This window comes from Notothenia rossii, assembly GCF_949606895.1.
Source record: "Notothenia rossii genome assembly, chromosome: 7".
Taxonomy (NCBI): domain Eukaryota; kingdom Metazoa; phylum Chordata; class Actinopteri; order Perciformes; family Nototheniidae; genus Notothenia; species Notothenia rossii.
The window spans coordinates 28,702,936-28,770,804 of NC_136905.1; the positions used below are offsets into that span (position 1 = coordinate 28,702,936).

General features: G+C 43.7%; 2 protein-coding genes across 3 annotated transcripts; one reads left to right on the forward strand and one right to left on the reverse strand.

The window, feature by feature from the left end:
* Positions 1 to 12,300: 12,300 nt before the first annotated feature.
* Positions 12,301 to 16,398, reverse strand: LOC307046215 (prostaglandin reductase 3-like). Its single transcript, XM_079692481.1, has 2 exons — positions 15,841 to 16,398; positions 12,301 to 13,529 (listed from the first exon to the last, which is right to left on the reverse strand). Exons 1-2 carry the CDS (start codon positions 16,122 to 16,124, stop codon positions 12,599 to 12,601), a joined length of 1,215 nt encoding a protein of 404 aa, XP_079548607.1. The 5' UTR covers positions 16,125 to 16,398; the 3' UTR covers positions 12,301 to 12,598.
* LOC307046213 (teashirt homolog 1-like) lies at positions 13,548 to 52,046 on the forward strand. 2 transcript variants are annotated; one of them, XM_079692479.1, is made up of 3 exons: positions 13,548 to 15,692; positions 17,587 to 18,136; positions 47,245 to 52,046. In XM_079692479.1, exons 2-3 carry the CDS (start codon positions 18,097 to 18,099, stop codon positions 50,751 to 50,753), a joined length of 3,549 nt encoding a protein of 1,182 aa, XP_079548605.1. In that variant the 5' UTR covers positions 13,548 to 15,692; positions 17,587 to 18,096; the 3' UTR covers positions 50,754 to 52,046. The 2 variants fall into 2 exon arrangements, with proteins under 2 accessions (XP_079548605.1, XP_079548604.1); XM_079692478.1 differs by lacking the exon at positions 13,548 to 15,692 and adding an exon at positions 17,103 to 17,383.
* The last annotated feature ends 15,823 nt before the right edge of the window (positions 52,047 to 67,869 follow it).

Consider the following 67,869-nt stretch of genomic DNA (forward strand, 5'->3'; position numbering starts at 1 on the left):
CCAGGCAGTGATGAGACCCTGTCTCTGACACAATTCTGCTCTGTTAAGGTCAAGCCCTACAGAATGTCAGGGATGATGACACGCACTGAAAGGTTTCATCTAATCCCTCCATTTCCCCTCTTCCCCTCCGTCCCTCCAATCTGTCTCCCCCACCTCCGTCGCCGGCCCTGCTCACTCACAAGAAAAGACAGACATACACCGGCCTTCACCTACAGTCTGCATCAAGACTCTTTGTGTGTGTGTGTGTGTGTGTGTGTGTGTGTGTGTGTGTGTGTGTGTGTGTGTGTGTGTGTGTGTGTGTGTGTGTGTGTGTGTGTGTGTGTGTGTGTGTGTGTGTGTGTGTGTGTGTGTGTGTGTGTGTGTGTGTGTGTGTGTGTGTGTGTGTGTGTGTGTGTGTGTGTGTGTGTGGTCAATTCAGAAATGCCTGAGGCCACTGTCTTTGTGTCTGCATGGTGTTTCCTGGTCTTTACCAGCCACAGTCCAACATATTTACTTCAGTCTACATTGGCGGCACATTTACCGAAACTCAGGTTTTATGTAGTTGTTTTAACATAGTGGCACTTCCAGTAAAGGCAACAGTAGAATAACTATCAATCATTACAATTCCAAGCATACATATATTATATACAACAATGTGCAAGATATATTTATTACAGAGATTATAGCTTAGAAAACTGTTTTTAAAATGATACCCAAAATATGTTGACATCCTAATGTCAACTCTTATATTCATATATTATTTAAAATAAATACTTTAACAGGCGCACTTTATTTTAATTTCTATATTAATATATGAAATGTTTTCCTCAAGAATTCAAAGGAAGGGATGACTAATTGATACACAAATGGTCATTTTATGGGTGAAGTGTTGCTTTAACAATTTATGTAAAAATGTTTTCTGTATTCATTTCTGCATTCAAGGCATTACGCTTTTATTTTAAATGCTGAGTGCAGTTCTTGTGCTTAGTTCAGGAGTCAAAAGGCACAAAGAGTATGCATTTTCAATAGTTCCTATTTATGAACCCTTCAGATCTCTATGAATTATAAATTAATTTCTTCCTTCCTCACACCTTTACAAAAAAAACGTCTCTTGACAGTCAGTGGCTGCATTTGAAACCAAATCTAATTATGCTATTTCTAAATAGACTGAAATTAATTCAATTAAGCTGCCTAAAAAAAAAAGAATGTTATTTACACTTTATGAGATTACCTGGACTTAATTTCCTGGGGTTTTTAAATAATTGACAAACAGCATGTGCGTACTTAACGAAGCCTCATATTATGTGCACAGTTGAACATGTCATCAGTTAATCTTAATTCTTTTTACTCCTGCATTTTTCTCGTTTTTCCCTGTTCCCCTCGCTCGGCTGCTCCATAGTTAACACTTATTAAATTAGCAGTCATCCAGTGATCAAACAACAACCCTTTTCCATTTCGCCGTCTGAATGACGGGGGAGGTCTCCTCAGCATCTGGTGAGATGCCTGGTTTGGTGCGGAAAGCCGTGCTAATTATGATATTACAATTCCAGTAAAGCGTGTTGTGAAAGCGCTGCCGTTTGGATCTGTTTTTACTGACAAAGAAACAATGCTGGATTCAAGATGCCTGACATCCCCTGCACCTTCTCAAACTGTCATTTATCCTCTCACCTCTGTGGATTGGGTCTGAAGCAGTAGAGGAATGGCGGAGATGGAGTGAGCGGAGGGTAAGGGGGGCATGAAGGATTATATAAAGAAGAAGCAGCACTTGACGGTAACTGGTTGAGATTAGCGCCTTAGGGGTACAGCAGTGGCTGTGATTTTGATACTGCGCCCCCAGCTAAACGCTGAAGGCCGCCTTGCCTAGAGGAGTCTGCCTTCACCCACAGGCAGTCAAAGATTGTTTTCTTACCAGCATCTCTTCCTCCCCCCCTCCGACTCCTCCACCCCACAGACACCTGTCATCTCCAATGTCAAAACTCCACACAGAAAGGGAAAGACAACGCAAAGAATAAACAAAAGAAACATGCTTTTTTAAAGGCACACTCTGCATACAGATCTGAGGGTGAGGCCCGCTCCACCTGCAGAGCCTGTTCAAAGTCAGGACAAAGGGGCTCTGCTGGATATTCAGATGAAGTCTTATAATAAAGCAATTATAATTTTTTCTTGCCCAATTAGAAGTGGGAGATATCAACTTATTCGAGCTCAATAATAATATATTTTGATCACAGACACAGAGTCTCAATTTGCTACGTCAGGTTGAGTGAAACAATAAATATCTTCAATAAAATAAAAGTATATTTACGTTGATAATCAATTATCATGTTGATGTACAACAACATTTCCTGCATCTTTTGAGAAGATTACCACCCTCAATACACAATAATGTAAAATGTATTGTGAAAATGTAAACAAATGAGACTTCCAAAAAAGTCAAATTAACTGGAAAAAATAAAGGAATTTGTTTTTAAATATATTTTTAGATACTAGGCATTTAAAACACCACAGGTAGCAAGTTACGATAATATCGCAATATGATATCATTGCAAAAAAAGTGCAATAATACTGATTATGATGTTAATTTGCTACTTGCAATATATTGCCTTTTTCTACTGATATGTGTTTGACTTTATCTTTGTTTTAACTTACTTCCTGCCAATCCCCCTGACTTTACGACTGAACCCACTTCAAAACAAAGAAAAACTCAGCACCTTAGTCAAATAAAAGATGTATTCGTATTTGCAGTATTTTATCTCATAAAATATCCATACTTGGGGTTCCTGAGACAATACTATTAATCTTAAATGTTAAAATATTGCGTTACAATTTTATATAAAATAAAATGTTTCATCCACCCTAATAAACACTTGCACTGGATCTCATCAAAGTTCAGTCGTATTTCCTCCTAATTTCCTGATTATTGACTAATCAAATCACCAACATTTCTGCAAACAAAATTAATTCCTGAACTGCAGACAATAGGTTACTATTTTGGTTTATGTGATAAATTAAGAAAAAGGTCACCAAACATCATCAATTTAGAGAGAACATTGGGGGTGCTCCAATTAGCCAGGCAATCAGACTGAATTGTGGTCTAATAAAGAAAATACAAATTAGAGATGTGGTTCTAAGTCAAAGGTCTATCGAGGATACTTTTGGATGTTCTTTTAGCCTTCCCAAAGGTGATAAAACTGATTTCAAATGTTAACTCACTGGAAAAGAAGATTTTTTACAAACAAACGTGCGGTGACCTTGGCCACCATCAGCAAACAAAGCGACCCGAGAAGTAAGAAACAGAGAAGCGATTTGGTGTGAAGTGGCCTTTTTTTTGTGCGTGTAGCTAACAGAAGTGTGAGCTGACGTGACACTGGCAGCCCTGCCAGGCGGTGCTGTTGGAGCCAATGGGGGGCAGAGGACACATCGGAGAGTAATGGCTGCTACATGCAATCGTACTCACAGCGATAAAAACACACCGCCACTTTTCATCTGCTGTTTTTCTCCATTTTAATTCCTTCTGTTTGTTTGTTTGTTTGTTTGTCGACCTTGCCGTGTCAGCTGACCTTCCTCCATCCAGGACCCTTGAAGAGAGGGGAAGGTGGAGAAAAAAAAACAATGAGAAGGACGCTGACATTTCTGTACAGAGGAAGAACAAACAGCACATACAAAATGGCCCCCCCACTCCCCCTCAGACAAATTTACTCAAAAATACGTGTGTGTCTTGAACGTCCGAGGCTGTCCGGTTCTGCGCCACCGTTGCCAAGGAAGTGTCATGATGTCGTGACAACTATAGCGACTGCGGTGCGATGGGTGACCCTCGGCCGGCGGAGGGGGGGCGCTGAATCCTCCACCCACCCTGGATCCTGACAGATGTCATATACCTCCTCCATGGGCACCTTCTGTTTCCTGTTCACCTTTCTCCATCCTGCAGCGTTAGGGCTCCTGTCTCCACCTCATCAAAGCACACACACATATAAACACACACAAACACAAAGGGGGAGAGATGACAGAGAAGGAGAGACATACATTTGACCGATATACAAAAATCTTTTGGTAACTTTCAGTCGTTATAGCTAAATAAAAGCAAAGATTGAGCGTTTATCACCTGAATTCAATTATTCAAGGCACATTCACACCCTCACATTGCACTAAATACATTATTTTTATTAATAAAAGCCCAACATGGATCTGATACATGTAATTCATTGTCATTGTCTGTTTGCTTCGACTCTATTAATGCCTTTTGTTTAAACACTGCCTGCTTAAAACTTAAAAGGCGAGCGTGCATCCCGCGCTCCCTGGCATTCACATCGCCTTCTCAAAAGACGTTTCCTGTTATTTACCAAAGGCTTTTCTCTGAGAACAGTTGGTATTTTAGTCTTAGCACACCCCACTCAAAACCTGTTTGCACAGATTTTCCCAATCATCCCTCAGACCACAGTTTGACAGAAACACTTCAACAAAATGAGATTCCGTCTCGTTACATTGTCTTATATTCTTGCATCAGAAGTGTCGCCAGCCCACTCTGTGAATAACACGTCTAACAAACCAAAAGGCCTTATGATATTAGATTTCCATAAACCTTCTGCTGGCTGGGATTGTGTATCATCCACTCAAAACGCTCTCCTAGATGGAAATGCGCAGACTAAATCTGATCATGGTGCTAGATAATGTTCACTTCTCGCTCCTGCTACACAGACTTGGGTAGGAAACGGAGGGGATCCTGTGACTAACCCATCAATCACGCTGACGTTGTGCTCGAGTGATGGATATTCTAATTTCCCTTTTATATACAGGTGCACAGGATGGATGGATGACGATTAATGGACGGGCAAGGCTGTTTCCACAAAAACAAAGAGAGATGCAGCGCGGCCTGCGGCGTCACTTTGGAGGGTATGGAAGCTACATTTCCCCGTGTTTTTGCAGATCATACCTCACATTTGGGACTTGATTTCTCTGTAAACACGTGAAGACAAAGTATACATCCTGAGGTGACAAAAGGTGTTGCTAACACAACAATTGTTTTCCCGTCTGTGGGGACCTATGACAGGTTCCGCAGTCACTTATATGACAGCCCTCGACACCCTCACCTCATTTTCACACAACCTGTTTTCTCGCGTTCTGTCATTGCTATCACCTCTGTAATTATTCCTTAACTTTCACCCTGCCTAAGACTGCTTAGACTGTAATTTACTGAAAAAACATCCTCCTCCTCGTCCTCAGGCCAAGTTTTCTGACGCCAATCGCATCTGTCAAACTCTTCAAAGTCTGAGTTGTGCCAAATGTTCTTTTGATGAAATCTTCTGACATATCGGCGCTGCAGGCTTGAAGATCTGAAGATGCCTTCTCGACAATTTCTAAACCTTTCTTTCTAGAACTTTCTCTCTACATTCGGCTTTGAAGCAATCTTTCGGATAACGCTAAAGGTTAAATGTTTTCACCCCACTAATTGGCCATAAGTCATTAGTGACATGCAGACGAAAAATCTAACTTCGATAGGAGAAACACTTGATGTACATATAAAAACACGAATGTGCCGAAACACATGCAAATGAAGAATCATCTTCACCAACCTGCCGTATGCAGTAGTAGGTGGTCATTTAATTTATTAAACAAAATGTACATTTTGTGTCTCTATTGTGACGTGTTTATCTGCTTTAATGTTCAAAAAGGTTTTAATTGTGATCATACTGCCTGCTGCAGCACCTCTTTTCACCCTCTGTCTGAAACCACAGCCCAGTCTGCCCTGATTGTTTAGTTGGCCAGCTCCGTTCTGCTTGGTCCACCACTTTAAGATGCCCCGCCCCGTAGCCTATCATGTACAATGTGTTAGAGCGCTAGCCAACAGAAACAAGAGTGTTACATAATGATGTCACTATGTTGCGGAAGTAATCAAAGGAGTCCAATGGAGGCCTTTCAGGCAGGGGGGGAGTGTGTGGAAGAGAAACTCCCTCTGGAGGGAACTTTGGAATTGTAGCCTTTGCAGACCATTTACATGCACAAAAACCTATATAACATACTACAGGAAAGGGAACCCCCAACAAATTATAATAGGGCTCCTTTAACTAAGTGTACTTTTGAAAATTAGTTTATTTTAAGCAATGAACAGGCTAGAGTCACTTTTTTCGCAAAATGTTTGCATTAAATTCAACATGAGCTGATTTACAGGAGTTATTTTGTCTCGTTGCAAACCACTTCCCCTGTGATTCCCAGCGTTTCCCTCCCCATCTGACATTGAACATGGGCATTCATAAACCATCCCATACTCGAGACTTTTCACAAGACTTAACAATCCAGCCTGAGATCTCTCTTCCACCTCTGTCCTTCTCCCTCTCCCTCCGTCTCACTTTATCTCCCGCTCTCCATCCCTCCCTCCCTGTCCGAAGCTGTCCTCCCAGCCATCTGTCATGCGATGTTTATGGGCCCTTTTGCTTTTGTGTCCTGATGACCACTGTCACAGAGAGCTACCCATTACCGATGCGGCCTGATGAACGATGTTACCCAGACGCGCTGCTGACACCCCCGTGTCCTTGGCCGCAGAGACGCTGCCTCGCCAGCCAGCTCAGGATGGTAAAGAATGAGGACAGGGGGGGACCTGGGGGAGCAGGACTGAGGACCTGTCCGTCATCCCGCAGACAGGATGCTCATACACTCCCCCACCCCTTCTCTTCCTCCCTTTATTCAGCCAATGGAAATATGGGTCTGGTCAGCATGGCAATGGCGATGATGTTGTCATTAATCCTGAGGTGGTGAAAAGCGCCCTTGCCTTTCACCTGAATATATATCTACATCTGAACAGACACAGTGAGGGACCCTCGGCCCCCTCCAGAGGCTACACAAGGTGCCCCAAAGGGTTAATGTAGGTACAGAGATGATGAATGTTGTCGAGTATGATTTTATCTGTCAAATAGAAACGGTAGTGCTTGTTTTGATATTTTATTCAATACGTTCACGAGCAGTGCAGCGAATAAAGTTGTATTGTACTGCATTGATAGAGGTTAATACAACATGTTATATCATTTCTATTTCTTATCAGCATGCTAGTAAATCGTGCTTTTGAAATTGTGGTGCTCTTGAAGTTGGCAACATACCTGCAAATGATCATGTATAGCCAGTAACAATGGATGATCTACATGCCTTTATGTGTTCTGTGGTTTAACCAGGTCACACTTTGTTGATAAGCCAGACTGTCTAGGTGTAGGTTACATATAACCACTGTTTATATATCTACATTGTTTTGACTCCGCTAAGGAGGTTGTTTGCTTTTGTGTTTTTCTTTTTTAGCAGGATTCCTGGGCAGATACACACATTATTTTTTCACTTATGGAAATGGCCTTGGCTACGGTCTGTTCTCTCTCAGTGTCCTTTTTTTTGAAAACATTGAAACATCTGTAATGAGAAACCAAGACCAGCAGTTCCCAACACAAAACCAACGTTAAATTGGATAGGGAGTCATAAGTCTATTTTATGATTTTTAAATAAAAAAATGAAAAAATATCTCCTCCAAAACATTTTTTACAAAGAAAAAACTACTTTTCTTTATGGTCTACTTACCATTTTTTGGTGCGCTCAGTCTTCCTCAGCAGATTCTTGTACAGTATAACTGTCAATTATAACAATTATTTGTTTAGAATATAGGTAATTCAATCCCTTCGGTTCTCTAAAGATTATGTTAATGACATTATTCCAAAATAAAGCTTTAGATTTTGATCAAAATTATTAGAGAGTATTGCATTTTTTGAAGGGCCACATAACGCTGAATTTGAAAACTACATTTATACAAAATTCAGCTTCCTCCGAGCTCCTAAACTTCACCTTTTGACCTACAAATCATCAAAGCACTGAGTCACTGCAAAATACCTTTTCTTAACAGGTAGTGTACTGATTTATGGATAACATTGACCAACAGTGTACTTACAGTAAGGAAAAGATCATCCTCTCACAACAAACAGTGAAACGTCATGCGGACAGTCTGCTGGACAAAATAAAGATGTCATTTAATCATTGAGGCCTCCTCTTCTCTCGCGCCCCCCTCCCCCCCCATCTCTCTATGAACGTCTTTACTGGCCGCTGAAGCTGCTGATGAATTCTTAAGCAGATCACAGCGATAATTGTATTTCATAACTGTCAGTTGTGCGAAGGCTGCCAGTGTGCCCAGGAGCTATTTGTGTCTCAGTATGTCCTCCACCCCCCCCCCCCCCCCCCCCCCCCCCCCTCACTCTGTCCAACAACCCCCCCTCCCCAATCACCCAGGGATGTGCTTACTGTCTCCGGCCCTGAATTACTCAATCAGGAGGACACATTTACGGATGACACCTTTATTACAATTAATCAGGGGAACTTGATTAAGAAAGTTATTCCTCCCCTTCATTGAGACTTACACAAGTGGCTCTGCTTGCATATTGTAATTTATGTCCCACTGAGCTCTCGCGCCGCTGATAGACAGAGAAGCCGACAGATTGCCAGCCATACTGAGACACATGTGGACGTGTTTGTGCGTGCGAAAACAACACACACATCCAGAACACATACACGGCCACAAACAAACACATTCCCCTATCATTCTGTCATGCACGTCTCAGGTTTTGCAAATAGTTTAATAAATGACTTTAATTGGCTGTAGAGATGCGCTGGCTAAAGGAGGTTTGAATATTCCATTTCCCTTTCTTCTTGTCTTCTTTCTTTCACTCTTTAACACACACACACACACACACACACACACACACACACACACACACACACACACACACACACACACACACACACACACACACACACACACAGGCTGTTGAATGAAGCCATCTCTTTACCTTTACTCACAGTTCCTGGGTCTGCTGTGGCTAATTAGTCAAGTGGGGTTTTAGGTTTGGTAATTAGGCGGAAGGTAGGAGTGACGGGGGCTCGGGGAGTTAGGGAGTTGAAGGGGGTCTGACTGACTTTGCACAGAGAAACTGGACTGTCTGGATCCTGGCAGCACCAAGCAGCCAGTGTCCCTCAGGCACCTGGAGGTAGACTACCATCGCACAATGAGAGGGTGATGTCTCTGTTATGTGCCACATGTTCCGGTGAAGGGAAACTGTGGGAAAAAGAGGGTTCAGTGCGAAAAAAGGAAGAAAGACACCTTTGATAATTTCACTACAATGAATTTGCAATAAAAAAAACAGCTCTGAAAATGGATTGGAAGCTACAAAAAGTTGTAGGATGTGTAGCCTATGCTGAGCAGCGTCCAATCTGGCAATGATTCAATCAAGATCCACAATCATCAATGCTTAGTGTAAACATATAATCATCTTCAGGACTCATGTTGATATTCCCGTGGCACATCTGTGTCACCATTAGGCATATCATATTGTTTCATAACGTTTGAAGGGTCTTGAATTTAATCAAAATCATATCGTAGCAGACTTTGTGTTATCAGAAATGATCGTATTGTTGTCCAAAGAATTGATGCAATATTTTATTGTGCTGAAAGGAACCCAAACCCTCACTGAGTCATTTATACAGGAATACCCATGTTTAGTCTCCATTAGCCTAAACTACTGGTGTACTGGGAATACCAGTGCAAGTAGTACCAAAGTAGCAAAACCCCTGAGTGTGCTGAAATTTACTTTTTTTATTTGAGCTAGGGTGTGATTTTATTCTTATTAATTAGTCTTTACATTTTCATCAGGAACATCTTTGGCATTTCTTCTTTCAAAAGTGACATTATTTGACATTACCGTACACCTGCTGATATCAGCACCTCTTAGAAAACCAACACTACAATTACATGTACAATAAAAAAGCTATTCACAAAGCAATAAAGGCATACACACAAATGAAAATAAATTAAGAAAAATGGTGGATGTATTGGTTGATACTTGGTATAATCCATACTCCTACATTTGCGTTAAAAAGGGCACATTTGGTTTACCCTCCATTATATCCATGTGCAGAAATATTTAAATTAAACTGCTGTGTGAATGACCCTTTCTGAGGGGAAGTACTGCAGTAACCCTTGACTAAAATAAAACAGGCACTTAGCATAATTCCTCAAATGTTTCCAAAGTTTCACCATCACACAAAAAGAAGTCTGTGAGCGCTTCTCTATCTTTACTGTGTTGTTTATGCTCTGCAGTTCCAGGTTGCTTCAATACGTTGCCAGTTAGCAGCCTCCGCCTGCAACACAATCCAATTAAATAAAGAGTGTTGTCTCTCCAGGTTCCTGTGTTCTCTAATTGGGGCTGTGACTGCTCACTAATCAGCGGAGGTACAGGTAGGCCCTGGAGGACGCCCAGACGAGGCCTCTACTGTTAATTGAAGAGATGCTAAACCTGGCCTCCTTCTCGCCGTGCAAACATGGATGCACACGGCGCTCCAGCAACTTCATCTAAACACACATGTGCATCGTCACCTCTCTCACCTTGCGTGTACCAGCTTGCTTTCGCATCATAACGCCTGACCAAACAGCGGTGCTGCAGAGGTGACAGCAATAATTTAACAATTAGTTGCTGTTGATATGGACCTAATGCATTTCACAGTGTTAGTTTAATCTCTTCTTTATGTAATACTATTAATTTAATTCAGGCTAAAGGTGTGTGGGTGTGTGCATGATGTAGCCTTCAGTAAAGACAAAGAAAGCCTAATTTAAATAAAGACGTGACCTCTTGGATAATTCAAAACCCCAGTGTATCAGGGCCTAAGGGAAAAATTGGAGGAGGACATTTTTGTATTCTAGACTAAAGTCGAAATGTTGAGAATCAGGTTGAAATTTCAGTATATGCACTAAAGCCAGCAGTTTGCTTCATTTTCAAATGTTCAAATATCATCTTACTTTTTCGAGTTTATTCTTGACATTTGGAATTTATTTATAAAATACAAAAATATATATAAAATCAAAAGAATGTTCACTCTAGTTTTTTTCTTCTAATGCCCGCCACATAAACGGAAACTTCAACTGTAATCTGAAAATGCAAAAAAAAAAAAAGATGTCCAGGTTTATTATTGTCAATTGTTTATTCTCTGAATTTGGTTCCAATGTCTAGAATTGCAAAGAAATTACAAATATTCTTCACCCTCCCTTTTTTGTTCTCCTCTGCCCTTTCCTAATAATCCTCCATAGTGTAATGATAGAGAATAACATTATTAGATCACATAAAACATACTTTCTAACAAGACATTTAGTGAACATAAGCAGGCTTGAAAGATTTGAAAGGAAAAGGAAATCAAATATAATAATAGGAGAGAAAGATAAGGTCCATAGGTTCTTTCTCACAATAATAATTTTTCTTGTATGTGTTAAAGTCATAACTTCAAAAGTGTTGCTTAAATATTTATTTTACATCTACACTTAATAAAAAATAAAACAATGTATTTCAAAGTCAGCAAAACATCGGGACTCACATAAATCTAAAAGTGACTGGTGTCTGTTTCAAAGACTATCCGTGTTTTTCTGGATTCCTACACTACGAATGTAAATCAGCCTTGGCCTGGTGTGTTTCTGATTTCCTGCTCCGTCCCGTGAAGGAGCAGCTTTGCATGCTGGGGTCACACCTGTAACGCATTTCACACTGAGTTATATTTTGAGTGGCCACCTGGATGAGGAAATAACATGTTCACAGTGCATGGACACTACAGCCCTCCCTGCCAGGTAGGAACAGGTGTTTGTTTTACACCACACTCTGCACATAAACACAGCACGGCCTGCTTTAACATGTACTATTCTTGCTTTTTGAGGAACCTTGGACACCTATTGTACTCTTAAAGTTGCAAAACACTTATCTAAGTGTTATCTTTTCACAATGAGTGAAAGTCTTTGAGTTCATGTAGGAATGATCTGCCATGTGACTAAACTTACTAACATCTGTTGTGTTGCTTTGTTTCTTGTTTCGAAAACCAAATGAAATACAAAAAATGGAAAACTATGTCAAAGGGCATTCAACAATACATTCACTATATGTGTTTTTTTTTACTCGGAGTGGGAAAAGTAATGGCATTTTCAAGTCCAACTCCTGGTTTATCTGGACTAATTTTTTTTGTATTATGTGCAGCTTCGGGGCATGTGAATCAAAAGATTGATTGTGCGAATGCCGTTTCTGTCAGCCACAAACAGGCGATGAAATACCAAGCACACCTGGATCAGCACTCACTTTTGACAAGCGCATACCATTGTAAGCCCCTATTAGAAAAACAATGAAGTCTATCATAAAACATTTATGGTAGATAAAGTGCCTGAGAGTGCGAAAAAGAGAGCACATTATGGCAGCTGGTCTAAATTAATTTCAAAGGTGGACTTGTACCAGAAGGTGGGCGCACAAGATTGAGAAACGCTGTAAAAAAATGAGAGGCTACAGTTTCAGATTTTTTATTAGGATAATTGTACAATATGATCATCAGTTATTAGTTAATATTTTGTTTAATACTGTAATCAGGTTCAAATAGTGCAAAAAAATCTTTCAAAACAATGATAGCAGAAAATAAAGTTGCTATTTTTTTTGTGAAAGCATTTTGTAGATTTACAGTGTCAATCATGTAACAGAAATAAAGACAATATTCTCTTTTCAACACAATTAAAGCCCTAAATGTTCCCGCCCAACAATAATTTGTTTCAAGAATGATTCTTTAGTGCATAAACGATTTGTTTTAATCACAGCTTGCTATTGCTAACAGGGGGTGGTGCCACTTCCACCACGACCTTGCCCAAGTTTTTCCCCGCATACATGTAGTCCACGGCTCGGAACACAGACTCCAACCCGACGAACCTCCCTTCCTCCGACATATCCCCACAATCCACCTCACACACTAGCTTCCCCTTGGCAATCATCTTCATCATGTTACCCAGAGCCTCTTTGTAGTCGCTGAGGAAGTGGGGCAGGAAGAAACCCCGAATGCTGGCCGACTTCTGGAGCAGCTTGACCGGAAGCGTTCCCCCTTTGAAGTGTGGAATCCCTGATGCCGTCTGGTACCCCGAGATGAAGCCAATCACTATGAGCCGGCCCTTGGTGGCCAAACTGTTCACTGCCAGGTCTAAGACGCTTCCTCCAACGGACTCGTACACCACGTCTACGCCTTGTGGGTACTCTTTCCTCAGCGTCTTCGCCAGGTCTTCTTGGGTGTAGTTGATCGGACGGTCGCAGCCGATGGACTTCAGGAAGCCGGCTTTCTCGTTGGTTGAACACGTCCCGATCACATGGCAACCGGCCTGTTTGGCAAACTGCACGGCAAACTGCCCAGTTCCTCCTGCAGCCGCCGTGACTAGAACCGTCTCACCTTTGGTAAGGTCGCCCAGGCGTTTCAGGGCGATGTAGGCCGTGGCACCGCTGACCAGCAGGGTGAGGAACTCTGGCTTCACCGCAGGGACGGGAACACTCTCCTTGGCTGGCACCACCGTGTACTCTGCAAAGGCACCGCTGCCGAAGTAGGCCACGGTGTCCCCGACGGTGTAACTGGAGCTGGCGCTAAGGCCGAGGCCAACAACCTCACCGATACCCTCGAAACCGGCATCGAAGGGGGGCTTCACCGAGGGGTCGTAACGGCCTGCTGTGTAATTAATATCAGAAGCGTTCACTCCAGCAAAACTGAGAAACAGAGAAAAAAAAGCATTATTATGAAATGAGAGAGAAATAAAACAAATACAGTTGTGAACGATATGCATACATTCACAAACAAAAGCTTTCGGTGGTCATTAGTGCATATTCCCAGAATTCTGTCTTAAGGTCAAGATTTCAGCTTCCTTCTCCAGACATGTCTGCACGGGGCACAAACACTCTGGTTTGTTTTGGCAATGATTCCCTTTTCTCTGGAAGAGCACGGTCCTACACTGACAGGGAGAGGCTTGTATCACAAAACACATTGCATGATGTCATGATTCATTATCTTCAGAGACACCCACAACAAAACTACACTTTTAAAAATCTTAGATAGTTGCTTCTTGCTTCTCGACACAAAGACGGCCATACTCATCTTACATGTTGGGAACAAATATGTGAGAAAGTAGTAAGGTATAAATAAATCATTTATGTCCTTTAGAGCGGGACGCATGCTGTGCCTCATTACTGTGCGTGTCACACGTGTACTTTGAGCTTTAGATAATGCTTCTGTGGTTTTAAAGACGGGTCACAGTGATATAACAAAACACCTTGATTTGACTAGTTTACATCTATACAATTAGATTCTTCACAGGGAAATATTATGTTAGCATCAAAACGTATACAGAATTTGAAATTGTAAGAGATTAAAACAACTGATATTTGTGGCGATACAGTCTGTTCACACAAACCTTTAAGTCTAAGAGCAACAACATGGCAAATTATATTATGTAAAGGTAACTTAAACACCCCAAGACTTGTTACAGTAACATTTTAATAAAAGTTTAGCTGTTATTGATGCACATTTTGAAAATAAACTAAAGAAAATGTATGATTTCAAGGCCTATAGGTTTTATTCATAGCAAAACCGACAACTAAATTCATGTAAATGTATAATTTATTTTTTTGTCTTATCAAAAATAATTAATATAGAATGTAGAATTTTGGACATATGACAGTCCACTTTGAATAACATTATATAGCACATCATGCAGTTTGATGCTACCTCTGTCTTACACGCAGAGTATGTGTTAGTATACATATCTTTGACTACATACAAGTTTTACTTAAAAAGCATGCACAGAGGTACGGAGAACTCGAAAATAGGGACTTGAGAAATTACAGTATGTTGAAAAGACCTGCTTCAATTATATTATCTGTAACATTTTAAAATCAAGTATATTGTTTTAATTTCGTCCTTGTAAATATATCTGCCTCTTAACTGCAGTCATGATCTTTTTATTTTTCTCACTCTGAAATTTGTCGCTTAACACTTCTCTTTGCAATTTTTTAATTAGGATGCACTGATGCTGTGCACTATGGAATAAGTAGTTTTGAATTAGCACTAATCCAATTACAGAACATTTTATTTTCTGTTAATAAAAACCTCTTAACTGATCCCATTTCTGTCTTCACATACAAATACAGAAAACCTAACAGTCAAAGGTCTTCACTAATATCTGTCTTGTGAGTAAATAAGACACAAATGTGCTATGTTTTACACAAAATCTGATAGGAATTGTAAATTGTATTGGCAGTAAATACCATAATAAACCCTGAGGTGCATTTATTTAAGGCTTGAATAACATTCAAAATCAGATCAGGCATACATACAGTAGTACATCAAAATTAGGTTGGAATATTACCTCCGGCTGGAATCAGAAATCCTGCTTTTTAAATTAATTTAAGTTTTTTTCCACCTTAAGCGTACTTTAATACTATACCAATTTATACGATGATCATTCAGTGTGTTAGTGTGTCTGAAAGAGGCATTGATCCTGACTCCAGGTGGCTTTACTCTCCCCTAACGGTGAGTACACCGCTGCAGCTGCGAATGAGAGAAATTATGCTGCAATTCCCGCACCATGTAACACTGCATCCCCTTCTCCATCATCTCCATCTCCTGATGCCAGTCTGAGCCCCCCCTCCGTGACTTTCTGTTTGCAGTTTGGTGACGTAGAGACAGGAGGACAGAGAGAGAGGGAGAAAGAGAGGGAGAGGGAGGGAGGGAGGGAGAGATGCCGAGATGGATTGATAGACAAATGCAGAGAGGGCGGAACTTGGAATTACAGTACACTGCTTATTCCTCACGTATTTTGCCATCTTGTGATGATGATGATGATGCTCGCAGGTGCCGGACATGAGTAAATCAAGGTAAGCTTTATACAACTTCTCAATAAAATCCATGTGATATATCGGCGTCACGTAATGATCCACTAATAGACTCGCTTTGGGTCACTTATTGCTATTCTGAACGCGCAGGGAGAGGGAAAATCTGCCCCCTAAAAAAACAACAACTTACCGATTTCTGACGAGCAACTCCGCGTCCCCGGGTGTCGGGATCGCGACGGTTTGCGTAGAAACGGCCTCTCTAAAATTAGGACTTAGCTTGTTTACGACCAGCTTTTTCATGCTGCTCGGTATGGAGGATCCTTGAAAATCCATGAAGTGTGCGGAGTAGGACAGATCTATGATGGAGCGCCGCGCCACCGGGTGAACTCCTGAAAGTGCGTCCGTGCCCCTGCGACCCAAGCCGGTTAGCGAAACCGCTCTTCTGCTGTTCCTCACGAGGAGCAGGGTGGACATGGCTCCGAAATGTGACAAAGTTCAACTTGATTTTTCCTTTTTCTTTACGGCAGCAATAAACCCCGCTGCCATTAGCCAGCGCTGTGGGCTGTTCTCCCCGCTCTGTGTGCAAGCCGGGCGGGGCGAAGCGGTGCAAAACGCTGGGAAAAAACTGAAATAAAAGAAGCGATTCTGTGTAGCGTCACGATGCAAAAACAATAATCTCTAAATGGAGTATTTCGGGTTAAATGGTGGCTCTGGTGCAGCCCTGGAAGCAGCAGCAGCACAGCACTGCCACAGACTTGTTGTCAGAGTCCCTCCCCTTCCCGGACACAACACTCACTTCCTAGTAAGGTGAAACAAATCAATCCTCGTAACATATCCTCAAATGTTTTTCCTCCCACGAAACCAATTCTACCGGATATCTTTTTAAAACATCCACAAATCTGCTAAATATAACGTGTTGTGCAATTTTGCTGCGGTTTATTACGCATTTGTATTCTGTTTTTGTTCCTACATGAAGCCTACACCTGTAACCAACGCGTGTGTATTATCAGCTTGTTCCTGAAGGTTTCATTTAGATTGCTATCCCCTCGCTGTCAAAGCCATGTAACTATTACTACAACATATTGGACCATTGAACCCTTGTCCCACCCCCTCAGTGGGAGACGGACTCGTGCAGTGTCAGTGCCACGCTGTTGTTACACTAATGTGACATTTAAGTTGTTAACAGTCGCATTACTTGTTGTGGTTTGCGATCACATGTTCAAATAAGTTTCAGTGGATAAGTTCCGAGAGAATCCTTCCCCCTTTTTGTCGGAGCTTTTAGAAGAAAAGGGAAGAGGGAGAAAGGGGGGGGGGAGAAACAAGACAATTAAAAAGATTGACAGGTAGGCTCCTCTGTCAGGGGTGACGCTTGTGGAGAGGGGAGGAGTAAAAATGTAGCAGGAAAAGCCACTCGATGCGTCTGTCTATCAGTTGAGACTGTCTGAGACAGCTTCTGGATCCACCGCGTTTCCATTTTTTCTCTTTTGGAAGACCTCGGATCAGACCCTTGGAGTTTTTTCCTCCCCTCTCTTATTATATGTGTTGCTTTTTTTAAAGAGACACATTGTAGTCCATGTCGACCTGATCTGTTGTTGGCGAAGCTTTGGATGCGTCTTGTTTGTTGCCCCTCTCTCTCAAGTCCTCTCCACCGCATCAGCCCAAAAAAAAAACCTCTTCCAAGATGCGATGAGATGAACGGTGGGAATTATTTCCACTACTCTTGAAAAAAGACGGTAAGTAAGAGAGAAATCCACATCGTGCCATTTATTTTTGTTTCAATGGGAGAGAAAGGGGGATTGAGGGGAGGGAGGAAAAAGTGTCCGCCGGACTGGGGAGGCTGGATCCGGGCTGAGGTGGCGTGGTGGTGACGGGACTGACATTAACCCATCTAATGCCTGTCTGTCTGTTTTCTCCTCTCCCCCTTTCTGTCTTGCAGGTCTCTGGCTCGATAAGAAGGAAACACAAGGATACTTCACTTATCAGAGCTGTGCGCTGCGCTCACACGGGACTTATTTGTTTTGATACCGCCAGACTTTATTTATTTTTTAGTTGCGTAAAAAGGCGCAGCAAAGTATCGCCCCCCTTCCAAACAGCACTGGAGATTAGTCATTTTTCCAGGGGGGAGTGAGCTGAAATCTTGGTGTTTTAGGGGTCTCACTACTGCTGCTGCTTTTTATTTTTTCTTGCCATGAGAAACATGAAGGAAGATGATCTTTGATGGACATGAAGGTGTCAGGAGCTGGCCGAACCCCTTCGTAATTGTTGTGCTTAAAGTCCGAGACAACACAGCTTTTATTTCCAATAAAGAGCACGCAGTTTGAGAAGAAGAGAACAATCCCGAGATCAAAACCTCTACCCCCGAAAAACGGGATGCTTTTCCAGAACTGACAGACTTGATTTGCTCGTAATTCCTGCATGAGAAGCACCGTGGAAAGTGACGGTCACTATGCCGAGGAGAAAGCAGCAAGATCCGCGGCGAGCAGCAGGTATACCCCGCCTCTCATTTCTTCCCATCACAACTACTTTTCATTTACAAGTATCAAATGAAACTATCTCCTTCCTATCACATCGGGTAGTTGTGTTGCATGCTGATATGTATTTAACAACTGTTTAAATGTGTTGTGTTATTAACACGTAGCGCGCAACTCGACCCCTGACCCACAGCTGTGTTTAAAATGTGTCTTTACTACGCAAATATCTTCCACTTTGAGATTATTTTGTTATCCTCCTTTGCCGTAAAAGTTCTCTTAAGAATGATGAGATAAACTAAATGGCATGTTATGGGGATAAAAGGGAGCTTTTGAGGTTCAAGAGTGAGTAATGATGAATAATTGACTGGGAAAGAAGGGGGAGAAAATCTGGTGAGAGCCGGTTTTTTTTCTTCCCTTTCTTTCAGTTTTATTAGAGGATTGCCATCCTTGATTTGATGCGTGATTGATCGGCTGTCATGTGGCAGTCTTTGATCTATTCATCCCTGATAAACATCAATAAATCCTACCATGAAGACAGCCATGCCTCTGGTAAGGTTTAGACACTCGTACACACAACCCCTCATGTTGTCTCAAAGCGAAACTAAAACGCGTAAAAAGTTAGAGAATTTTGATGCTAAATCAGCTTGTTTTAATTTGAGGGATGGAACTCTTTCAGCAGATGAAAGGGTGGTGTGTGTGTTCAGTAGATCACAGGAAAAATCAACCCAAACATTTGTTTTTCATGTGCTTTTTTCTTCTTCGTAGAGATAAACGTTGATCCAATCCAAATTCAGCCCACATTCACTGTAAGAATCAGCCCAGTAATGAAATCAATATCCACTGCTGGAGGGGAGTTTGCAATGTGACCAACTGATAAAACCAGGTCTTGGTAGACGACCGACAAGGTTGAATTCTAGTGGTTTGGATTTGGACTCCCCCCTTTTCCCCCTCTCGTCTCCCCCTGCAGCCTTTAAACAAATGTAAATGAGTGACAGGGGTTTCTACCTCTGTGCTAATGAGGCCAAGCCTTTGAAGTTAGGCATTAACAACTGGAGTGAACAAAAGACAGTTACAGAATTTTAAAGAGATTTTGAAATATGAGGTGCAAAGCGGGTCAAACAGGGCCAGCCGTCGAAGACTTTGAACTCAGCAGGTTTTATAATTTTAAACAGTGAGCTGGTGGTGATGGTGGTGGTGAGGATGATGTGGAGGAGGATGAGACGAGAGTGTAGGATGGAGAGCATTCAACCAGTGCTCGCTGTCGACTGCTTTCTTTCTAACTTGCCTTTCTAGCAAACCACCATTCACATGATTTCAGGCCTCTATTTTCAAAGAAATTCCTCATATTTAGAGATTTTATTTTTCAAAATGTGCATTGTTGTTTTGGTGAATTAGCCCCCAGGAAAAGTCCATTGTTTTAGCCTCTGCACGTAGATGGAGCAATGCAAACATGACATGGCTGTGACCCCTCATTTACTCTAAAAAAACACACAGTCTTTTCTCAAATGCACATCATTGATCCATTACACTGTCCACAGAGTGCCATGCACATCATGGGGTGTAATGGTCAATCACAGCTTGGCAGAAGGGATGTTTTCCATTCTTCCATGAACATGACAGTCAGTCAGATATAACACCCTGCACTCCCCGATCCCAGTAGCAACACATAACACACACACACACACACACACACACACACACACACACACACACACACACACACACACACACACACACACACACACACACACACACACACACACACACACACACACACACACACACACACACACACACACACACACACACACACACACACACACACACACACACACACTCACTTGGATGCCTGGTACTGACCTGTGGCTTCCCCTCTGTGCTGCTGCTCTGAGAGGAAATTGCGCATGGTGGCATTGAATGGAAATCAGAGCTCAGTCAATTAAAACAACAATAGCCGACTTGTCTTGACAGGTTTCTTTTTTATTCTCCCCTTATACCTTTTTTGGGAGAACATAATATGTGTGACTAAAGTTTTATTGTAGTATGTCAAGGCCAAATTCGCAGTAGAACATCAGAAATGGCGAAAGTCATAATTGCGAATTTATTTGAGTTGTACACATTTAATTTATCTAAATTATAGGAAGCTTATTATGATATCTGTTTCAAGGTCTTGTAGAAACAAATAATCTTCTCCTTAATTTTATTAATGTCATACAAAAATGCACATTTGTTTTTAGGGGAAATCTTACTGTTGGGCAGGAAGTAAGACAGGAACAATAAAAAAGACACAACGGAGTGACGCCGTCTTTCATCCCAGGCAGGCTTAGATAGTCTTAGAGGAGGAAGAAGACGAGTAAGGAGGAGGAAGAGGAGATAAGATAGGCGCTCTTACTTCTGCGGAGTACGATGGTTAATTATAAGAAAGTGTGTGTGTGTGTGTGTGTGTGTGTGTGTGTGTGTGTGTGTGTGTGTGTGTGTGTGTGTGTGTGTGTGTGTGTGTGTGTGTGTGTGTGTGTGTGTGTGTGTGTGTGTGTGTGTGTGTGTGTGTGTGTGTGTGTGTGTGTGTGTGTGTGTGTGTGTGTGTGTGTGTGTGTGTGTGTGTGTGTGCGCGTGCATGGGTATATGGTGTGTGTAGAGGGGGGGTTGATGGTAAGGTTGCTTCCCGTTGGCTTCATTAGAGAGAGCCCTAATTATCTGTGCAGCTGATGGATTTGTGACAGGCCCTAACGATTAATGCTGACAAATTCAGTAAGGTGTCAAGTCCGCAGCTGCCTTGATGTAATCAAGTTGATATTATACAGTCCCCATAGCCCCTAGTGCAGCACCAACTCAATTTGCCTGTGCAGGTGACAAATGGACTTTGCTACCTGACTAATCACGTCAGGAGACAATGCCAGTTAATGACCTCGGTAAGCCTCGCCACCTCCACCCACATCCCCCCACCGCCACCTCCACCGCTCTTATAACCTTGCATTAGGCGAGCCATACCAGCACCTTTCCCTTTTTTTTATTCCCCTTTGTTTTTATGTCATTCCCTTTTTAATTCCCGAGCTAAATTTCTGTTTTAAAAAAGCGGCGCATTTTCTTAAAGTTTCCCCAGGAGTTTGGAATTGTTGCAAGATTTATGTTTTATATTAATGACACGGCTCAGGCCTGTTTTAACCATTTGATGTATCAGCACTACGAAGTAATCCCACGCACCGTATTTCTTAAAAAAAAAAAACGAATTATTACACTTTTGCAATGTGTTGCAGCCCTGCTAGTAAATCAGCAGCACATCATAACAGGGTCTCCTCGTACTTTTTTGGCTGAGGATCGTCCTCCCAACTCGGGGCTGTAGCCGCCTCGCTGAAGGCCTGCAGTTTATTTCCAAGCTGGAGAATCACCGTGCCCGGGGATTAATGATTTTGCATGCCCGGGGTGGCTAAGATTACACAGCGACCTTTGTGTTCTTACTTGACGATTCTGTTATGTGATATTCTCCTCTCAAAATAATCAGCATGCTGAGATTTATGTGCCCCCCCCACCCCTTACCCCCACCTCCCCACCCTTCTGTCTACATTGACGTCCTGAGGAGTGTGTAGCCTCGAGGTGTGTTTTCTTCCCTCTTAATGTTGCCAGATCTGTTTGATAAAAAAAGTAGATTTTCAGCAAAGGAACCAGTGTCTTCGCCCTGAAAGTTGGACCAGTTTATTACTTCCGATAGCTTAAAGGCTCTGCAGCTCCTGAGAAATAAGAACTTTATGTTAGAAGTCGGTGTGTGTGTGTGTGTTAGAGTTAGAGAAGAGGGGGGGTGAGACAGAGGCGTAGAGAGCGTGTGTGTGTTTGTAGCTTAGCACTGACCGGTGTTAGTTTTCCTGGAATGAATAACTTGAACGAGTGTAACGCTAACCACGCCATGTTAGTCATCCTCTTTAGCAGGGCCTTCAGACAAACCCCCCCCCCCCCCGTTCCCCTACAGAAGCACGAAAACCACCTCCACCAGTAGCTCCACATATTTCTCACTCCTGACTGTCATATCTGCCCACTATTCCCGATCAAAGTGAGAGAATACAGACGATGCAGGAACACATATTGATCCACACTACCTGTTTTAACCCTTCAGTTGTGCTGTATGTTTCCTGTGCATTCCCCTTTAGCTCGCATGTGTGTGTTGGACTCGGTTAGAGGTTACGCTAATTGGAGCGGTGGTGTCGTTAGCAGGTGGCATCGATCGACCTCGTCGATAGCCACTTTTGCTCCTGCACCACCCTCCCAAACTATTAGTTAAATTTACATCAGGGATTTCAGGCAGTCAAAGGTCAAACATGCTCAGCTCGCTCTTCTAATTCCTCGAGTCACCACAAGTGCCCCCGTGTGTGTGTGTTGGTTTCTTAGCTACATGCATTAGCTATTATCCCTGCAATTGCAATCCTTTTGCACAAACGTTTTACAGCTTCAAGACCAGCATGAAAGGTTTTATTTAGTATTGATCATCAGTGAATAAGTAATATAATCAAATGGAAGGTATTAGCAAGCCGCATGTGTTTTTGTCTTCACATAGATAAGGATATATTTCACACCATAGCAACAACACCCCTCCTTGTCTCTTTCTCTGTCTTTCTTTCTGATTCTTTCCGGGGGATTCTGAACAGAAAGCTGCCCTCAGGGCACGCTGCTACCATCACCAGCAGTGTGTTGCCCTCGCTGCACACACACACATGCGTAATGTACACACACGTCAACCGTAAACACAGACAGTCAGACTGACACACATGCACCTACACCTAATGCTTAAGTGCAGCCAGCATGTCTCTGTGGGAGGTCATAATGGAGGTGGCTTAGTATGATGGGAAATCATATCATTAAAGCAGCCAGATGTGCTTTGTTGCCTGCCTTGCAGCACATAAAAACAGCAGCAAGTCATGGGATCCCAAAAGAAAAATCAAAAAAAAAAGTCTGAGAAAATCAAGTCTGAAACAGATAGAAAGCAGCCCTCTGGGACTGGGCTGACAAGCAGTCTTACTCCTGACTGCCATAGAAAAACAATTTCCCCCAAATAAAGAATATTTGTTCTCATTTTTCAGTGTTGCAGCAGCATGACAAACTGGATTTTTTAACTTTAGTGAAATCCAGATTGGACTCAAAGCTTTGACAAACGGCATGGTGTAGCTGTTATCAGCCCGCTGTTAAGTGTGCTTAATTACTATGTAATATTTGTGTTGTGCTGAGTAATTACATTTTGTTAAGGCTCCACATTAGGGGATGTAAGGCTTTAGAGCTCATTAATGAAAAATTGTTCATATGTTGTTGGGTGTTTTTTTTTCTTCTTCTACCGAACATAATCTGAGACATGAGGGAGATAAGAGGGGAAGCGTTCAAGAGAAGTAGTCGTGCAAGATTTAAAGCAGAAACATTGACATCTCAAATTTTCTTAAGTAAAGTATTACATTTTCTGAGGGTAAATGTGCTCTCTTGATCAGTGCCGTGCCTCCTCGAGAGGCTATGGGAGAGTCTGCTAGATCCAAATGTAACATGTTACTTGTATCAATAAAAGATGAGCAATTACAGAATATTTTGTCAAATAAGTATTTGAATTCCTCAGCGCAGGAAAAAAACATGTAGCTTACCCACTCATTACATCAGTTAGCAGGGGGAGTGAGAGGCAGCTCTTTGATGCCAACAAACAAACAAGACAAACGAGATGGGCCCACTACAGAAGAGCAAAAGCCCCATCCAGGGACACCCAACCCCTGAACACTCCCCCCTCCCTTCCGTCTCTTTTTTCCTCTCTACCTCTCCCTCGCTCCGACTCTTTCACGTACATCTCATCTCTCCTCTCATATCCCGGCACTCCCTCTCCCTTCATTTCTCACTCCGGCACGTTTCTCTTCTCACATCCCCCTCTGTTATTTTGGATAAATACTTGTTCTTTGCCACTTAAAAAGCAAAGAGAAAGAAGAGTAAGGAGAGGGAAAGGTGAATAAAAAAAAGCAGATGATTTTCATCTTTAAACAGTTTGCCTTTCTTTCTCTTGTCAGTTGAACCTCATCAGACAAAGTTGGGTGGAGATCTTCAGGGAAATGAAAAGCTGTTAAAGAAGCAAATAAAGGAAGCAGGTATAGACTTAAAGTGTGAACCCTTGATTTATTTTTTGGAGCTGCTTTTTTTTTGCCAAATACTTGGTTTGAACGCGTGGAGCGACAATGAAATAGTTCAATTTTTCATGGAAGATAGGATGTTCAATAATGGCAGCGGGCCCCAATGTTTAGTCCAACAGCAGCTTCAAAGACGATGGTGTCAGTGGTCGGGGGTCTATGTGGGCGGATGGATGGCAAGGTGGTGGGATGGTGTTGGAGGAAGCAGGGTGGTGGGCGGTGTGGGGGGGGGGCAGCTTTTAGGACGGGTATTAGAGCTGACAGATGAACGGGACGATAGACAAATTCTCTCGCAACAGCTGTGGCTGCTGCCATTATCCTGACAGGTGTCAATTAAGAATTACTGCCCGGCCGGCCGTATGCCCCCCCCGCCCCTCCAAACCCGTACCCCTACCCACTCACACGCACGTCCTATCCAACCCTCCCACCCTTATGTCCAGCTGTCGGCATGCAAGTGAAATAACACTTTACCCTTGTCAGTGTTGTCAGAGGCTTTTTACCCCCTTTAAACGGCGTTCAGCGATAGTAGCTGATCAATAGCCCGGCATATTAATGGTCATGGTGTCTGTAGATGGTTGGGTGGACAGACGGGGTGGTGGGGAAGTCCAGTTAAGTCAATTTTTAGAGGTTCAAACTCTGATCTATTGTTTTAATCTTACTTGCCAATCAGCTAACTAGAAATTACCAGAAATTTGTATCAATGCGTGCCTCAAGAAATTACGATTTACATTCCGTATGAGACCTTTCCATTAGATCCACCTTTTTAAAATAACCCTAATTTCTAAAGGCTGCAGTGCAGTATGCTATTTAACTCCATTTTACAGGTTGAAAATCCCCTTCATTGCATCTGTGTGTGTGGGTGCATTTGTACACACAGTGCGTGGTGTGTTCACCTTTTTCTAAAGCAGTGGCTGCAGAGTAATCTTGAGATTCTGGTTGCCTTGATCCTTTGCTGCTTGGCTAAAACAATGCCGCATTTATTTCCTCATTGTAAAGTGGGGAGTTGGGGTCAATGAGTGAGAAAATGAACAGTTGCCATTGCCCATCCTGAAGGCTCCCTTCCAGTAAACCGGCTGCTGGCTGACAAACACATTGTGGGTTCGGAACGGAAAAAAATGCAAGCGTGTGTGTTCTCCATTCTCCCAATTTTTAAGAATTTAAATCAGCACAGTGGCATGCACTTTAATATCCCTTTAATTTAAATAGAAAGCATTGTGTGTGTGAGACCATGGAATTGGCCAAAGTGTTAACAGGTGTGTGTGTGTGTGTGTGTGTGTGTGTGTGTGTGTGTGTGTGTGTGTGTGTGTGTGTGTGTGTGTGTGTGTGTGTGTGTGTGTGTGTGTGTGTGTGTGTGTGTGTGTGTGTGTGTGTGTGTGTGTGTGTGTGTGTGTGTGTGTGTGTGGTAAAGAAATGTTACCGTCACATACCTTTTCCTTCTAATTATACACCATATCAATTACCCTTACATGCAAACATGTTCAATGAGTGTTAAAGTTACTCTACGGTCGTACGCCACGCTGTTGACACGGTGTAGTTATTATTTAGTTTTTCTGTAATAAATGCAGTTTTCAGTGCCGGCGCAGAATAAACATGAGAAGCTTCAATCGGTAGGAAGGAGGAAGCGAAAACAGCAACGCGAAAATAAGCAACATGAGAGCGAGCGCAGAAGGCTCCCCAGGAATACACAGATGGATTTGCATGTTCACTTGGGAGTTACAGTTTTGGATTTCCTCCCTAGAAATCATTTGCCACGGAAAAAACCCGAAGATAATATCAGTGTTATTTCGCTTCTCTGGCTTTATTTGCATATCTCTTGTTTTAAATAAGGCAACCCCTCGGAGTGAAATTCAGATTGTTTGTCAGAGCTTCATTCTGCATCACTTTTTTTTTTTTTTTACTTCTATCCCCTTTTCTCCATTTAATTCTTACTTCAGGCCTCTCTTCTGTCTCACACCGGCACTACACTGCTCCGAGCGATTATCAAACCTGAGAATATTTTCCATCCTCATGCAAATCACCCCACCATGCTCTCTTATCGTTCCCTGCTTTTCACCCCCACCGCCCCAACCCAAACGGTTGTGTGTAATCAAAGTAAACGGCAGCTAAAGCTAAAAGGGAAACGCTCTTTGTGGAGATGGATGGAGGGATTAAATATTAACCGGATGCGGCTGGTTTAAGGCAAGTGTTTTACATAGCTGCTCCCGCATGGATTGCCGCACATTGATCCCCTCGCCCCGGCGCCTTTACTTGTTTGGCTGCTTGCCGTTAATTTTTCACCATCATCTCACTGGCCAGGCCTTTTGAGAGAAGGAGGCCGGTGAATGGCTCACCCACTGCCCCTCCCCTCCCCTTTCCCGTGCCTTTAACAGGGGGGCAGGTGAGATGGATGATAGCAATTTGAAATTTTGTTTGTGCGTGTGATCATGGAGATTGTTTTTGGTTTTTACCATGGTGTAACAATCCCAGTGATTAATTGCGGCAAATTCTCGGCCATGATTGGTGGAATCGGGGACAAAACGGGAGGTTTCGAGTTCTCCTCCTTCCTCTCGTGAATGTGGTGTTTATCGGGGCTGACCTTGGAGTCCCAACACTGCCGCCTTCTTACACACACATACACTGCCCCGCTTGTCATATCACTCCCTTCATTTCCTTTTTCTTCCTTTGCTCTAGCTGTGATTAAAAGAGAAAATCAAACCGCTCAAACCAAACTTTGCGGGCGAAAAAAGGAGACTAAACAAAAACAAAATGGCCACAGTGGCTACAGTATTCGCGGAGATGGACTTTAGCGGTGGGAATGCTTTTCCAGTGGCGCTGTGTGTTCTCAATGTGTTTGTTGTCTACATGTGTATAGCAATATCCTGTGGGTCACAGAGGCAGCTTGTTAACAGGGGGAGGGGGGACTCATACCAGTGGTGGTTTAACCCCCCTCCTCTAACCACCCACACACACACACACACACACACACACACACACACACACACACACACACACACACACACACACACACACACACACACACACACACACACACACACACACACACACACACACACACACACACACACACACACACACACAGTTGTTGCAGTGGTGCTGTTGACAGCATTGTGAAGGCCTTCTGGCATTTATAAATGCAGTGTGGGTCCGGCAGCGGAGCTCTACCCTGCAGTCGTTCTCATCACTCAGCCCTAATGATGCCTTGTTTTACCGACCCCCCCAATCCCCAACCCCCTCCTTGACCAGTGCACATCTGATGGGGTCGAAGGCAGGTCGTGACCCCTAGATGGCCGGACGATTGTTTCACCTCCTCTCCCTTCTATGCCTGACATTATATTCCTTTTAACAAAAAAAAAAAAGCCTATTACTTTTTCTATGCTAGAAATGTGATATTTATAATGATTAATTTGACAAATTTCATGCCACCAAAAATTCCAAATTATTTCTGTTTTAACCTGAATGATATGCCAATCATCATAGCAACGTAATAAGAAAAACACTTAAAATATTGTAATCCAATCAGAGTGCTTTTTCATTATTAATACAGTACACCTCAGACATAATAATTCACGTAATGAAATATATCCATCTTAATTGGTCAGCTTTTAGTAAATAATACATTTTGGTAAACAAATATGTCCGAACCTTTGTCCTGTGTTTCTTGGATCCTCACCAACTTCCCCTTCCTTTTCCCTGCTGTTTTCTATTTTTTTTCCTTTGCTCCCTGTGTCTTTCCGTGTTTCTCGCTCTTTTGCTCTCCTTTAGTCAAAGTAGCACTGGTCCCCATAGCAACACATAGTGAACTCTTTACTCATTAGTGTGTATGCAGCACCGCTGAAAGGCCTGGAATACTGTTTCCTCATTCCTGTGATTTCATACCAACACAGCCATCTCCTCATTGTGTTTTCTTTTTTAACAGACGATCAGATTTGGACATTTGCTTGATTCCAAATCAATGTGTCTGTCTTGGAAGTGGGGAGTGAACTGTGTGTGTGTGTGTGTGTGTGTGTGTGTGTGTGTGTGTGTGTGTGTGTGTGTGTGTGTGTGTGTGTGTGTGTGTGTGTGTGTGTGTGTGTGTGTGTGTGTGTGTGTGTGTGTGTGTGTGTGTGTGTGTGTGTGTGTGTGTGTGTGTGTGTGTGTGTGGGAGATATCACATGAAGATTGAGAGGCGACACTGGGAAATGTCCCTCCGTCACGCCTGACTCACGCTCTGCTTTTTTTTTGGCCGTTAAATCTCCAGAGCGCTGATAACAGGTCAGCCGTTGAGAGAGAGAAAATAGGAGGAGGAGGGGTGGAGAGAAAGAGAAAAAGGGAAGGGAAGGGTGAGGAAGTAAAAGAGCCAGGATATGATTAAGGAGAGTGAGTAAGAAAGTGTGCATGTAGACGTAGAAAAATGGAGAGAGAGAGATTGGTCTTCTTTAATGCTGGCTCACCCGTTTGCGTGGGCGGCGCATAGAGTGGAGGGGTCAATGGGATGCTGTGATAGGCTAATCTGCCAGGAAGGGAGGGTTAGGGCAGGCCTCGCGGGAGCAGCTCATTGGCTGCACTCATTGTGCCCTGTGTAACAAAATCTCATCGCGTCTTTGTTTTCATTTTTTTATACCACCGTTTGATGATTGATAGTGCGGGTATTTGCTCTGAAATCTCTTTTGGAGTGTGAATATTTATCTTCCTGCATCTGTACAGTATGTGCCCGCGTAAGTGTGTTTTTGTGTGTGTGTGTGTGTGTGTGTGTGTGTGTGTGTGTGTGTGTGTGTGTGTGTGTGTGTGTGTGTGTGTGTGTGTGTGTGTGTGTGTGTGTGTGTGTGTGTGTGTGTGTGTGTGTGTGTGTGTGTGTGTGTGTGTGTGTGTGTGTGTGTGTGTGTGTGTGTGTGGCATACTTTTTCTTAGTTCATCCCAGTTCCTGTGGGAGCAGGAGTGTGTGTATGTGCGGTGTTTGCTGTGTGTGCACGTCCTCCAGTCAGACACATGGATGACAGATGACCCAGTGGGAGACACCAGCCATCCTGCCCGACCGGAATCTTGCTCACCCCCCCCCATCTCCACCTGCCCCCCCCCTCCCCTCTTTGCCTACAAAAAAAAGTGCATACTTTGTTTACTTCCTCGGCTTTTAGCCATAAATCCTGGATCCACCTCCAAGGTGGCGTTGCCCCCTTTTCCTCGGGTTACGGCTTCGTACACGATCATAATAGCTGCGTCACTGCGTGTGTGTGTGTGTGTGTGTGTGTGTGTGTGTGTGTGTGTGTGTGTGTGTGTGTGTGTGTGTGTGTGTGTGTGTGTGTGTGTGTGTGTGTGTGTGTGTGTGTGTGTGTGTGTGTGTGTGTGTGTGTGTGTGTGTGTGTGTGTGTGTGTGTGTGTGTGTGTGTGTGTGTGTGTGTGTGTGTGTGTGTGTGTGTGTGTGTGTGTGTGTGTGTGTGTGTACGGGAAAACAAACCAGCCGCAACCTGGCTGCATGCATGCCTGTCTGTCGCTGTAGGGAGGAGGAGGGGGGCTTACTGGACCAGAGGAAACCTAAATCCTCATATAAAAAGGCCATGCTCTCAGCCTGGGCCGAGGCAGAGGAGGGAGGGAGAGAGAAGGGGAAGAGAGAGGGAGACAGAAACCGGGGGAGAGAGAAGGGAAAAAAGTTGATTTCCTTTTTCAGCAGAGCCATACATCACAGGGCCTCCCAGCTGCAGTGTCACAAGCTGACAGAATGACATGTGTCATTTATCAAAGGGGCCAGGCGGGGGCCTTGGGAAACGTGCACCACAAAGCCTGAGAGAGTTCATTCCAACGCTCAACCCTCCCTCCCTCCTTCCCTTCCTCCCTCCCTCCCTCCCCTCATCTCTACTCCCTCAGCCCGCCCCTGCCGTTCACTCTCCTCCTCGTTTTCTCTCCTCTCTAACCCCCCCACCCCCCCTTCACCCTCTATGACCACCTCCACCCTCCCTGATCACTTTGCCTGGTGCCAAAAAAAGGGCTCTGTAATGTTTTCTGTCTTCCTTGTACTCATACACAGCCGCCGTGTGTGTGTGTGTGTGTGTGTGTGTGTGTGTGTGTGTGTGTGTGTGTGTGTGTGTGTGTGTGTGTGTGTGTGTGTGTGTGTGTGTGTGTGTGTGTGTGTGTGTGTGTGTGTGTGTGTGTGTGTGTGTGTGTGTGTGTGTGTGTGTGTGTGTGTGTGTGTGTGTGTGTGTGTGTGTGTGTGTGTGTGTGTGTGTGTGTGTGTGTGTGTGTGTGTGTGTGCAGTGTTGCTCCACTGAATACAGTCACTTGCTATACCTTAAAGCCAAAGTCAGTCCAACTTTGAAGTATATTCTGAAAGTACAAATCACATTAAGAAAGATTTCAAAACCCCCAATAGCTAACACTTGGACAACCTATAGAATACATTTGTAAAATGTGGTACAAAAAAGTTGTCACCTAATTAATAATACTCAGTTTTAAACTTTGAAGATAGATGCAGCAATCTTAGCTTGCCAATTGGATTAGAGAATTGGCATTTCTGCGTGTGTTTTTGTGTGTGTCTAAGAGGTTGTTTGTCTTGTTGCTGACTGCACTAAACACTGATCTGATGGTTCTTATAGTATCGTTATTAGACCAAAGCTGCCTATATCAATCTTTACTTTGCTGTCATTTTTGTTCATTTTATCTCATTTTTGCCTGGAAACATTTAAATACACACACACGCTCTCTCCATACCTGCTACTGAGGAGATGTTTGACAGAGAGATTACAGCTCTCCCGTGTTCTCGGGCCCCAGTCGGAGGTCTTCGAGGTCACAGCGCTGAACGCTCGAGGCCCGTTTAAGAACGCATTACGTCGCCGAGCAGCTTGTACATAGGAACGCCTGTTGTTAGCGGTGTGTCAGTTACAATTGCAAGCTGTGTCAGTCCGGTCATAGCATGCCTGCTTACAACTTATTTTTTGTGTGTTAATGTCTTACCTCACCGCACGCACTCCATTCCCAGCTTCCTCTCATCCATCATCGGCTCACCTTTCATCCCCGGCCCTCGTGCACCCCCATCATCGGCTCCGGCTAGGGTTAACACCAGACCAGGCACTTGCAGAATCAATAAACTATCTCACCTTGGTGCCCTTCCCTTTCTCCACCACGGCAAGATTAGAGTTTTAAAACAGTGTATCTGCCTCGGGACCTGTGTTTAGTTGCACTAAAGACGGTTGCTTTGCATTGTGTTTCCTTTTGAGCAAGTGAAAACAAATTGGAAGAGGTGCAGTAAAATCAGCTTGAAGTCATTTGGAACTAAAAAGGCACTTGGAGAGTGCAGACCTTCACTAATGCCGTTATCATCATCCTAAACCTAATTAAAACTAGAAGCTACTTGTGCCTAATATATCTAAATCAATCATATAATTCCAGATCAATAATACCAATTAGTAGCCAGAACTTATCCAATCTAGTGTCCTTTTGAAATTAAGCTAACACAACCAAGTGTTGGTGGCATGGCTACCAATTTAAATGCAAGGATATTTTCCATTGGTTAGGACTATCTTGTCGAAGTACTTTTTTTTTCTCGATGCATTCTAGGAATTTTCAATGCTTAACGTATTTAACAAAGCACGTGTCTTCTTTGAAACCTGTGCCCTCGTGCTCACCTTTGTATACTATATTCAACTGAGTGTGTTTCTACTTCTGGCTTCCCGCTGAAAAACATTGGGTAAAATTCTCTTTTTAATAATTAAAATGATAACTCAGGGCAGTATGAAGTAGAGAGTGGACAGAGAGAGTGAGTGAGGTGTTTGGGGGGGGGGCCTCCTGACAGTATAATGTTGAGTTTCTTTGTCTGCAGGGGTTAAAAGACGTGGTAAGAGGAATATTCAGTGGCTGTATCACTGTGGGGTGACCCTTCTTACAGGTCATGGATAGTTCACTCTTTACCCCATCCCTCCTCTCCCCCAGCCCAGTAAATAGTTTTCTCCCCCCAACCCTTCCACCGTACACACAGCCATAGGTAGGAGTTCAGGGAGGAGAGTTTCTCTCTCACCGTGGCCATTTTGTTATCTTTGTTTTCATTTTTTCTCTTGTGGAGAAAACACTCTTGAGCAGTGAAAGCTTTTCATTGATTGCAACGCGCAGCACGATTTAGCAGAAGAAAACAATCTTATTCAGTTCTGAAGCACGTGTTGGCACATACAGACAACTCAACTCTCTCAATGTGCATTCAACAGTGTTTCTAAGGAGATCAAGACGGAGTGTAGCTTTGAGAAACAGGCTCTATTTTCCCTTACCTCTCCTATTCAGCTTCTTCATCTCTCTCCGTGTCTTTTCACCTACCTTCTTTAGCCTCTCTGTGTGTTTGGGTGAGGGGGGGTGAGGCGGTGGGGGTACCTGGAGGACGGCCCTCTTTTCATTTGTCTTCTAAGCCTCATTTATTTTTGCAGCCAGATGTGAGCTGACAGACATCACTCAGTACAACCCTTTCCTTTGCCTTCCCTCGGCACCCTTGAGCCCCTCTCTCCCCTCCCGCTAGGAGGTCAGGCGAACACCCACCTCCTCCTCTCTCTCCCCCCCACCCCCCCTCAACCGTCAGCATTACAGAAGATGGATGTGTCTTTAAAGCAGAGATTGATTGTGGATATCAGAGTTATGGCGCCATTCATCACGGCCGATATTATTCAGACGAGCGGGATTGAACAAGGAGGTGGGACTCCTGAGCCCATGGGTGGGTTCTGATTTGGGGGGGGGGCTTTAATAGATTGTAGATGAGAGTGTGTGTCACTTTGTGTGGAATGAATGCATGTTCGCTCATGTGTTTGCTTTATACCTACATAAGTCGGCGTCACTTGGGAATGTATTCTGGTGTGTGTGTGTGTGTGTGTGTGTGTGTGTGTGTGTGTGTGTGTGTGTGTGTGTGTGTGTGTGTGTGTGTGTGTGTGTGTGTGTGTGTGTGTGTGTGTGTGTGTGTGTGTGTGTGTGTGTGTGTGTGTGTGTGTGTGTGTGTGTGTGTGTGTGTGTGTGTGTGTGTGTGTGTGTGTGTGTGTGTTGGAGCTGTCTGCATTGATCTCCAGTGATGTGATCCTGCTTCAGAGCCCGTTCTCATCGGACTCTGATTTACGGCTTCATTAGGACCCATTCTTTTTGTCTTCTTGCTTTTGCCAGGTCACTCTCCGACACACACTCAGACAACACACACTCTGTGGAGAAACAACCAAAGGACTTTTCATCCCCATACACGTTGTATAGCTTGTTTCTGTTCTGTTTGTCATCTTTATGAATAATCTCTTATTATTATTCATCAAGGCCCAGCACCTCATTGTTTGTCCCGAGAGTTGAAGTGCCGTGGCGGTTTTTCCGAGGTGCTTCCCTACCCCCAGGCAGCCCCACTCGGCTGAAAAGAACCCTCATTGTGTGTGTCTTCTTTTATGGCGCTGTCTGAAAGAGAGGGATGCACTCCAGTCGGCATTCAAATGCACGTGGTAAAGCAGCCAGCAGAGCAGGACAAACACCACAGGTTGTAAACGCTTTGAAAAGCAGAGTGTGTAAGAGTGTGTGTGTGAGGATTTGTAAATGTGAATGTGAAGTGAGTGTGTGCTGACTGAATGGTTTTCACTCTCTTTACCTCCACTTTTTCCCTCCCAATACACTCACTTTACTCCCTGTTTTTTTTTCTCTTCCTACCTGTCTTTGCCTGAAATGACTTTCTTCTTCCTCCAAGAAAAGAACCTCAACGTTTTTTTTTTTCTCGTGTTTTATAAACCCCCACCCACCGTCACCACCGCCATTATCAGGAGTCAAGTCATGCAGAAATGTAAAAAAATAAGAAGGTAATCACACTTTGTGCTGGTGCTTTTGTCGTGAGCCCGTGATGGAAATGGGTCTAAATATGAGATTAGAACCTGCCGCTGACTGATGCTATTAGGAAGATATGCCATAGACTTTACTATCTCCCATGAAGGATTAGCGCAAATTATACTGGGAGACAGGCTTGATTTCTCCTCTGCCTTGCTGGATGTGGGCATTTGAGGCACTCTAAGTTGACAGTGTCTGTCTCCGCTTAGTTCTCAGAGACAGGTTGTGTGACAGCTGATGCCAGGCGAGGGCTTAAAAAGTGTGCGTGTGTGGGTGTCTGTTTGTGTGTTGGACACCTTTTTGGTCTGTGTGTGCGAGCGCAAGTTTGTCGCCGTGTGTGTGAGTAGGAGAGTTATAAACTGACAGGCGAGTGTGTTTGAATGTGATTGCACGTCAATGACGTTTTTTTTCCCTTCAGAAAACAGGTTCTCTTTGAGTAGGGTGACAATTGGGAAAGGCTAATTTTAAGCTCGGTGGCTTCCTCTTTAATTCTACACACTCTTATCTGGCTTTAGTTGAAATAATTAAACTGTCTGTATGACTGTCCAGGTGAAGCTGTTTATCCAGCTGTGAATAAGAAAGGAAAGCTGGGCAGGCGTCTGACCATGTGCCGGCTGTTTGAATCCATTTGGAGGAAATTCTGATAAAAACGAAACCCATATAAAAGCACACCTGAATTTCTGGTTGTTTTGGAACCCTAATTTTGAAACAGAAAGGTCCGTTATTGCATCCATAATGGATAGTCATCTCAAATTATTTTAAACTCTGATTTTGACGGCGGTAGGTGGCTGAGCGCTTTGCTCACCTCTCAGGAATGTTTGAGGGAACATGCAGATGCTCCCTGTTTTAGCCCCGCTGTCTCCCCTCGGCTCTCTGATTTAGGAGGGTGACATGTCCTTTAATGTTGGGTAATAAACTGGAGGGGTGGATTTACAGGCTCAAGCCTTGTTTCATTCTCTTATGACGACAGTGCAAGCTCCACCTTCAGTGCAGTTAAGGCTTCAGGAGAGCCGTTGGTTACCACCTCAGGCCTCATGTGCCATATGTCGCACAGAAATTCAAACAAGAAAAAAGTTGGGTGTCAGTTTGAATTGTATATCACTAAGCCAACTTTGGCCAGCTCTAGTCATTTTGTGTTAAACCTACCATGAATAATAGTTTCAAAGGATACTCTTGCCTGTTTGGCGTTATTTAAATGTAGATTAGTTTGGTGTGAGTTGTTGATCGTTTGGGATGTCGTCAGTAGAGATGTCTTCCTTTTCTAAAATGAATGGAACAAGCTGGCACTCAACTTGTGAAGCTAAAAAAATGAATTTGAAAATATCAAAAGCAACGTGTCTTTCCAGAAATCATGAACTGCTACATATGGTAATCAACAGACCTTGTTGTGAGCAGTTGCATGTAGGAACTCTTTCCTTTCTAGCAAACTACACCCGCCAAGCGCAACAAGAATGTGTTCCTCTAATCATGGAGCAACGGCTCTTGCTTACTTGTTGGTGGGTGTAGTTTGGTAGAAAGAAATCAGAACAAAATGTGATGAATAGCTTGGGTAAACTCTAACCCCTACATTTGTATGTTTGATAATTGGCTGAAATGTTCCTTTTAAATATGAGTTGAACCTCACAACAAAGATGTGTCCTGAAAAGAATTCCGGACAATAAAGTACATTTTCATTGTAACCAAAACAACGCCTAAATGCAGCAAATTTGACCTCACCTTGAACCCAAGCGAGTAACTTTTACTGTACATTCTAAAAACAGTTATCAACTCGCAGCATTTTGATTCAACTCTTCCTTACTTCTCCACATCCTCCAAATTCTGCTTCTTCTTCCCACTCTTCCTCCTCCTCTCTGCTCTTACCTCCTTTGTTTGTGAGGTATGATGCACAGCGCTGCTTTGCTATGTCAGCAGGATTGAAGCAGGTCACAGTGTAGAGTGACTCAGATAGTGTCAGAGCGATACATACTGTGTTTCCTAGTATTGGTTTGTGCGGTAGTTACCACTTCTCCCTGACTGCAGCGGTGACTCTGTTAGCAATGTTTTTATTTCAGGCGCTTGAGGTGTGGGAGGATTTACTCACTGACTAAAGTGTGTAAATCCTGCAATCAAACCAGCATTACCTACCTTGCCGAGCTGCTGAATCTAAAGGAATGTTATTAGTTTGGATTTGGAAGTGGTTTAAATGTTGTTACAAAGGCTTTTCTAGCTTTATATTTTGGGGGATTCATATAAGAGATAATGTGCACCCACTTATTACATGCCCACATGCTAAATAATCCAATGACTTGACTCACAATATAGATTAAAAATGATTTAATTGTCTTAAAAATGATTGTATTGCTCCATTAAGGAACAAATAGTCTGTTAAACGGTGTACCAACTGCTTGACCTGCGAAAACAACGTAACAGTTTTCTCTAACTGTCCAAGTCTTTTTTTAACTGGTCTTCAAACGCTTCCAGAGCTAATACCATGTTCCCTTTAATGTGTTTACTTCCTGTCTGTCATCGTTAGTTGATTTTGCTTTCTGGGGACAGTTTAGCCATCAATCAGTATTACCAACCTCTGAAATATCCAGATTGACCAATCAGAATCGAGTATTCAACTAAGTAGTGTAATAAATCTAAATTAAAACTTATGGGAGTCATGTCAGTGGTAGTATCAGCTTCTTAAACACCCATATTGTCTCTTCCACAAAGGATGCCCCAAATCAGTCTCTCCGTGACTCAGTTTGACTGATCAGTCCAAGGCCTAGTTTGCCGCTGCCAGCATGGGACCCGATGTTCGTTCCTCTATTTATTTCCACAGCCCGTGCGTTTTTCCCCATATAAAGACAGTCCATGTCCGACAGTGTCACCGCGTGATGGATTGCATAGTCCTCTTCTCTCAGGAAAGAGAAGAGGGGGGGATGGTGGAAAGAAGGAAGGAAGGGAGAGAAGGAGGGAAAGAATGAGTGAGGGAGAGAGGGAGGAAGCGGAGTGCAGCAGTGAAGGACATGGCAGCTTAGCGCTGGCCAAAAAGACTGTGCTGAACACCTGCTCCTGTCTCCAACGCCCCTTCAACCTCCTCATTACCTGTCAATCTATCACAAGGCAGCCAGATCAAATGTCTGCTGCAGCCAGGACTCGCACAGGGAGGGAAGAAGGCAAAGAGGGAGGGAAGAAAGAAAGAAGGGAAAGAAAGGGACAGATTGTATGTCTGGGAGAGCAGAAAATGAAGGGGAAGTAAATGGAGCAGCTGCGTGTGCATATCGAAGATCTGATGATAATTTGGGAGTAAACTTCGTCCGGAGTGCAATTATGTAAAACTTCTGGAGGTAGTTTGTCATGTTTGCTTAATGTAGAATACATAATACAGACTTTGTGTGAATCGGATGAGCCCTTAATGTGCTTTGAAAGACTTTCATCATAGAATAAAAGTAAGAAAATAAAGTCATTGAGGGGCACTTTCAGGTGTAGATCACTGACCAAAACAATCAATACCATAATGTTTTCAGTACACACAAAAGTGCCCTTCAGCCCTGTTTGGCCTTTGATTGGCGCCTCTTCGCAAAAAAGGGATGTATCTGTGACAGACAAGCGCCTCTGTAGGGAGGCGGGGCCTGCGGTTTCACATTACAGCCCCAAAGCTGCCAGTATGAGGACACGACAAACTGCACAATAACATTTGTGTACATATGCAGATGTTCATGCATTTGCGCTGGTTTAAGTTGTGTACCGGAGTGTATGAATTGTGCATTGTGCTTTTCTTCCTCGTTTTTTGTGCCTTTTTAAAAGCAGATGCGTTTGAGCTCATCAAGGTGAATCAGCGCACACATGACCAGCCTCAGCCCTCCATTTCTGATCCCTTTCACTCCCTACTCTCCTTTAGCGTGTGAGCCGCGCTGATTTACGGTAATTATCCATCGTTGGGTCATCTATCAGGCTGGCCGTTGCTAGGCGATGGAAGCAGCTGCCGCTGGCTGTTGTCATGTTGTCAGGGACAGTGCATGTGTGTGTACATACCCGTGTGTGTTCCTTGGGATTTAGGTGATGCTTGTGTGTATTCACTGGCAGTGTGTGTTCAGGTAAAGTGGTCCATCCTGATGTTGGGATTTTAAAAGCGCAGGTGGCGTTGAAGACAGAAGGCAGCGAAGGATGGAGGGAAGGATTATAAGAGGGGAGGGGGGAAAGGGTGGGGTCAAAGGTTGCATAAGGCCAGGTGGAATTTGAGAGTGTGTGTGTTTTGAGGGGGTGGGCAGCTTAAAAGGCACAGGTGTGTGTGATAGACAAGAGGAGCGGTATGATAAATGCATTGGCGCAGATGGAAGTTGGGAGAAGTCGGGCCTTGGGGAGTACTTTTAGTAGCTGTGAAAATTGGAAGTCTGAGGGTGTGGAGAAAGGGGTGGGGGGGGGGATATTTTCTATTGGCAGGTGATGGTCACACAGATGGGTGCTGGTTCAGATCCCCGCTAAGGGGCCTTCTTTTCCTTATTTTACCGTTTGTAATCCATCATGACCCATTGTGTTGAAGACTTCTCGGGTTTCATGATCTACGCACGCCATTCATGTCTGAGCAGACTTGACAAATCCCACAAACACACACACACGCACACGCACACACACAGAGAGGTCAACTGCAAACATTATAGTCTTAACACTCCGTTAAGGGAACATACTAACATCTAAAGAAAGTGCAGGACACTATCATCACCAGTTTGTCTTGTACAAGAAAAAATTATCATTTTTATGTTCACATGAGTAATGCAAAAGTAAACAAATATCATAGTTAGATCTAAATAGATCAAATTACCACCAATAAAAACAATTATTCACTTCTGTTTCCTGCCAAACTTGATGATATTAATACAAAATTGAATAAAACCAAAGAGCTTATTCACAAACTAATTAAAGAATGCAATGTTTTGGACAGCTTAAAAAGGCGGCTGATGAAAGAGTCTCTTTCTCGTGTTTGCATCCAAGTAGTTTCACAGAAGTTTTATTGGCTTGGCAGATCCATAAAAAAAAAAGGCAGCTGGATATAAGCCACACGTCCATATGAGCGACGGTAACTGTAAATACAACCTCCAATTTCGGCTCTCCATACCGGGCTAATTAGCGCCAGTTAGCGTTTGTCATTGCGTTTAGGGGTGAAGATTAGGAACACCTCTCAATTAATCTGCAATCAGCCTGTTTGTTAATTAGCTAACCTGTTCTAAGTGGCCTTCGGGGCTCTTGTGTAATTAGCTAAGCTGCTGGGAAGCAGGTCTGCGTGTTGACATTGACCTAAAGTACACACACAAACATATATACTGTATAGGACACACAGATGTCTCCGGGCACGGTCAAGAGGGACACAAACTTCCAATGATTTAGATTATGTGTGTTCAGGAAAAACAAATGCAAACACTTCCTAACTTTATTAGTCGTCGCAATCCAAATATACACATTGGCACATCGTCATGCTCGCAGCGATACACTCTGCTCTCCTCCATTCACTCTGCTGCATCCCTCAAAAGCATTCTTGGAAAAGACAGGAGGGGGAGAAAAGCACACTGTACTCCCGTGCACGTACACTCTTTTGAACATTTCATCCTTTTCAAGTGCAACAACATCCCCAACCAAAATGAACAGCTTCTCCACTGCTGTGTCGAAGCGTTTTTTTTCCTTCTTGCTCACTTCAAAGCCATTTGTTTACTCTGCTGCCTCCTGACATTGTCTGTGGTAATTAAAGGAGCGGGCTGAAATTTATGGTTTAATTATACAGGCCTTGTTATGCAGAGAGAAGACCAGGATGGGCTGATATGCTCAATAAAAATAAATAAATTCCATACAGGTTTATTGAACCCGGCGTTTGCACATAGGGTGCAATCGTTCCAGCCACTCAGGTGTGTGTAAGTGTTGTTGGGTTTATGTGTATGCATAATGTGTGAATGTTTATTTATGTATTGCCTCGCAGGAGAGGCCCAGCGCGCCGTGTGAGTGGGTGAGAATGAAATTTGAAAAAATAAATAAGAAAAGCCAGATGAATTGCAATCGATCGGTGCTGGTTCACCGTATTGATCCCCCAGCATGTTAAACCCTGCTGTACTCCATGAAGAACACTCAGTCTGTCAGTGTGGAGCCCCCCCCCCAGACCCCCCCCACCTGCACCCTCACCCACTCCTTCAACAACTAGCAAACGGCTGGATATACTGTAAATGTCTTCCAGTGTTGTTACTGCATGCATGTGTAAAAATCAGTTACGACTGCAATTGCAGCCCCAGCTTCAGTAAATCGTGTGTGTGTGTGTGTGTGTGTGTGTGTGTGTGTGTGTGTGTGTGTGTGTGTGTGTGTGTGTGTGTGTGTGTGTGTGTGTGTGTGTGTGTGTGTGTGTGTGTGTGTGTGTGTGTGTGTGTGTGTGTGTGTGTGTGTGTGTGTGTGTGTGTGTGTGTGTGTGTGTGTGTGTGTGTGTGTGTGTGTGTGTGTGTGTGTGTGTGTGTATCTATTTGTGTGTGAGAGATTTTTTTTGCATGCACAGTAATGGAGAGTGATCTTGGCTGTGGCCCACTAGCCGCTCCTCCGAACTGATCTTTGAGTATGGTATAAATAGCGCTTGCTCTATAAATAAAACAGCAGCACCTTTCACACTCTCTTTCACTTACCCCCCCTCCCCATATACACACACAACCACAAACAAAACCTGTACACAATCACATGCACAAGTACTTCCACATAGGCCTCACTTCAATCCATACATCATACTCATCAGATAGAGGTCAGATGAAAGGATGTAATTGGGACGTATTGACATTTTTACATGAGAGCGTGACCTGAACTAGCTTAGCACCGGTTACCTGCCTGACCTCTGACCCCAGAACGATGGTGCTGCACAACAATCCATGGTGTTGGCTGATTCTGATTCTTTTATTTAAAAGGGCCTTGTACTGTAGCAAGCGGATGATCAATATGTTTCCCAAAAAAGGACAATAAAACAGCGTTTGCTAAAAAAGACATTGAATTTGAAACACTTTGGTGACCTGTTACAAAAAATAGGTTTTTCGACCTTTTGTATGATCTTAGGCTACTGCATCAATCATTTCTACAGTATAGACTTATTGTATAATATATGGATATGCTCTTGAGCATTTTTGCTGAACACGATATTGCCCATTTTGTTTACATACATGTTTTTTTTACATTCAACATTTTAATAACCACGAAGCGAGAATATAAATATCCTCCATTCTTTTATACAGAGCCCTATCATCGATTTTTTATATCTGAGTTCTAATCTCTGATACATATTTATCCTGCTATATTACCATTTTGTCCTTTACCCAAGACGCTTTGTCCCTGTGGCTACAAGGACTTTTATTGTAGATTTTTTACTTCAGCTTATGTTTGTATAAACATGTGTTTATTGTATTCTAATATGGTGCAATTGTCACAGACATGTATTTTGATTGATTGATTAGTTCATTGATTGATGATTGATAAAATGGTCCTTAAATGACAATAATATAGTTATCAAGCAACTATTTCGAAGAAAATACTGTCCAAAGAAGGTTGCGATTGTGCCCGGCCTTCAGCACGGTCTCTCAAAGTTGGGGAAGATTTTGTCCCATCTCTTTCCGTAGTTGTCTTGATATGGAACACAGACCGTAAGGCTATCCAACTTTGCCATCCTGCTTGCAAAGCAAAACACACTAACAAACTACTCTCTAGTGCTTTGGCTTTACATAATGCTACTGGCCAACTGTAACTCACCATGACTTGAAGTGTTTGCATGGAGCCGCCAGCGCAAACGATCGCCGGGAAAGCTGCTGGTTGACTCAATGAATATCAATAATACAGAAATACACCGCTAATCCTGTTTGCACAGCACTTATTCACATTCACACCACTTTTCCACGTCAGTCCATTATGTAGCTATGTGTCTCAAGAACAACATGTCCCATCCGCCGCTGTCTGCCGAGCTCAACTCAGGCTAGAAGTGTTTTGAAAATGGGGGTGGGGGAGGGGAGGGGGATGAGAGATAAATTGGTACAGCGAGCTGGAATGCTGCAGCAGTTATTTAAGGCCCTGTAGGTGCTGCCTAGGCCATATGCTTCCATTATTCCGCTTGGGAGGGGCTCATGTGGGCATATGAGCAAGGGCTGGAGAGAGGAGGAGGAGGGTGGGAGAAAAAGAGAAAGAGTGGGGGGGGGGGGGGGGTGATTGAGGGAAGTGAAGGGAGAAAGTAATAGCTGAGGAATTATTTTAAGGAGAGCCCCCTTCCTATCAAGCGTAGGAGGAATTTTAAGAACGGGATACCTGGAGAAGCCTGAGAGGAGGTGAGAATGAATTAGCTCCCAAAGTAAATGATCGCCTTCACCCTCAATATCCGGCTCTCTCGCCACCGTTGTCTTTGCATAATTCATCACGTCAAGTTTTGAGGTGTGACGGAGTATAATTCATGAACTCCTGAACTTTTCAGGTTGATCGCTTTTTCTTTATAGGTTAGGCCTCCTCAATAATTTCGAAGCTAGAGAAGATAAGATTCTGTACGTCATACCTCGTATTTTGTTTCGATGAGTATTCAAAAAATGAAGACTCAATGGTGTGTTGTAGAGACATGTTCTGTTGGCAATTATTGTACATTAAGTTTTGCGCATGAACGGGATAAATACAAATGAAATGAAATGAAAGACAGATCTCCACAACTTAATGCAACTTATTTTAATATGTGTCTAGGATCAATTAGGATCATGTAGATATCAGGTTAAAATAACACTTCAGTTTCAGCTGTTATCTAAGACTCCTGCAGATGGCTTAATATCTGTGTTAAAAAAAAACAAGGCCCAGATGCAGCTTTGTTATTTGCCTCATATCTCTTTCTCTTTTGTTTCCCCCTCTCTTCTTCTCCCTATCTGTACCATCTCTTGTCAGACTGAGGCCTGTGTTCCTGATCAGGGCATTGCTCTCATGTTAGCCGCTTCACGGGAAGCACATCCCAGCATTCCTTCTGACACGCCGGCAGCAGCATTACCATAATTGGCTTTTCTACATGACGGGACAGAGGAAATAATAATGTCATTTTATTTACAGCCCTCTTGTCCCGGTCCGAGAGCTATCACCCCCCCCACCCCTCCCGTATTTTTCCCTCCTACATCCTCCCCTCCCTCCTGCCACCGCACTCTTTCTCCTCTCCGCACATAATGCTGACATACATCCCTCCCTCAGCCCCCCCCCCCATCTCGTCTATCTCATCTCCCTCTCTCCCACTCTGCCTGTGCAGGGCGCGAGTCTCGTTCTGCCACGGCGTGTAGGTCAAGCGATGGCTTTTTGATCAGCTCCTGTCCAAAGCCATCAGGGTTGAGAGGCACGTAATGGAGAGCGGGGTGACAAACAGAATCTGGGGAAGGAATAAGACTGCCAGTTTCCTATTAGGGGCCGGCCTAAACGGCCTCCGCGACCCCCCCCCCCCCCTGCACCACAGCCATACACACCCCACCATTCTCTGCTGCGAACACACTCCTACACTGCTTAAATCACATGAGTGAAGGGGCCCGTGATTGGACATTAGTGCCGCAAATGACTGCCGTGATTGCCCCCTCTTCCCAAACTCACATCAAATAAATAAAGAAATGTGTGTAAATAAATAGAAGGAGGGGTGTTGGAGAAATGGGGCTGGTGTTGGGGGGCAAGCTGACTGGTCTCATCCCCTTCTTTTCCCCTTCTTTCTCATTTCATCGCCTCTCTGCCTTTCTTATCTGGTTTGTTTGGCTTTGACATCAGCCAAATGGTGAGGCTCCGCGCGCCTGACAGAGAGTTTTATTGATTTAACAACCAGCAGACTCTCAGCAAAGCAAAGTGTGAAGACAAAAAAACAGAACAAAAATTGGCAGGGCGGAGACAGATAGCAAAGTTTTGAAACGGAGTGATATGTTTCTACTTCGATCCTTACCAAAGGCTGACGTGTCCGAGGGTCGTGTTTCATTTGGTACCGTTTACAAGAATCAAGTCGTACCCAAAGTTGAGCCGCGTGTCAGCGAGGGAGAATGTTTTTGAGATGATCTGCGCTTAGGGCCGATCATGTTGTCCCAAAGTGAGTCCCAGTGTTGTGTTGAGGCTGGGCGTTCACCACAGGCTTTTCATCAGAAAAACATAATATCAAAGGGGCAATTGGATTTACTTAGCCATGGTCTGATCTCTGAGAACTCAACAAACCTGATTGAAATCTGTTATGACATCTAGCATTCTTTAATCTTTACATATAGGGTACAAATCAGAATCAAGGGTGCTTTATGTGCACTTACTGTAAGTCCATCAATGACATTCTTTTAGAAAAAGCAGATGAGAAGAGTATACACACTTAATATGTGTATGTAAATGTAAATCAATGTTTGCAATACATATTTTAAAAGGCTCTTCAACACATCCAAAGGGGATCCTAGAAACCCTTCTCCGACTTAACATATTTTGGTTCCCTATTTGTTAACAGAGTAACCATATGTGTAGGCATTGGGGGATCAGTGATACAGTTGGATGCTAATTCCTGCTTCCTCCGTGTGTGTTGTTGGTGATCTGGCGTGGCTGGTGGCGGGCTTGATCGCTGCTGCTTCTGACAGAGAGTCTGCAGTGCTATCCTGGTCACGCTGCCGCCTGTCTCCTTGATGGCGGCACGTCCCCGAGCAAAAGTGACAGGCGCTTTGGCGCCCGCGCAGATGGCCCTGCTCACAGCCATCACCCACTCGGCAAACCAAACCACCAGGGACGTCGCGCCAGCACTGCCCCTTCCCCGAGCCTGCCCCTTGCTGCTGGTGTTGCTCCGCATATGCGTGTCCAGGACGGGAGAAGGGGGCTTAATCTGGCCGCCACTCAGAATCACACATCTTCAAGTTGCACTGATTGAACCAAATAATTCCCCCTTCCTCACGCTTCAGATTTGAGCATCATGTCAGGATAGATGCGGCGTCTCAAACAAGATGATAATTTATTTCAGACTCAGGTTTCATCACTAACGTTTTACATTTATGGTTTGCGAAACAGTCCACTTGCTGCCTGTGATTTTTACAGATGTCGGTCTCTGCCAGTCTTTTGTCTGTGTGCTTTTGATATCTCCCTCTTTGTTGTTTCCATGACAACATGGCAGGACAGGCATTGATTGACAGGGATCGTCAAAGGGTTCCCTGGCGACCTGCTCATTGTTCGTAGCCCCTCCCTGCTGCAGTCTGTGTTTTGTCACTCACCCAGTGATATTTCTGATCTGCTGCTTCTCATTCCTGCTGTCTCCCTGTGTGTGTGTGTATGTGTGTGAGTGTGTGTGTGTGTGTACTAAGCACTGCCAACTATTGGGGTTTAGCAATTTTTTGGCTGTAGCCGTTGTGACTGACTCACAGAGGTAATTCCTACTGTATGTTTGCACTGTTCGTGTGGGCTTGTGAGGAATGGATAGCCGTTCTGCAGGATGCTTTGTATATTAAATGGCTGATATGTATTGATAGCCTCCTTTACTAGAAGCGGGTTAGCTAGGGGGGGAAGGCACTGTAACAGAAACCACTCTGCAGATGTGTTGTAGAGAGTACAGCACATAATGCTAATCTGCTGTGTTAGGGATTTTCAGGAGTTTTAGAAACTGTCTCGGTCTCCGTCTGTCAGTGGGATTGAAGCGCAGCCAGGTTCTCCTGTAGTGCTCTCATTTCACTGAAATCCTGTCAGGCGTTAGGGGAGTGTGTTGCTCATTTGGAGAAGGGGTGTATCAGTAGCACACAGCAGACCTATAGGCAATATTATGGTCTGTGGGTTCAGGTTTTTCGCACCGTAAGAGCAAACATGTATGAGCAGTACATTACAGAGGCATTGGGAGGTGAGCATGCGGGCAAACGCCATCCGCAAAATAGGCACTCACACGCACATCACCACGCAGTCACAGTCGATGGTGCAGCTGCTCACCTCCTCCTCTCCTCTCAGGCAGCAGTAAATGTTGCCAGTGTATATATATCAGGTATTATGTCCACTTAGATTATTATATGACAGGTTAGCGTGCCGTTTGAAGCTGACAGCACATCTGTTTCATCAGGAGAGACTGATACTGGCATCTAGGACACACATCTCACCATGCAGGAAGGAGATAAAGGAAGAACCTAGGGGGCCGTCTTTCCTGTCTCCCTGCCTCCCTCACCCTCACCCTCTCTCTCGTCTTGCTCCCTTTTCTCTTGAAATCCCCTCTCCCCTCTCCCCGCCCACCAAACCCAACACCTCCTGCTCACTTTTTCTTTCTCCCCCACATTTACTTCTCATTCACTTGTTCTCCCCACCTCCTGTCTCTCCTACTTACTGATGCTTGCTGTGCATTCGCTAGCATGCAAACCCACACACACTAACACACACGCACACACACACACACACACACACACACACACACACACACACACACACACACACACACACACACACACACACACACACACACACACATGTTGTAGCCTTCTATCTTATTTGCCTATTTTACTGGTAAACCTGTTACATCTCAGCCTTGTTTATTTTCCCTTTCCTCTTTCCTCTGTCTTTTTGTAAAGCATTTCTAGCATTTTTCCAAACACCCCAGACTCCTTTCTTCAGCAATCATTGTTGCATTCAGAATCTAAGTACCATTGTTTTGTTAGTTCCTGCTTATTAGCTCAAATAAAAATGACCTTCCGCTAATCATAGTGGGATAGTAAAAAAGCTACAATATCTCCAAATGGGTTTTTGTTTCTTTCCCTCTCCGTTCAGTTGTGTAACGTGATATTGTGAGGAGCTGAACTTCACTGACTAGATGAGTGAAAGGTAATAAAGCTTTGGGAAGAGAGAAAGAAAGAGAAATGGGGGAGTTAAACATGCAAGCATGCAGCTGGCTAACAAGGCCAAACAGCCAGTCATTTCCGGGGGAACATGAGGCATGTGTGGAGGAATAGGGAGTTGGGAAGGAAAAGGACAACTGTCAGAAGCTCAGTGATTTATTTTTCCCTTGGAGGCTTTTTTCACCACTGGCTTTCAGAGCCACATGTGTGTGAAATACACACAAATTCATGCAAGCATGCATACACACACTAACATTCAATGAGAGTTAAAGCCTACATTTCCCCTCTTTGAGTATTCATCCCGAGTTATTTTGATAGTGGTCCTGTTGGCGTGCTGTAAATGTTTTATTTCATTGAGCTGACCTCTTTTTTCCCCTCTTCTTTTCTTCTTTTCTTTCTTTTCTGTCTTTCTCTCCAGCGTACGCGCCCGAAGACGAGAATAAGCCAGGCGAACACAATGAAGAAGAGCACCTGCAGGATGACGGCCTCTCATTAGACGGCCAGGACAATGAGTTTCTGTGCAACGAGGAAGAAGAAGATGTGGATGGAGGCCAGCCACCTAGCTACAGAGACTCTCCGCTCAGCAATGGCACTAACCCTGATGCTGGATACGGGTCCCCGCTCAGCGACACCAGCGACCGGCTGACAGACTTTAAGAGCACCTCTTCCAGGGACGGTCAGGAGAGGGAAGGCACGACTTTACCCTTCCGCCCCGACAACGGCCTGTCTTTCCAGGATAGCCTGGCACAGATGAAAGCCGTCTATGCAAACCTCATCTCAGATGCCTCTTGGTCTAGCATCACAATGGACTTAATGAAATCTAAGCCTGCTGCAGCCGGCAGTGTCAATAGTGCCATCACTACTTCGGAACCTGCCCCTACTGCTTCTGTCTCCTTAACCACGACCACAAACAAGAGCAGCGGGGTCAACATGACTAGCAGTCACCATAATGGCAGGAGCTCCAATGCTACTGTGAACCACACAGGCAGCGCAAGTGGCAATACTAATGGCACAGCATCTAGCTCTGTTAGCAGCAACAGTGCAAACAGTGGTGGGGCAAGCAATGGTACCGGTGTGGCCTACGACTGGCACCAGGCAGCGCTTGCCAAAACTTTTCAACAGAACCCCTATCACCTTTTGCCAGAGCCCAGCCTCTTCAGCACAGTGCAGCTCTACCGGCAGAACAACAAGCTGTATGGTTCTGTTTTCACTGGTGCAAGCAAGTTCCGTTGCAAAGACTGCAGTGGTGCCTATGACACACTGGTGGGTTTAACAGTCCACATGAATGAGACGGGCCACTATCGAGATGACAACAAGGACAAAGAGGAGGATCAGGGAAAGCGCTGGTCCAAACCACGTAAGCGCTCCCTGATGGAGATGGAGGGAAAAGAAGATGCTCAAAAAGTGCTGAAGTGCATGTACTGTGGCCACTCGTTTGAGTCTCTTCAAGATCTCAGTGTTCATATGATCAAGACCAAGCATTACCAGAAAGTGCCTCTCAAAGAACCGGTGCCAGCCTTGGCCACAAAGCTGATGTCTTCTTCAGCTAAAAAACGAGCCCTCCATGATGCTATAGTGTCCCCATGCTCGCCAGACTCTATCCATGCTAGTAGTGTTGGTGGTGGTAGTGCATCTCTTGGGGATGTTGGCACAAAATCCGCAGGTAACCCCTACGTTACGCCAAACAACCGCTATGGCTACCAGAATGGTGCCAGCTACACATGGCAGTTTGAAGCTCGTAAAGCCCAGATCCTCAAATGCATGGAGTGCGGGAGCTCTCATGATACACTCCAACAGCTGACTGCCCACATGATGGTTACTGGTCACTTTTTGAAGGTTACAAACTCTGCATCCAAAAAGGGCAAACAGCTTGTTTTTGATCCGGTGGTGGAAGAGAAGATTCAGTCCATCCCACTACCACCGACCACCACCAGACTCCCTGTTCCCAGTGGGGTAAAGTCCCAGCCAGTGTCCCCTGCCCTCTCTACATGCTCAGAGGAAAAGAGAGAAGGAGGCGAGGATGAAAGGTCTGAAGGTGGGGAGCCAATTGAGAGAAAAATCAAGGAGGAGAGAGATGACTCGGTTGAGAAATCTAACAATGACGGCACATCTTATAAATACCTTAGAGAAGAAGATCTAGAGGAGGCGCCAAAAGGGGGTTTAGATATTCTTAAATCCCTTGAGAACACAGTATCCAGTGCCATCAGCAAGGCCCAGACAGGCACGCCCACATGGGGGGGTTACCCTAGCATTCACGCAGCATACCAGCTGCAAGGCATGAAGAACTCTTCTACCATTTTACCCCCAATGGTCCAGAGTATGCAGATGCAGCCAATGTTCGCAGGTGGGCTACGAGGCCTTGTGATTAACCCAAACTCAATCATCCACTCGCCTCGGAGCCCTTCCTCCCCTACCCCCCTCAGGAGCAATGTCAGTGCCATGGAGGAGCTTGTAGAAAAAGTGACAGGGAAAGCTTCCAATGTGAAGAAGGAAAAGGAGGAGAAGATGGTGAGCATTGAACGATGCCGGCCCCCATCGTTAGTAAAATCCCCCTCTCCTGCACTGAGAGAGCAGAGAGAACAATTAACATCTCCAAATGACCTATCTGTAGGTAAACCATCGGGTATGAGAATTAGCAGCCCAGGCAGTGTAGACTCAGAGCTCATCTGCAAGAAGGAACCCAAAGAGAGCCTAGTCGACGGCCACAACAACCATTCGAGGAATGGCTCAGAGATGTGCCAATCCCCAGTAACTAATGGCAACTGCCTTGGCATCATCACCGATCACTCACTGGAAAGTCCCTTCATCAACCCTCTCAGTGCACTCCAGTCAATCATGAACACACACCTGGGTAAAGCCTCCAAACCAGTAAGCCCAGCTGGAGACCCACTAGCTATGCTTTACAAAATCAGCAACAGCATGATGGATAAGCCAGCGTTCAAAACAACTCCTCAGGGCAAACCCACTGAGCCCATCAACCACTATCCGCTGTATGAGAGCAGTGACCAGCCCATTGACCTGAGTAAAAGTAAGGCCACCATTAACAGCAACAATAACAACAACAACAACAACAGCAGCAGCGGGCTCTTGACCAACAGTAGTGTAAATGTTAACAAACCCCTAATTTCCCTCCCTGACTCAGTCTCCTCTCCTCTGAGAGAGAATGCTCTGATGGACATTTCCGACATGGTAAAGAACCTCACGGGGAGACTGACGCCCAAATCTTCAACCCCTTCCTCCATCTCAGAGAAGTCAGATGCAGACGGCAGTGCTTTTGAGGACGCCCTAGAGGACCTCTCCCCAGTGCAGAAGAGGAAAGGAAGGCAATCCAACTGGAATCCCCAGCACCTCCTCATCCTCCAGGCACAGTTTGTGTCCAGCCTAAGGGAGACCTCAGAGGGCCGCTTCGCCATGACTGACCTAGGCCCTCAGGAAAGGGTCCACATCTGTAAGTTCACAGGCCTCTCCATGACCACCATATCCCATTGGCTGGCTAACGTCAAGTACCAGCTGAGACGGACTGGGGGCACCAAGTTTCTCAAGAACATGGACTCATGCCAGCCTGTGTTCCTCTGTGGTGACTGTGCCTCCCAGTACAGGACTCCCTCCGCCTACATCGGCCACCTGGAGTCTCACCTGGGCTTCAGCTTGAAGGACCTGTCCAAACTGTCAACGGAGCACCTTCGGGAGCAGCAGGCTGCCTCAAAGGTGATCACAGACAAAATGACATTCGGCAGGCCCCTGTCAGCATTGACCACGGCAGAGGACGACACAAGCTCCGTGTATCAGTGCAGACTTTGCAATCGGACATTCGTCAGCAAACACGCAGTCAAACTGCATCTCAGCAAGACCCACGGCAAGTCTCCAGAGGACCACCTGGTGTTTGTCACTGCTTTGGAGAAACTGGAGAAGATGGAGAAGGTTTAAGCGGGGTCTTGTGCTGAGAGCAGTAGACACTGACAGCTGTGGAAGTGACTAGAATTTCATTGCACTAAAATGACTTTATTCACAGTTACTGCACTGGGCCGAACTGAGCCGCCAGAAAGATATCGATCTTATTCTTTTTTTTGTGATAACTGCCTGACTGGACCATGTCTTTTCATGTTGATTTGTTTTTATTTTGCCAAGCTTTTTTACACTTATTTTGTAATATATTTATATGCTATTTGTCTGATCTGTGCATGTATTTTAGTGAATCAAGATTAAACACAACATTTTAATCTTTTCATGGCAAAAATACAACTACTGCTTCAATTGTAAAAGTGGTGAGCGGAAAGAGAATTTGTGGAAGAGAAAACTGTATAATACTTGATATGAAGAAGGTGAAAATTAAATGTATACACCAAAAGAATGAAAGAATACCCGGAGAGACTGAAGTAGCACCTTAGACAGTTGAAATTTGAATTTGTAAAGAGAACATGTTTTGAAATATCTTGCATTTGTCAAAATCAGATTGATTTAAAAAAGATCAAGGATTATCATTTCCTTCCCCTCTCCTTTTTGGTTCCTGTCACTGCAATGTTTCTGATGATGAATGGCCTGCTCATAAATCTGTCAGTGTATTAGAAAAAGATCATGTGAACCTTTGGAAAAACTGAAATGCTGCTTCTGGTTACGAGTCAATCAGTGAAAAATGAATGGCCGTCAGTATGCAAGATTGCTCAAAAAACTTTTCCTTGTTGTGAAGTATCACCCTATAGCAATTTTCCAGTTGTATGGTTTGTTACAACATTCTCTTTCTAAATTTTGTCGCTCTATTCAACTGTAAAGAGAACAGTCCGTTACATGTAGATGATTACTAGTGAAATGTCAGTACTCCATAAGACATATCTTACCATTTGAAAACGGCTCAACATTCTTTGTATCTTAAGGTGTGTGCATTCTCTAACTTTTATATTGTCATTTTATATACAAAAATGATAAAAAATAAAAACAGATGGTGTATATAGATATATGCTGTAGAGCTACAAAAATGTCCTTTTTTAAAGAAAAATACAAATGTAGCTTCTTTGGCTTGGTTTACAGAAATGATTTTAATTATACTTGCATCCAATTTGATGCATGAAAATGGTGTGGAAAATAAATAAGCGATGCACAATGACTATACATTTCAATGTTTTATCGACAATATTGTAAAAAAAAAAACTTTTTAGCACCGATTAGTTTGTTTCATTTCTTTCTCAATTGTAAAATAAACCCCAAAGCAGTTGTTAACAGTCATGCATTTGTTGTTGTGTTTTTATTTGTCTTTGCGGTGCACCAGACTCTGAAATACATTTGCTTTGCGACAGATCAAACACATTTATCCATTTATAATCTTAACGCACTGCAAACTGTTTATTTATTATATATTTATATACTCAAAGTATGCATTGCAAAGGTAAGTGTCCTTGCTCCTGTATGAGCACATACCTTGTGTTCTGCAAAAGGCCTTCTTTTATATAATATATTAAGAGAAAGAGGAAAAGTCAGTGGTGACATACTTTGAACTGATGACTGATCACTTTATACTGCCAATGATTATTATAATGATGAAGATGACGGGGGTGATAAGCCTGGAAGGGTGCCTGTTGTGGCAGGAAACTCATGCTAGGCTTGTGACTGGCCTTCAGAGAGCCCTTTCTGAAAGAATCAGTGTTATATTAATGACGGCGATGTATTTTTTGCCTGTCTTCTTGGAACAAAATCAGAAGGGTGTCTGTTCTGCTTGATAAACACTCCTGACTGGCCACATTGAACCCATTAGTTAACACCGGTTTTCGTTTGACGAAACAACAAGGAGCTGTGTTTTTCTCTTATTGGCTTAAAAATATATAGTTATTTTTATGGCACTTACATAAAAATCTCCAAAGGATAAAGGATCACTTTTGCATTGGTTTATTGGTTAAACCTTTTGATTCCCACAGCAACTGTGTGGTTGTGTCCATACAAAATGTAATTTAGTGCAGAATGCCATTGCCATTATTCTCTTCTAAATGTTTGCCTAGTTAATTGCAGACAGAATGTTAGAAAACGTTTTTTTATTGTCTGTTTGGCCACAGCTTATTTTCACCACTTGCTCTGCTCTGTTTGCCGTTGTACTTTCTTATGTTTCATGTCTGACTTTATTCAACACAACATCCTAAGCGTTTAGCTTTACTGAGAGCTGAAAGTGAATCGTTGTGTACGCTGACCTCTAGATGACCCCCAGCAGGTTGTGGGGTTTTCTTCCTCAGGCAGCCCTGCAGGTAAAGAGTCTGCTTCATGATTTTGATCTCTCATATCGCCCTCATGTCTCAACATTCTGAAAGAGTACTTACAGTGCCAGCCTTTGTACGAATGAAGGGACGCCATGCTGCAGTGTTATGACTTCCATTCCCTGACTCTCACAACATGCCTCGTGTCGGCTGAGTCAGTCACACACACACTCACTCTCTCCCGGCTACATTAGCGCGAGTGTCTTTGTGCAATTACACACCTCCTCGATCTGGCTGCACCTCGCTGTGTTGATACATGGATTCAGTGACAAAGGAAACACAGGCAGAGGGCAGATTAGCCCCGGCTGAAGATGCAGCTTCCACTGAAAAAGGGGCCGCTAGAGTTGGGTTATAAAACAAACAAGGCAGATAAACACGCAACATTTGGAGGAGATAGTGTTCCCTGCACACCAAAAATAAAAAAACACCTTGTAGGTTTAATACCCCACAGCTAAACCTGTAATTTTGCTGTGCCGTCAGATAGCTGCTGAGCCGATAGAGACTCTTCCCTGCTTTGTTAGAGATCAGTGCACTGTTTCCTCTGCGTATTCTATGTAAATTACATGCGATAATCGCCACGCACGGCACAATGCTGGTTCCCGTGGTGCAAACGGAAACCGAGGGTAGATAAACGCAGGCTGGGCAGATTTGCATAGCCTTTGTGTTTTGGGCGCCGCTGAACGTGAGCCCTGAGGATTGGTAGGGATTTCCTCAAGGTTTTGTATAAGTAAATGCCTGCTTCCTCTCAGGGCTGGGACCATTATGTACAGCAGACAGGGGTGGGTGTAGACAGAGGGCACAAACGGAATAACAAAATTACCTGGGCTGGTGGGAACACGGGGAGGGAGTATTAACCTGCATAACTCGTCTGCCTCTGATGAGATAGAACAGGGATACATTGGTGTTCGCATTGCAGACGTAACATCAAGTATACTGTGTCATGCGTTAGAGACAATGATAGAGAGGTGTCACTCTATGGTTAGGAGATCACAGAGAAGTTAAATAAGGGAAGCAATGCGGTGCTTTTGATGTTTCCTCAGAAGTTCAGCTAAAGCTCCGAGGTGTGTCATTACCTCCGATATATGTACGCTCACTGGGAACACACCTGTGGTTTCCTGACAAGTCTTTTGTTTGGCTTCATAGGTTTGTGGTGCTTGTTCCTGGTTTGTATAGCAGCATGAAGATCATTGTCAGCCATAAACAAAGACAAAGCGCCTGCTGAGGATCACGGCGCGTATGTCTGCCTTCTATAAAACCTCCAACTTTGCACACAACTCCGACGTATTGGTTTAATACCCTTCTAAAATATCTCAAAACCAAACAAACAATGTCTTGACAGAGAATCGACAAACAAAGCGACGACGACTGAGAGCCTTTGCACTGGATCAGGGACTAAAGTCGCAGGAATCTGTTTGGATCCTGATAAAGCGCCTCATTGTGGCAATTGCATTCGGGAAGAAGTTATCAGTATTCACGTTTTGCACAAGATTCCTACCTCGGCCTATTTTTATGTTGATTTGAGTCAGTTTGTGGACTTGATTCAATTATGTTGAGTACTATAGAATGTGCAGGATCTGTGACAGTTCTACTTTCCATACGTGCACAAACCAAGTTGTTGTGTTTAGTACAGTAATAAAAGGTGTTGTTTGTGTCACACTCAACAGGTGGGTATGAAATACTGAAACTTCTGATTTATTCTTATTTTCTTATAACACCAGAACTATGTTTTGTAACTAAAGGCCTTTGCACACCAAGTCGTCAAAAATGTCTCTCAATATATTGTACAAAGGTGTTGACACGTGAGGTCATTTTTAGTATATATACACTAAAAATTACCTCACGTGTCAACACCTTTGTTCGTCATTTAAGTCTTACATTTCCTGTGATTCTTTCGCATCCGTTTAACTCATTAAGTGTGTGTGTGTTTGTCCTTACTTTAGACATAGGCTACTGGCAGCTGGAGACCATTGTGAACGGCTTTATCCACAGATAAAACATAACATGTTCTAGACGCCACTTCACATTGCAGAATTCTGAAACAAATACAAAAAGTACACAAATCAGCCCCATTCCCCAGTGTACAAGATGTTTGTGCAAAAGGATGTTTTAATTAGATAAAGGATTTAAAAAAACACATATCAAAAACATGGGCTTGGTTTTAAAAAGTCTGAACACTTTTTTTTAGGAATTTATGAATATTGAGCAAGACATTAGCTTTAACGGTTACCTGATCAGACATAGGCTACTAAAGACAGCACATATTTCATTGATGAAAAATATATCGAATTTACTAACGTGATCAATGTATGGGTCTTATTTGGATTCAGATGCTTTGGAAAATCTTTTTAGGTTTTACAAGATGGAATTTTTAAAATGAGGATTCTAATCCTACATTCCACGCGCTACACTAGCCTACTCAGTGTAACTGAGAGTGCAGCTCTCCAGCTGGTGTCAGCTGCAGTGGATTTGTATTTTTTTGATGGACATGCGGCAGTCTTTCATCAAGGTGGGTTCATTTTGCGGTGGGAGGGTGTATGTGACAGAGTTGTCTTTGGAGAATGATGGTGTTTGACAGCGGCAGGCTAACGGATGTATGAGATCATCTCAGTCTGCCAAGCCTTTAGTTATGATGTGGTGGTGGATGAGAACTGCAGGTGTGTGTGTCGCCAGGCCCCTTCATCCATCACACGCCCGGACAAAACACAAAGAATACTGGGGATGAAATCCTCCATCTTGGTCGGATGAGGGATGTGGTTTAACAAAACAAGATGCGATACCTATCCATTCTCTCCTTACAATGCACTATAATAATTTTTCTTATATCCTTTCTTTCTGAGCAGTTGTTTGTTCTTCTTTTTTTACTTGCATTTAGACAAATACTAAGTCATATACTGTTGAGATAAATACTTAATCTCTTAGATTCCGACATGATGAGCACTTTAAATATATATGCTACACGCCTTCTGTACACACCTCTCCCTTTGTATAATCCATCTCTATTTGCCTCATCACCTGGGGACACGTCTATAGCTACAATAATAATCCACATATGAAAGATTAATGGCATATTTCCCATTATCCTGCTCGTATATACATGATTCAGTCATTGACCTCCCAGTGGTTTTCTCAATGTGAGAATGTCCCTGTCATTTCCTATTTGGAATCAAAGAGGTCAACATAGAAAATGTCTCAAAACCAATTTGTGTTTCAAAAAGACCCTTGAGAAATAGTGGCTTGTGTTGCGTTTGATATGCACAAAGACACTTATCCCTTATCTATCTTTTCAGAGAGAAAGAGAAGGAGATAGAGGGTGAAGTGCTCCAGGAATCAGTGCTGCCTCCATGAGATATGATGCTGCTTGATTTTGATCATTGACATTTGCTTTTTCATGCATCCCGAAAAACAAGGCCTCCCTTCCATTAAGGAATTATTCAAATGACCTTCAACAGTGCATGTTTTCCTACAGTTTTGTTGTGGGAATATGAGAACACATACTGACATCTCAATTACTTATGCAAGGCTCAGAGTAGGCCCAGTGGATGCAATCACCGTGTGTGCAATCCTCAGTCACTCCGAATCACAGAGGCTCCCGGACAGACACACATAATTCAGACAAGTCAGACAGGATTTGCATACAAAGACTAAAAACAAAAAAAAACAGGGCATAAATAAAAAATGTACCATCTTGTGCGGAGAGAGAAGGTAGAGATTTGTGAGGAAGGGGGAAGGGGAGGGACCGGTACATTGTTTTTATAAAGGTCTTACATGTCATGTTGTGTATGTTAAAAGGGTTAGAGCGATATACACAACTGATACTGGCCTTTGGCATCTGGTTTAATGTTTCTGAATGAAACAAATGTAGTTGTATTGATAGCAATGCATTATTATTTGCATTATTATCATTGATGAATACAAACGTTATTTAAAAATGCCTTTCTTACTAATTTGAAAATGTTACATTTGAACAAATTGACATTTTGGAGGTAAAAAAACGAAATTGTTTTAAGCACCAAAATCAAAAAATGTAATATATGACAGATACCGATAATTAATAGTGATATACTTTCAAAATATCATATTAGACAAACGCTTTTATCTAAAGGGCCTCAACCACCACACTCTCACACTGGACCAGACACTGTTGTCCATCTTTATTTCCGTAAAAAACTGTTTTTTTCCCTCCCTTCCGCCCTTCTGGAGGTGACACTCTTTCTCATCGTCGTGTGATGGGGGTGGTGGTGGTAGAGGAGTGGGTGAAGGGTTAGAGAGGGTTGGGGTGGTTGAGGGCAGGCGTTGAGGTGGGGTGGGGTACATCAGCGGCTAACCCGGCATCACGTCATTAGCGTTGTGCGGCGGAGATGCAGGGGCACCCTGACACATGTCACGGACAGCCAGCCGAGAGCCCACGTATGAAGCTGACACGCTGCGCATAATTTATCCTGTGACACGATCTGCATGCCGAGTTGTTGATCTGTTGTGTTTGGTTTGGACATGGGCGCTCTGGCAGGGAAGACAGAGGGGGGGGAGTTATTATGCAGGTGGGGGTGGGGGGGGGGGGGGGGGGGGGGTGAGGGCGCAGAGGTGGCAGTGTGTTTTTGAGGGGCTGTGGAACATCTTGGGGTAGCACACACTGAAAGGGGCGACACATTTGTCATGTCCACTGAGAAGCAACATATACATAAACATTCAAAATCACTAATATACACACACACACCCACACAACACACATTCACACTTTGGTTGATGTGCATGTTCAGTCACAGTGAAATCACAGCCATAATCTCGTCCCTTAAGACATCTGTTCATGAGTGAAAATGACTAACGTTGTTGACATGACCCTCTGTCATTCCATCGTTGCGACTGTTCTCCGAGCTTCAGCTGCAGCGTGGTGTTGAAGCTCCGCTGACACGACTTCACGTGATTTTTGCTTCAGTGAGTAACGCGTTAATTAGATATGTTGCTGATGTGTTTGTGTGTGAGTTGGTTGTATATCAGTTAAAAGGTGTGGCTATAAAAACAATGTCAACATTTTGGTGTTTTTTACTGGAATTGCTAAATGCACGTGTGTTGATGTATTACAAATGAGCAAATATTCACATCAATATTGTAATATCAATTAGCTTTCAGTGCTATTTGTGATTTGCTGTGTGTCTTTGGGATGTACTCATCACGCATCAACTCCTTCTGCCCGCCCTTCCTTGGCTCGTTTACATGAATTATGCATATGACCAGTCTTGTTAGAGGAGCCCCTCCCTCATCACGCTCCTAATCCCTGCAGTTGCCGCAGTAACCAAAATTAGACATGACTGTGAGGTACAGTATGGACCCTCGGGGCCTTTTTCTGGACAGGCCTCATCCGGATGAGGATTCGGAGGTCCTATAGGTCTGTAGGTCACCTGTCCACTGGTATTACTCTGCTGATGCTGGTGCCTGATGGGAAATATTCATTTTAGCTCCAGTCTGTTGCGATGAAGCCTAAAGTCGGTCAGACATTGTACAGATCTGGCCGGATCAGTTACCCTTTCATGTGCAGTTTGATGGGGGTCACAACGCCTGAATAATCCCCTGAACCATCAACAATTGGCTCTTGAACAATCAGAGGGATCTCTGGTATGACTGACATTTAGGCCAAGCTTAGGCCACTTAATTTAGTGTTGAAGGTTAGGTATGTAATGTTTATTAGGAATTGTCAAGAAGTCTTCACTAACAAACATATTTTTATATTGACGAGTTTAACGTGATTGTTATTAAAGTGGTTAATCTAAACGTGATTAACAGGTATTTATAGTAATAATAATAATAATAATAATAATAATAATAGATTTAATTTGTTAGCGCTTTTACAGGTGCTCAAAGACGCTTTACAGATAATATTGAAGATAAAATAAAAGAGAAGAAAGGAACAACAAATAAATAAAGTTAAAGTCAAATAATACAAAAACAATCACACATTAAAAGCCAGATTGAAGAGGTGAGTTTTTGTGAGTTTTTTGAAGGTGGTGAGGTCGGTGCAGTCTCTGATGGGTTGTACCTGAATGTGTTGGGCCTCTCCATCAGCCAACGCTAAGAAACAACAATATACCAAATATATTGTATTTATTTCACACAATTGACATCTGATGAATCCCATTCCGAACATTGAAGAATATATTCTTAAAATTGAATATTTTGTATTCACCAATGACAATTGCAAGGCTGGGACCTTCACTTCCATTGAAATCAGAATTTATGGAATTTAGAAAATAAGCTGTAGGTTTTCAAACTACATACTGGGTAATTGTTCTGTGTGTGCGATTGTGTTGATACAGATGATCTTACCTCCTGGGTGATAATGGTGGTTCCTTCCCAACCACAACTGTAGTCAATATCTATCTCTTAATATAACTTTAAGATCATATGTGCGGCCAAAACAATTATTCTAATGATGTGTGGGGGAAAACGTGCAGTGGAAGCTCTTTTATGGGGAGTTTTAGTGTTCAGTAAAGCTCTAAACGCTGTTTCTAAGACTTATATAAAATGATTATTTCCCAAAGGATTTGGCCCTCGGGGGCATGTATTGTCCATCCATTGAACTACATAGTGTTTGTTTGGAAGTGGTATCCCTGCATTACCCCCAACAAGCTCAATCACTGCTCCCTTGTGACCCTCCATTACCATTATTGGTTTTTGTAGTCGCAGGTTACTGACAGAGGTTCTTGGACTTTTTGTTGCTGGGATAAATAACTGACATGTGGGCTTTGTGTGGCATGAATGCTGTGATCTTTCATTCTGATTCCAATAAAGTTTTGGGCAAAATGTCTAAATTCACAATGGAAATGAATCAGTTGAAATAGCAGAAGGTGTGTTTCAACATAATAGGTGCTGGGGTAATACCCTATGAAATGTACTGGATTTGTGGAAAGTCCTTACTTTGAGAACTTCTGATCACTGTATTGAGAAACAAAAGTAAAATGAAGGAAAAACTAAGCAGACTGCCATTGTAGGCAGCTTGCATGTAATTGTCCCGTTGTTATTTCGAGCCTGTTAATTTCACAGCACCATTTGGAGTTGTCCATCTGTTTATCAAAGGTTAACTGCCTCCACACTTATGAAGCATGCGTTTCTCACAGTCCTCAGAGTTTAGAACATGCAGCGGATTGTTTCTGACGCAACTGAAAAAGTTTGTTTTCGCCTCGGATAAAAAAACTAAATGACAGATTTTGTCACAGTATGTCTGGAATAAATAACCGAGAAAGAAAAATGTAAACTCAGCCTGAACTTGAAAACAAATGAAAGCAGAGGAATGAAGAGTAGCAAATGTAAAAAAAAACATGAATAAAAGTTAATATTAAAAGGATTGACAGATCAGAATCAATTGCTTGGAAGGGGCTGCAGATGAGTGAAAAGCTTTGGTGAATGTGGAGAGTACAGACTGCTAATGGCCATGCATCACCGTAGTCGTAAGGAAGGTACAGTAGCTGCAGTTCCTGGGTGTAGATTTAATGGACAGCCTGTCACTTCCTTGTCACTTCACCAAAATAATTTTACTTCCCCCATGATATGTGTGTATGTGCAGTCTGTGTATTTCCAACAGCCGTAACGAGGGGTTACGTATGGTAACCCTTGTTATATAAGCACAGGCGGAGCCCTCTACTGGACTCTATGGGTACTACCCCTTGATCATATCATGCAAGCATTCATCCACTGAGACTTCTATAAACCTAGCCGGCCCCGGGGCGGGCCTACCTGAATGCGCGCGCATCTCGCCGTATAAAAGGAGGCCTCGCCTCCTGACTGTCATCCTACACCTCTCTTCAGCGAGTGGCATAGGACCAACAGTGCCCCGAGTAGAGGGCTCCACCTGTGCTTATATAACAAGTAGGGCCGGGACTCGATTAAAAAAAAAATCTAATTAATTAGAGGCTTTGTAATTAATTAATCGAAATTAATCGCATTTTTAATCACATATAAATATTTGACCTGAGAACAGTGAGAAGCAATTTTTTTCACATGGATTTTAGTATACCATTGAATAATGACTGAATACATAAGCTTAAGCAACAAAACATTGTTTATTTTTTTCAAGGTGGTACACTGGCCATAAAGTGTAGCAATAGCTGATTTAGGAATATAGTACATTTCAGAGATTCAGGTAGCCTATAGGTAGGTAGACCTTCTGTAAACTATAACACTTTGTTTTTTTAGTAAAACACAATACTTTCAAGTACATTCAGAACATTGGAAACCCTGACTATTAGAAAACATCTCTCTGTTGCTTCAGAGGCCATAACAGACTTTGTTGATTTACCAACAGTTGATTTAAAAATGGGTGTGGGTCCTTGTACTCCGAGTCGGGCTAACGTCCACGCTAGCTTCCACGCTAGCTGCTATATGTTTTGCATTGAGGTGATACTTGAGGCTTGATGTGCTGCGGTGATATGCGAATTCCTTTTTGCATAATTTGCAAACAACCGTGCTCTTATCGACTCTTCCATCCGTCCGTTTTTTAAAACAAAATGTCCCATCCACGGGGCCAACCAAAGCGGTCTCATCAGCTTCTTCGTTCACGTTTGACTATTGTTCACTGTGGTTTGTTGTTGTCTGAAGTCATGAACGTTAGTTGGTGCTCCAGTATAATCGGTACCCCTGAAACTCATCCAGTGAGAAACGTTCCGCGGTGCAAAAATAAGCGCGATTAAAATGCGTTCATTTTTTTAACGCGTTCATTTTTGTGTAATTAATTCATCTTAATTAACGCGTTAAAGTCCCGGCCCAAATAACAAGGGTTACCATACGTAACCCCTCGTTATATCTCTCACTGCCCCGATGTATACACGCACTGTCGTCCAACAACACCGTTCCACCCCACTGCCCCTGACCGGCTTTCTGGTTAGCAGCCGCTACACCGCCCCCTCCTCTACCTTGGTTGTGACCGTGGAGAAGTCTGGGCTGCGGCTGACAGAGCACACTCCGACATGCTTACCTCGCGAAAAGTGTACTCGGAAAACCGTGCTGAGGGCTCCCCCCCCCCCCCCCCCCCCGCCCATAGGCAGACGGAGAGAGTCCCAGCCCCGTATTGTTACGAACTCAGACACTTAGGATGTAGGCCCCAATTGCACGACCCGGGAGACAGAGGTAAAGTATTGGTAAGATACTTTATTTTTCCAAAATACAGCAAGATGAACAAAAAATGGTCACTATCAAATCTCAAGTTGAGATGACAAAAATTGAGAACAAAATGAAAACGTTCACGTAGTGAGGAACAAAACTTTTCAAGCGCACAAAGAGCATAGATCTGACCATGGCAAGAGACAAGACGAACTGACAAAGAACACATGGGAGACAGGGGAATTTAAACAAAGGATAAAAAGACACAGATGGGGACAATCAGGGGTGGGGCTGACGCTGATGAGCACAGGAGACACAGAAGGGAAACAGGTGAACACAACCAGACAATTAGACACACCAGGGAAACTAACGACAGGGAAGAAAACACAGGGAGAAGGACCAGACAATACACAGGGAGGAAAACATGACAGGGAGAACAGCAAAACACCCATAACAAGATATACAAAACTAAAAACGTGAGGGGGTCAGATGCCCACTGACCCACAGCCCTCCCCCCCCCCCCCCCCCCCCCTCCTCACCAGTCCTGTGTTGCCCCAGCAAGCACAGACGATGAGAAAGAGCCAGACATGTCAAAGAGATAACACTTTATGAAGGGGCCTTGCGTTGACCAAGACGCCGCCGTGCATATGTCCTCCACACTCACGCCGTTGAATAAGGCTGTCGACACAGCCACAGCCCGTGTCGAGTGTGCATGGACCTCCGCGGGGCAGGCTCTCCCCGCCTGTCCGTAGGCATGTGCAATGCACTCGCAGAGCCATCCTGCCATGCGTTTCTTGGACAGAGCTTTCCCGGTCACCCCGCCCCCAAAGCACACTAACAGCTGTTCAGTGCATCTAAGGCAGCCGTGCGCTCCACATAACATGCTAGCGTACGCACTGGGCAGAGGAGGTGCAGTTTAGCTTCCCTGGCCCCACTATAGGGTGGAAGACTAAAGCCCCCTAACTGAATAGCCTTTGACCTGAACGCACTCCTTAGGCTCTTGGGCACAAAGGAGGGGTTCGGCCTGAGTGTCTTCCCACTCTGGTCACCCCGGATCAACAAGCAACTCGGGTGCACCAATAGAGCGGTTAACTCGGAGACTCTCTTGGCTGACGTTAAGGAAAGTAGCAATGCTGTCTTCCACGACAGTGCTTTCAGGGAGGAGAGCTCCAGAGGCTCAAATGGTTCTGTGACCAAAGCCTCGAGCACCAACGGCAGGTCCCACTGCGGGGCGGAGGCGTGCACTACTGCAGCGCTGCCTCCTGACCCCCTGTAAAAACCGTGGCATCAGTGGCTGACTAAAGACTGACCTGCCGCCAAATCCCTCAAGGCAGGACGAGATGGTTGCCGCATACACTTTCGCTGTGGAATGAGCCAGCCCCCTGTCCACCAATAACTGTAAGTAGGACAAAATAGAGCCCAACTCACAAGATAGGGGCTCTATTCTCCGTTCCTCACACCATCGCTGGAATCTCAGCCACTTTGGCCTGTAACAGGCTGTGGTGGATCCCGCTCTAGCTGCCTGGATAGACTGAATAACTCTGTCAGACAATTGCACCTGCCTCTTGAGACATCGCCCCCCAGAACTGGGGAATCGCCCAGGGCTGGCCCACCTTCATCTGTGTCATCTCTGAGTACCACGGCGCCCGACGCAATCCTGAGCCACTTGGATGACTGACAGACGTTCTCGCCTCACTCTCCCCATCTATAAAGCTGTGGTACTCCCTGGTGACCCGTTCCGCCGCAAAACTCCCCGTGAAGGGAAGTTCTGCCCATGGAGGGTCGACACAGAAAGGGCCGATTTTTTACTGAGGTCCCTGAACGCATAGCGTGCGCTCCGCCATAATGTCCCCTTTACCCCTACGGTAAACTGCATTGATCGGAGTCTTTACTCTATCGACCCTCTCTGGGCATTTTCACTCCTACAGTAGTTATTGTGGAGAAACTATTACCATCATCATGCTGTTTCGGTTGGTTTGTGAAAACAGTGGTACCAACACAAATAAAGATGCTTTTTGCCCCGTTTCCTTACCAGCACTGCAGAGCTTTGTTTGGACAGATATTCGTGTATTCCGTCTGCTTGAAACACACTGTGAATAATGGCTTAAGACACGTTTTTGAGTTCTTACCCATACCAGATTTCTGACCAGAGAAAGAAATAACTGCTCCCACAAGGCACTTGTTGATAATGGCATGTCTGCTTGGTATTTTTTGGTGGCTGTTATACGCAATCGAAACCAATTAATAAATGCAGTTGAGCTTCTTGGTGCAACAGTTTTGGTTTCTGGATTTGCCGACGCCAAACCTTTAGCAACTACTGTGCACACCTTAGGTCAGTTCCCACCTAAATCTGTACTGTTCCTATAACTTGAAAGTGCTGTGTATCAATGAAGATTGACTTAGTGTGACTTGCAGAGTTTTGGAGATATTGGGTTGTGACTAGATGGTAGCCCTAAATTGGTGAAAACTCTTGCAAAAATTCTGCGCGTCGGCCTATCGTAGCCTTAACCCTTCAAGGACAATACCCAACCCCTACTATTTTGCAAGAGTTTGGCAAATCAAGGGTTACCATCCAGCTATTACTAAGCAGTAGAGATGTCTGCTTTCTCTTGACTATAATGGAACTATAATGGAATGGAACTAACCGTATTACCGTGCCTTAGGACTCATGCATGCATGCTTTTTATTAAGTTGGGTTGAATTGTCCCTTTAAATGTTACTGATGGTTAAACAGTTAGCCTTGATTTCTGTTGCAAACACACAAGAAAAAGACCATGCTGGTTGCCATGGTGACTTTTTTGCCCCACAGAGTTTGTGAATTCTGCTTCCTGTTCCTGAACCGTGGATGGAAGTGACACCATGTGACTGCGCTGGCAACACATTTTCTCCACGGCTAGCCCCACCCAGCCTCCAACATCCGGCACCCAGCTACCCCCCACCTCACCACCCTGCTTCTCCTTTGTTAAGCCAAGCTCGAAGTGCCATAGACACAGATGAAGGCGTGGAGAAAACACATGCCAAAAAGGCCCCCCTGCCACTCTCACTCTTGCACAGCGACAATGATAGGCTGTCATCACACAGCGATCAGCACTGTCACCCACAACATTGCCGTGCACAAACACACACACACGTATACAGGCATGCACACAAGCACACACACACACACACACACACACACACACACACACACACACACACACACACACACACACACACACACACACACACACACACACACAAACAGGACCCACGGCTGTGAAAATCCGCACCAGCCTCGACAACACTGACAACCAAGTCACTGCTGTCACTTCAGTTATTTTTACACTGGGGCCTGACAACACATCAAAAATCCCTCTCGCTATGGGAACAACATGAGACCACTGCATCAAGCCCATTAGACGCCACGTGTCACATCAAATATCTAATTATCTGCTATTCAATATTCCCAATTAAGTTAGAGATGTTCACCACGCACATTCACACAATAATCCACCACAGTGTTGTGCATGCAAACTGAGATGATAAGGCTGGCCTAGCTGTACAGAAAGAAAAGGTAAAAAATGAACAGCTGCATTTCTGCCCTGGTGACAGCGAGTAGGCTTAAGGTGGATCCTGGAGAGAGTGATCGCTTGTTGTGGTTCAGTCCTGTTGTCTGCAGGTACAATCTGACCAGAAACAAAGAGAATGCAAGTCTCAGAAAGGGCTAGTTTTTTGTTGTTGTCCATACTGTTGGAGGAAGAGTTAACTTTCTTGGCCCTGGCTGCTGTCAGCAAGCAGAAGGCAGCTATACGAGTCTGATTGGCGGCCGATGGCGGTGAGATCAGTGGCAGGGCTGTGTGATGGATGCCATCTTGGCCGGCTTGTGATGTGCAGTTTGTCGCCCAGGCTACACTAGGAAGGAAAGCCTTGAAAATACTGCTGGCTGTCACTCAAAGAGAAATGTGGTGTAGGTCCAGATAAAAAACCTTCACCAAATACCTTTATGTCTGCTTTCTCTCCTTTTAACAGCCACTAGGACGTGGTGCAAAGTGTTATTGTAGTAAATATAAAAGTTAGTAAGTCTGCTGTTGGTGGTAACCAGAAGGATTATGAACAATAAGTGCAATCTTTGATTTAGTTAAGAAACAGCTAGCTAGAATACGGCTTTAAAGTTATTCACATAAGCATACACGGGCGGCAATCTGTCACTTTTAGATACGCTAGTATTGCTAATGGACTTGGCATTTAACATAACAAAGAAACAAGAGGAAGAAACAAAGAAAATACTGTACAAACTTTACAAGTTCAGGTTAATGGTAATGGTTCTGAAAAGATTGCCTTGATAGTTTGAAGAAAACCAGTGTTAGAGAGGAGGAATGGGATACAAACTGCAGTTCCCGGTGTTGTCAGGCCAACCATTAAGCTCAATGTCCTCCTTAAGAGGTTTATCTTGGAAGTGTATGTCAAATGTCTTTACCGCTAAAAACAGACAATTAATATTACTTTAAAACTACTTGTTTCATTATTATTGAGAAAAGTCATAGAAATAACAATAATAGACACTGAAAATCCTTCTTAATATCTGCAGGTTACTGTCTTGATTGCAGATTCCATTGTTTTATAATTAAATATACTTTATGTCATAAATAGGATGCAATTCTGCTGTGTCTTGGATGTAAATATTCATGCAAACCACCAGTCGACTATCTCCCCACATTTCAGGGAAAATCTGTCAACCACCCCACCCCCGACTCCCTCACCCCATTTTTCCCCATTAGCCCCTTGTTTGCCATGACAGAGTGGGATTAAACACTGTGTAAAATGTTACACTTCTGAGCAGCTCCCTTTTTTCAAATTTAGTGACAAAACAGACAAATTAAGCCTTAGCCCATGCAGTTTTGCCCTCCCCCTCACCTCCCTCCCTCCATCCATCCCTGCATCCCCTTGTATGTTTGTAGCCTGAAGCGAGGATCGCCGCCTCATCGCAGACAGTCGGAGGAGGAGGAGGAGGACGGCAGGGTCAGCTTTGCCTGCAGGCACAGGGCCCCTCGGAGATGCAGCAGCCGCTCATTTCATCCCTACACCAACATCTACAGAACAGAGGCAGCGGCTGAGTCTGCTGACCAGGAAGTAACACAATAACATCAGCAAGGCAAAGCAGACACATTATCACAGGATCAACAGCCAACAAAAGGAAAGGGTTCACTTTGCTATTAACCTCAGATGGTGTGTGAGGTACAAATTAAGGACAAAAAATGTGGTAACACTAGAAAAGGAGCTCGTATGAGCATTAAGAGGGTTACACTGCATGTAGCCATGATTCACTGCAAACAGCTGCCAATGACCCCAACAAGTTGCAACACATCTTCCAGTGACTCGGAGGTGGAGTATTCAGATCCTCTACTTAATAAATGTATTAAAACCACACTGTACATACTTTGTTAAAGTATTTTAAAATGCATTTAAAATGTAAGTAAAAGTAAGATATGATCAGTAAAGTGTAGTTAAAGCATTGATTGATTTCAGAAACAGATGCTTTTAAATATGTATAGGTGCCAATTCATTTGCTGTCAATTGGCTAGTTAGTTAAGCAACTAAGCTGTTCTTGTATTACATTTGGCTAATTTAATTTATAAGTCATACAAAAAAAATCATATTTTATAAACTTAAAAAGGAATTATAAACTAAAGCTGTCATTGAATAGGCTAAATGTAGTAAAGCAAAAGAGCAACATTAAATCT

Excerpts from the sequence above, each read along its gene's own strand:
- LOC307046215 (XM_079692481.1), bottom strand. The coding sequence starts at position 16,124 with ATGTCCACCCTGCTCCTCGTGAGGAACAGCAGAAGAGCGGTTTCGCTA. Across the intron at positions 13,530-15,840 it reads GAGTTGCTCGTCAGAAATCG|TTTTGCTGGAGTGAACGCTT; the intron begins GTAAGTTGTTGT and ends TCTGTTTCTCAG.
- LOC307046213 (XM_079692479.1), top strand. The coding sequence starts at position 18,097 with ATGCCGAGGAGAAAGCAGCAAGATCCGCGGCGAGCAGCAG. Across the intron at positions 18,137-47,244 it reads AGATCCGCGGCGAGCAGCAG|CGTACGCGCCCGAAGACGAG; the intron begins GTATACCCCGCC and ends CTTTCTCTCCAG.